The sequence below is a fragment of the Nyctereutes procyonoides genome, unplaced genomic scaffold, assembly GCF_905146905.1.
Source record: "Nyctereutes procyonoides isolate TBG_1078 unplaced genomic scaffold, NYPRO_anot_genome, whole genome shotgun sequence".
In the NCBI taxonomy this organism is placed as follows: Eukaryota; Metazoa; Chordata; class Mammalia; order Carnivora; family Canidae; genus Nyctereutes; species Nyctereutes procyonoides.
The window spans coordinates 21,512,650-21,573,597 of record NW_026575122.1 but is presented as its reverse complement, the minus strand read 5'-3'; the positions used below and the strand labels follow the sequence as shown (position 1 = coordinate 21,573,597).

Genomic DNA, 60,948 nt, shown 5'->3' with positions numbered 1-60,948 from the left:
AACAGCTTAACACATCATCATACCCAAATGTATGACACTGGGAAGGTAGCATTAAAAAATAATAATTCTCTCTAGACTAAAGCATCTGTTACAAGGTAGTGAGGGGAGACAGGAGCTATTCAAGTCCTGTTACGACTTAGTCACTGAAGCCCATTTCTCAGATACTCAGAAAAGCAGTATCTACAAAGTTATAAAGAAAACACTTTTAGGTTATTGTAGGAGTTTATCTACTTAGGAAGTTCTAGAGGAAGAAAACATGACATTTAATGAAATGTAACACAGGCCACGTAAAAAGGTGACAGTACCTCCCAGATGCATAAAAGGAGAGCATGTGTGTGACATGCAGAATGTCAGTGTTCTTTCCTAGGACAAAGGCCATATAACCCAAAGTTGACCTGATTTCACCTAAGGTTTTATTACTACCATCAAATTATTAAATTTAGAAATTTGTTTCGGTTTATATTGATAATTAAACATAGTGCAATCTTTAATTTTAGAGAAAGAATCTGATAACCAAACACCAAATGCTTTTATCAGTTATGTACTGGATCAAATGGAAACTATTTCAGAAATACACTACTATGGAAGTATCAAAAGCATTAAAATGTTGTGTATCTGTTAACCTTAGCAATTCTATTTCTAAGAATTTAAGAAAATAGTCATGGATGTACACATGATTCAGTGAAGTGTTTTTAACTGTGAAAAGATGCATATAGTCAAAATGTCCAATAGAGGATTAAATATAGTTCAGCCATACTAACAGAATAATAAATGAAGAAAAATAAAAGACTATGTAATGACCTGAAAAAGATGTTTACAATATATTGTTAAGTGAAAAAAAGCAGGTTACAAAACAGTAAGCAAGTATGAGCCCATTTTTATAAAAATATACATATTTAGCAAAGTAAAAGGACAAGTGATATTTACCAAAATATTAACATTGATTATTTCAGCATAGTAGGATGATATTTGATTTTGCTTAATGCCCCCTCCCCCTTTTTTGCCTATTTGAATTTTCTATACTGAAATTAAATGGGAGGGTATTGAGGAAGTTATTAACCTCAGATTAGCCCAAATATGTGCCCCAAAGTCTCCCTCTGACAAGGTAAATATTTCTGTTCAGCCTATATCTGTGAAATTGCTTCTATCTTATAAATTTGAGTGTCCTTCCAGGATGACATTTAAATCGTCTTTTAGGCAAACTATTATACAATAGCAATTGTTGATATTAAAAAAAAAAAACAAAAACAAACCCAAAACAGGTTAATCATCACCAAAAAAACCAGATGAGAATATACAAATCCTCATTTTAAAAAAGGAACAACCCAAGTACATACTACTAAATTATACAAAGTTACATTATCTAAGTTTAGTTTATTGCAAAGATCAAGACAGCACTAGAAGTTGGGGCTTCTGTTTCACACCATCTGTAGCACACACTCTGTTCTCCACTGCATTCACTCACCCATGTAGAGAAAGGTCTGTACACACACAATGATGTCTGACGTTTCTTGGTTCCCATAGTATAATTATGAAACTTGACATATCAATTAAAAAGGTAAAACGAGGACATTTACCATCAGACTATAAAATTCCTCTTCTGGAAGAGGATACTTTAGTATTTGAAGATATGCTTTGGAAAAATCATATAAAAATGAAAAGGGCACCATTTCAAGAGCACTAGGACTACATTAAGCTTAAATGAATTCCAACACTCATAATAACATAACTCAAAAACAAATCTGGTCTTAACAAAAGCTCCAATAAACTAAAACTATCTTAACAGGCACAATGAACAGTGTAAACACTGTTAATGGGGACCAAGTTTAATAGGGCAGACAATGTTTGCTTCTGCATTCACACTTGATTTTTCAATTACATTTTTAAAAAATGGTGCTGCTTAAGCTATGAATGTTTTACAAAAAATTAATTTTAATAAATATGGCAAATGCTAAAAATCTAGCTAGGTTACCATGCAAGATATTATATAACCAAGACAAACTCAAATTTATAATAAAGGCAACTTGCATTCAAAATGAACTCTACCCTTATATTTTATTAAAAGGGCAAACATCATGAATTAACCCAGCTGCTTACTTGAATTACAAAAGTAACATGATTCAATATGAAAATAAGAAACTGTCTACAAATCTCTGACAGTAATAAATTGCAATATACAATGCATACAGGAGTCATACAGAGCAACAAACTCTCGTACAAAACAAAAATATTTTAATACCTTTAAAATCCAAATTTTTCTTTAAAATCATTCATGAAAAAAGATTCTCAAGTCAGAATTAACACCTCAATTAGTCAAGCATCAGGAAGCTACATTACAGCTATTTAATATACAAAGAGACATCTTTTCCCCAATCACTTCCTTATAAGGTCTCTGTTTCCAGAATCATACAGACTCTTTTGCTTCTCTCCACTCTCCATGCCACCATTTCTTCAGATCATGAAAACTGAATTTGTTGAACACCAGAAATCTAAGAGCAGAAAATTTAAATTGAGCAGAATTAAAGAAAAAATATTTTAAAAATAACATATATATTTTAAAAATAACATATATTGTAGATATTCAAATAAAAGCAATAGACAATGGAAAATAAATCCACTTCTCACCCCCAAATCTCCATTCTGTCTACCCAAGGGAGCTACTTTAATAATTTATGTATCTTTCTAGAAATCTATGCAAATATGAGTATATGTGTACATATTTTTAATCAATAGAATAGATAATTATGTTTTGAGAAAGCAATTTTCAATAACGTTCTTTATTAGGTCCTTTTTTTTTTTTTTTTAAAGATTTTATCTATTCATGACAGACACAGAGAGAGGCAGAGGGAGAAGCAGGCTCCATGCAGGGAGCCTGATGTGGGACTCGATCCTGGGACTCCAGCATCATGCCCTGGGCTGAAGGCAGGTGCTAAACCACCGAGCCACCCAGGGATCCCCTATCAGGTCCTTAATACAGATGATCCTTGAACGACACCAGGGTTCAGGGCACCAACCTCTGCAGCTGAAAATCCTCACACAACTTTTGCCTCTCCAAAATCTTAATAGCCTCCTATTGACCAAAAGCCTTACCAATAACATAGTCAATTGACACGTTTTGTATGCTTTATGTATTATGTACTGTATTCTTCCAACAAAACTAGCTAGAAAAAGTAAATGTTATTAAGAAAATCATAAGAGAAAAACACATCTAGAATACTATTAAAAAATCCACATATAAGTGGACCTGTGCAATTCAAACCCATGTTGTTCATGGGTCCACCGTAATGTGCTGCAATTAACTACCTGTAATAAAAATCAATGACTACAATCAATTTTTTAGATAACTTAAAATACAAAGAAGGTTGTATTTACCTGTTGATATGACGTTGTATAAACCATAACATTTTGCTGTTGACCATCTGCAGTTATTAACCCAGCTGGTAACTGGTTAGCTAGAAGACAAAAGTTAAAGCAGGAAGATATTGCATTGACTTTGGGTCTGAACCCTAAGGTTGTGCCATTAGTCTCATTACAATTCTGCCACTAATCAATGTAATCTTGGACAAAAATCATAAACCCCCAAATTTAGCATTTTAAAAAAAGTTCCCTAAAAAAACATTTTTCCTCGTACAGTTTTCAGTTTTCTGAATCTTCGTTTCTCTAAAATGTAGCTGAGCTAACTGCCTGTGTGTACAAATCTGCAGAGAGACTAGATGGGGTTTCTAATTCATAGGCAGACCTATATCACGAGGCTTACTTAGCTGGGAGCAACACTTACATTAACTAAGCAGCATGTATTTTTACATATGAGAAATACAAAATATATACCTATAAATTTTATATGAGAAGTAGAATCACCATAGACCTTTTATTTCACCAATGACAATATTGCGGGTTTTTTTTAAGATTTTTTATTTTTAAATAATCTCTACACCCAATGGGTGGGGGTCAAACTCAAATCCCAAGATCAAGAGTTACATACTCCTCCAACCAGCCAGGCACCCCATTCAGTTTTTTTATTTTTAAATCCTTCAGTTCAAATTTATTTAAATCACAAGATTTTTTATTACAAGCTACAATTCTCAATATTCCTATCTCATGTGAATCTTTTATTATTAAAAGATTTTATTTATTTATTCATGAGAGACACAGAGAGAGAGGGAGAGAGGCAGAGACACAGGCAGAGGGAGAAGCAGGCTCCATGCAGGGAGCCTGATGTGGGACTTGATCCCGTGACTCCAGGATCAGGCCCTGGGCTGAAGGCAGTGCTAAACCGCTGAGCCACCCGGGCTGCCTTCATGTGAATCTTAAACCAAAAACTAGAAGCTATGGAAATCAGAACTATGGGTAAAAGATTATAATGTCTGCAGAATTTAAATTTCTATACTTATCCCTCACTGACTTCAACTAGAAGATCATGAACTAGTAAGAACTACTCAAAATAGTATTATGTCAAAATAGTCGGGGCTGATATTCCAAAAGTACCATTACATTTAGTATTAATAACTGCTAACAAACTACAGGACTTATAAGAACAAATTTAGTTGCATAAATGTATCGTAACACTGCTTACTAAATGCCTCCTCTGTAAGTTCTTCACTTAGCCCATCTGTAGCTGTGACTGTTCCACCAATTCCTTTCTCTCCTTTCATAGCCTGGGGAAGGAAAAATTTAAAAAGTAATCACTGGTATTCAAAAGAAACTGTTTTCTAGATGAAAATGCTGGTTTCCTAAAATTAGGAGCTTCTATTATTACAAACACTGCATGGAATATTTATTTACACTTCTGGTTAATTATATATGAAGAGGTCCTTCAAAATGCTAACTTTTTATATAAGCAGTATTCATCACAAGACAGTGTTAGTAATGGCCTAGAAAATCTAAAATATTTATGGATAAAAATAAAATTATTCTAATTCCACACTACATCAAAAGGAAAATAGAAATCTACTTACAGATGAAGTAGTCTGCAAAATACTATAAATGTTCAGCTCATAAATCTACTATAAATGATCCAAATTACCATTTAACTATATATATAGAGAGAGATAGCTCTCAGCCAAGTGGGCAGTACTATAACAGCAAGTTTAAAAGTCTTAATTCCTAAATCAAAAATATAGTTTGGACCAAAAAGCTCTAAGTTTCCATTCATTCACTCTAAGATTCTATGATGAAAAAATTTGGAAAAGTACTGTGAAGAATTTTTACATTCTCTTCATGCTTTAATCATTTGATGCATAGATCACTAATTTAATGGGATTCTAACATTAAAGCTAATAAAGTATTTTGAAAGCAATATAAATCTGACACCCAAGTTGGAGTGCAGAAATAAATATGCTGATCTCAATTTATCTCCATAAAATTCATACCATGGGCAAAGATAAATCCAAAAGGAAACGCAAAAGAATTTAACTAAAAAAAAAAAAAAAAAGAGAGATAGTTATAATTCCTTTTTTCTTATCTAGAAGGCCGCAAGCTTTAAGATGCTACCTCTTTTAAATTAATAATAACCATAGCATGTTTTACCATTACTGAGTGCTCACTATATGCCAAGCTAAGGGCTGTACATAGATTATTTTACTTAGTTCACTCATTAACCCTGGGAGGTAGGTACTATTAGTAACCTCACTTTACAGACCAGGAAACTACAGCCTAATGTATTAAATAATCTGCCTGATGTCACATGTGGAGCTGGGACTCAGCCTCAGGTGGTTGTAATCCAGAGTCCAATGCTCTCAATCATTACCCAACTATGATGTCATTAGTAACAAAGGGAAAAAGAAAGGACATACTATTTACTTTTTTGACATACTATTTAAATGATTAAATGATTACATGCTTCTTCTGATGGATGATACATTTAAAAAATTAAATAGTATGTCTTAGTTTCTTAAAAGCATAATGGAAATCATCTTACTTACCTCTCTGAATTTCTGAAGGTATAATTTTAGAGGTTCTACATAACTGTCAAAGCCTAAGGTTGACATGGCAAAGAGAATATCTTCTCCATTGATTGTCTTCCGTTTCTCTTGATGACATCTTTCACTTGCTTCAGATGTTATAAAGCTGATGAACTCACTCACACATTCCTGAACACATTCTTTGGCATCTTTTGCAATCTGAAGAGAAAAATCACAGGTAAATTTGAAGGGAATATAACCATCCCATTCATAACAACCTACAAAAATAAAAAGCTATTTAGAAGAATACAGATCTTAGTTCATGGCTGTTGACATTTCATCTTTGAAATAACATGCTAATTACATTGACAAAATGTGTACTATCAAAATCCCAACCCTCGGAGTGAGAATAAAAACTCAAATACCAGTGAAAGAAGCCACTGTGACAACTATTCACAGAAAACAGGTAAGTTTAGGTTATAAAAGCAACCACTGGGGATTGCCTGGGTGGCTCAGTGGTTGAGCGTCTGCCTTTGGCTCAGTGTGTGATCCCAAGATCCGGAATCTAGTCCCACATTGGGCTCTCCACAGGGAGCCTGCTTCTCCCTCTGCCTATGTCTCTGCCTCTCTGTGACTCTCATGAATAAATAAAGAAATCTTAAAAAAAAAAAAAAAAAGCAACCACTGGATGTCCCTACCATCCCATAAAGATGAAATCTTACTAACCAAGTACCCCAAGAAAATCAATCCCATAGTGTATATAGTATAGTGTGGGCTAGATGCAGGTATCACCTCTTTGCCCTAGCACTTCCACAAATAAGGACAAGAGAAAATTTTTAAAAGACAAAACAATGAATTCATGTAAGGCTTACAGGGAGTGAAATAATGACATCTTGTGACATTTTTATTACTGAAGATATTAAGTGTCAGGTACAGATTTTGAGTTTATTAAAAAGCAGCATACACCTGCCACTTTACTATAAAAGCAATTCTTCTCTTAAAGGTGTGGGGTTTCAAAGTTAAACTAATGAATTAAATCATGCAATTCCAAAGCCATTTCTATTTCTTTCTTTCTTTCTTTCTTTCTTTCTTTCTTTCTTTCTTTCTTTCTTTCTTTCTTTCTTTCTTTCTTCTTTCCTTTCTTTCCTCCCTCCCTCCTTCCTTTTCTTTCTTTCTCCTTTTCTTTCTTTCTCCTTTTCTTTCTTTTTCTTTTTTTTCTTTTTTCTTTTCTTTATATTGGAGTTCAATTTGCCAACATACAGCATAACACCCAGTGCTCATCCCATCAAGTGCCCCCCCTTAGTGCCTGTCACCCAGTCACCCCCACCCCCACCCACCTCCCTTTCTACCACCCCTGTTCGTTTCCCAGAGTTAGGAGTCTCTCATGTTCTGTCTCCCTTTCTGATATTTCCCACTCATTTTTTCTCCTTTCCCCTTTATTCCCTTTCACTATTTTTTATATTCCCCAAATGAATGAGACCATATAATGTTTGTCCTTCTCCAACTGACTTATTTCACTCAGCATAATACCCTCCAGTTCCATCCACATCGAAGCAAATGGTGGGTATTTGTCGTTTCTAATGGCTAATATTCCATTGCATACATATACCACATCTTCTTTATCCATTCGTCTTCCAAAGCCACTTCTAACAGGAACAATAAAAGCCTTGCTGAAACGTACTGTCTTCTACCTCCTTGCCCGTTTTACATCCCGAGAAAAGTAAAGAAGAGCTGCATAAATGCAGGTGGACAAGATAATATGCTAGCTGTACACATAACTTTAGATTTTCTAGTAGCTATGTTTTAAAAAAAGGTGAAATTAATTTTAATAATTATTTTAACCCAATAAATCAAAATATTTAAACACAGAATCTATTTTAAAATTATTTTCCTTCTTTTTTTCATACTAAGCCTCTACAATCTGAAGTATGTTTTACATTTACAGCACATCTTAATTCAGACTTGCCACATTTCAAGTGCTCAATAACTGCATCTGGCTGGTGGCCTGAGGTACTAGACAACACAGGCCTAGCCACAGAAACAGTAATCAGCAGTTGTGCTTTATTTCCCTTTAGAACATAAGGAGAACCTCTCATACTGGAATTTCTAGGCTTAGCTATGTGTTTTAATAATATATTTCTTTGTGAGCTTTATTACTTTTGTAAGTACTTTATAAGCTACAATGAGAAAAAGTTTATTGTGCAATATAAAATATTAAAAATGTGGATTGTAATTCAGAACAAGTGATGAGTAGAGTGACGAGTTTTTGTAAGTTGGTATAAATGTCTATATGGTTGTCTCAAGACAGAACTACTTTTTAAAATCATGCCAGTTAAATTTAAATGTATGTTAATATTTATGATTATATAAAAATAGCTGATTCCAAATCTCAGGATTTTTTCATTAGACCAAAATGACCCAATTTTGCTGCAACATTATAGAAGCTACAACTCCATATACCCAAACCTGATAGTTCTCATAATGCACCTATTTTAAAGGAGATTCTTAATTTTGTTTTATCAGCTTCAAGTCGGGAAGGGGACGCAGTGTTGTTTGGGTTGGGGGGGGGGGGGGGCGCGGGTGTGAGAACTGCAAACAGAACTGCTCAGTAATTAAGTGTGTAGAACTGGGGCAGCCCAGGTGGCTCAGTGGTTTAGCACCGCCTTCAGCCCAGGGCCTGATCCTGGAGACCCGGGATCAAGTCCCACGTCAAGCTCCTGCATGGAACCTGCTTTCCCCTCTGCCTGTGTCTCTGCCTCTCTCTCTCGTTTTGTGTGTCTCTCATGAAGAAAAATAAAATCTTTAAAAAAGAAAAAAAGTGTGCAGAACTGTAGGAGCTACTGGACTTGCTGGAGGGCTGAATGGCTGAAATCTACAACTGACCATATTCAGGAACTACACACCCATGTAGGTCTATGTTCCCCTCTTCCCTGGAAAAGGAAACTGGGTAAAATGTGTCCTCTGCATTACCTTTCCCGTTTGAGGTATGGCATTTTTCATTATCCTTGCTACATTTGCAATTGGAAGATAGATATCTTGTTCTCTGAAACTTTCTTTTGAACCATTTGTGTCTTCATGATCATTCATGCTGTCCTCAGTATCTAAAGAAACAAAAAGGACTTGGTTTAAAGTTTCTCATCATCTTTACTTCAAGATAGAGAAGACTACCTGAAACTAAGAACCATTCTGGCTCATTTCCTAATCACTTTTGGGGAGGAGAATAGTAGTTCTTTTCACATTCTCACAGCCATAACCGAACCTAGTTATTAGTTTCAAACCCATGGCCTCAAGTCCTTTTATCCTTAATTCGGCCTGCTAAAACCGTACGTATCTGTTCTCCAGAAAGCTCAAAAACATCTCCACAGCACCTTCAGAAGTGATCTCTCCTTTCAAAGAATATCACAAAGTGCTTCTCTGAGCCTTTTCTGACATATTTTATAATTCCTTTTATTTCTCATCCTCCCTATTAGATGTTTACTATCTGAGGCCAGGGACCAGCTCTATATACTTCCCAGAACTTGGTAGATTATCTTCCACAGAAGAGGTACTCATAAATATTTGTTACATAGCTTAACTAGAAAACTTACAGACTATGACCTATGGTTCCTTGCAAATTGCCAGATTATGAGGTTATATGTTTATGCAAAACCAAGTTTATATAGAATGGAAAAAGTGGACTTGAATATTACTGACCCAATTGGATAAAACTAATGTAAGTTTCTGAACAAAGCTATAGTCTGATCCAATATTTATATAAAAAGTGAATCCTCAAATTATACAGACTTAGATATAACTGCAGCTTTCACAGTACCACTAATATCCTCTTATAATGAAATATAGTATCCTGTAAGTAAATTTCCCACTCTTTGTATGTATTAAAAAAAGAAAGGCACTTATGCTGATTCGAGCTACTTTTTTTTTTTTTTTTGAGTTACATTTTTATGTGTATCTCTGTTTCAGGATGAAGTAACTAATTACCCACTTCCAACTGCCTCCTAAAAAATATATCTTCGGGGTGGCTGGCTAAGTGGCTCAGTTCAGTTAAGCATCAAACTCTTGATATCAGCTCAGGTCTTGATCTCATCATGAGATCTGATCCCAAGTTGAGCTCCACTGTGAGGATGGAGCCTGCTTAGTATTCTCTCTCCCTTTGCCCCTCTCCCAACTCACACACAAGCTCTCGTTAAAAAAAAAATAAAAATAAAAATAAAAAAAAATATGTATATATCTTCCTCTCAAAAACAAACATCTCTCTCACATTTTTTTAATATTACACATCAGAATGACACTGAAGTACATTATTTCTCATAGGCCAACATGATACTGCCATTCTAATACCTAACATAGTTCAAACTTAATATTGAATAAAACCCAAAAATAGTCTGTTCATAAGTACTAGAAATACAATAGCTAGGAACTCACCCTCTAAAGAACTACTTAATTTACTCTACCAATTAAGTAAGAATTTGTCATACTTAATACTTAAACAGGACATCAGTAACAAATCTTTAAAGAAACTGTGCCAATTTTAAAAAGCATATATATATTTTTTTCTTTTTTTAAGTATGCCCAGCATGGAGCCCAATGAGGGGCTTGAACTCAAACCGTGAGATCAAGATCTGAGCTGATATCAAGATTGGATGCTTAACTGACTGAGCCACCCAGGTGCCCCAAAAACATACTTTAATAGAATTCTTTTCTAGACTTCATCTCTCTTTTGATGACTATTTCTAGTAAAAACAGTATGGTACATCTTTTTAGACTATCACTGAACTTTGACACAAGACTGCTAATTTTCCTGTAAAGATACAAGTAACCTGGAGCATCAAATTAATATAATTCCCACTAAGTTGTTTCTGCTACTGAATGTCTTTAACTGTGGCTTTCTTACCATCATGAGGCTGTATAACATAGTGGCTTCCTCCGATGTAGTCTGCAGAGATGCCTAGTTGAGAAGCATCTGTGGTAGCACTGTCGCCATCCATCTACGAGGAAAGAAATTTTATAATACTCTACAATAAAACGTCTAAAAAGCGTAATAGATTCAATGCTCATAACTGTCATAGGATGGGTCAATTAGTTTTCAAGACATTAAGCTTACTGAAAGAAAACATATCTCTTGATTTGGAAACCTTTTGATAATTTTCCAGTGATTCAAGATTCCCCTATCTACACTCTATAAGTGATAGGCATAAGACCAACAAGGAAACAAAATGAATCTAAACACACCTCTTTCTTTTCAACTGCATACTCATCATAAGTGCAGACAACCCTGACTTACAACCTAGCTTGTCCCTGGAGTGACAAGCAAAGCCAAAGTCAGCTTAGCAGTCACCTAAAAGTCACCGATTTCCAACACTTTCTGCTGTCTTGCTAAAGCATGATAGTCCTATGCAAATACTTTGCTCCTGCTGCAAACTTTCTCTGATGTCTCACAAAAGCTCCACGAGAGGCAATGCCTTGGTTCAAACTGTTGTTTGGTATGGGATGCATATGGATTCTTTGGACAAATCTGTGCCCATGCAACCCAAAAGCACACTAATCCTTTAAATGAGCCTATCACCTCTAATTCTACTCAACAGTCCTACCCCTGTCCTCAAACTTCAGATTCTTTAAAGAAAACAGAAAAGGGGCAGCCTGAGTGGCTCAGCGATTTAGCGCCTGCCTTCAGCCCAGGGCATGATTCTGGAGACCCAGGATCAAGTCCCACATTGGGCTCCCTGCATGGAGCTTGCTTCTCCCTCTGCCTGTGTCTCTGCCTCTCTCAATGTGTCTCTCATGAATAAATAATTAAAATTAGGAAAAAAAAAAAAAAGCAGGGTCAGGGAGACTGAAGATCTACATATGAAAACAATAAAATTATAACCACAGACAAGAATGGGAATTAAAATGACTATTTTAAAAGAAGTCTGCTAGGGATGCCTGAGTGCCTCAGTCAGTTGGGCATCTGCCTTTGGTTCAGGTCATGATCTGGGGAATCCTGGGATAGAGACCCACATCGGGCTGCTGGCTCAGCAGAGAGTCTGCTTCTTCCTCTCTCTCTGCTGTTCCTCTTTGTGTGCTCTCTCTGTTAAATAAATAAAATCTTTAACAACAAAAAGAAAGAAACCTGATTAAGTTTGCTTAGAGCTAAAAGAATTCTAAGAGGGAAAATCTAGAGAAAACAACCATAAGCCCTGAACTATCTCCATTCCATTTCACCAACATGGCAAATCCTGGAAGTCTTTCTGCTTTGCAAATACTACTATACAAAACAATAAGGGACTAGCTATTTGTAGGTGGAAAAATTGTAAATGCATTACCTGAATAAAAAGAGTAGTAAAATTAAGTACAATCTATACATGTTTTCAGGCCAAATCAAAAAAACACTTGACCCTAAATGTTTATCCAGGCCTAGGACCTTGATAACAAGTTTAATGTTATTAACTGCACTATTTAAGTCCTTGTGTACCATGTCCTTCTCTGGCTGTTGGATTTTCATCTACTAGGAAAACAGCAGGCTAGTTTCCAAGTCTTCAATAACATGGCATTTCTTTGATACATCTGTTGACTGCAGTATCTAATTTAATTGTTGATAAAGATACATTTCCATAATCTACATAGTTTTCTAAGGGGCTAGAGAATAGAATTTACCTACCTTTAATAATTTGCACAAGTAGAGGGTATCTATTTATTGATACTTCTTAGTGGCTTCTAAAAGGTAATAAACAACAGTTAGTGAGCTCTGATACTGACTCTCCTGCTGATCCCTGAAAACAGCATCCCTACCTGTTAAATGTATTTCTTTTTTTTTTTTTTTTAATTATTTATTTATTTATTTATGATAGTCACACAGAGAGAGAGAGGCAGAGACACAGGCAGAGGGAGAAGCAGGCTCCATGCACCGGGAGCCCGATGTGGGATTCGATCCCGGGTCTCCAGGATCGCGCCCTGGGCCAAAGGCAGGCGCTAAACCTCTGCGCCACCCAGGGATCCCCCCTGTATTTCTATATAAAATGGAAATAGTATCACCTTCCCCATATTAAACAGCTAATGTGAAACATTACCCAAAAATAAAATGCCATTTTAATCCTAAAATATCAACAAGATACTAGAAGAGTGCTCTTTGATTTGATGATGGATTTATTAACCATAAAAGCTCAATTAGGATAGCTGTGAACTGACTAGTTTTTACAATGCCCTAAGGGAGATTAGAGAGATCAAGGTTCAAGAGAAAAGACCAAAGCGGCTGTTTCAGAACCTACAACTGGAAACAAATCTTTGTTGGGGTGGGGTGGGTGGGTATCTGGGAGATTTTTTCTTTTAAGATTTTATTCATGAGAGAGAGAGAGAGAGAGAGAGAGAGAGAGAGAGGCAGAGACACAGGCAGAGCAGGCTCCATGCCGGGAGCCCAACATGGGACTCGATCCTAGGACTCCGGGATCAGGCCCTGGGCTGAAGGTGGCGCTAAACCGCTGAGCCACCCGGGCTGCCCCTGGGAGATTTATTAATTTATAAATAGAACATTAAAAAAGTATTAAAGGTAAAAAGTTCAAATCACATTACCTTTGTCATACACTGGAATTAGTAGCAAGATTATCATTTGGATTCACAGCATTAGCCTTGAAACCTCAGTCTTCTAAAACATACTCTGCAAGTATTTGTTGTCAGAATGAAAGAAAGGGAATCTGCTCAAGAGCTGTTTGGTGCGTGGTGTACCCAGGAGACAGCAATCCCATCCTCCCTCCCTGAGGATAAGCTGCACATAGCAGGCTTAGCTGTGTGTGTCTTTAGGTCTACAAGTCGTAGCTCCTCTTGTCGTTTCACCCCATCTCTGTCTTCCTCTCCTCTATCTTTCTACCATTAAAATCCTGTCATTAATCCCAGTGTTCTCCCACCCTCCTGAAATCTTTGATTTACTCCATCCTGCAAGTCCAAAATTAGTGTTCCCTTCTTTGAATCCCCAAAGATTAGTACCTTCCATTCAACAAATTGGCCTCAACTTTTATGTTTACAATAGCTAGCCCATTCAAACATCTGAGGGGGGAAATGAGGCAGGGAAACTTGCTAGATACATCCCGAAGGCTTTTACAAGGTATAAACTTCCTATTAAAATATTCAAAATAGGGACGCCTGGGTGGCTCAGCGGTTGAACATCTGACTTTGGCTCAGAGGTGATCCTGGGTCTGGGGATTGAGTCCCACATCAGGCTCTCTGCAAGAAGCCTGCTTCTCTCTCTCTGCGTATGTCTCTGCCTCTCTCTCATGAATAAATAAATAAATATTTAAAAAATTTTAAAAATATTCAAAATAAACTGGAGATTGTAAGCCAGATTGTAAGTAAGCCAGTTAACAAATATTTACCAAGTAAGCACCTGGTATTTATCAGGTCCGTGCTATGTGCTGGGGATGTAGCAGTCAACAGCATAGACAAGATCTCTGTCCTCATCTTGCAGGGAAGACAGGTATTATGCAAACTAGTGGCAGGGGAAAGGAGTGGGGAGTGTAGTCTATTAATATTTCCACAGCACAGGCTCTGGAATCCTATCACCTGGTTTGAATTCCTTCCTACTTACTTGGCATGAGACCTTGAGCGAGACGGGACTCCCCATGGAAAGACAGCACAGTATTAACAGGAATACCCAGTAAATGTTATGTATATAGCTATTAAATAATTACAACTGACTAATTGCTAGTGCCAAGTGCTAAGGGAAACAAGTCTTTTGTTGTATGCTTTGAGAGCTTATTGCAAAAGGGGCCACATTTTTCTGGGGAGTCAAGGAAGTGGTCACGGGAAATGACATTTAAACTGAGATTCAGGGGATCCCTGGGTGGTGCAGCGGTTTGGCACCTGCCTTTGGCCCAGGGCTCGATCCTGGAGACCCGGGATCGAGTCCCACGTCAGGCTCCCGGTGCATGGAGCCTGTTTGTCCCTCTGCCTGTGTCTCTGCCTCTCTCTCTCTCTCTCTCTCTCTCTCTCTCTCTGTATGACTATCGTAAATAAATAAATAAATAAATAAATAATTTAAGCTGAGATTCAAAGACAGAAATTGGTCAGGCAAGGAAAAAATGGGAAAACAATGTTCCAGGCCAAGGAAACAGAAATCTACTACTGTTGGACCGGAATGGACAAAGTAGAGGCTAGATCAAGCAGTGCCTTGTGCATAAGAACAAATCAAAGGGAGGTTTTTGCAGAACTGTGCAAAAAAGATTTTTTGAAAAGATCACTCTGGCTACAGTCCAGTGTCTAAATAGGCAGAACAGGGCAAGAATGGGGGCAGAAGACCACAAAGGCCCATGAGGCCATAGTCAGAGCATGAATTCTGGTGAGATGATAACACTCCCCAGATGCTGTCCAGCAAAACGGCAGTAGGGATCAAGGGGACTGATGAAAGAGCCTTTCAGGAGCTCAGATGAGCAGGCCTGGGCACTGAGTAAAAACAAAGCAGACAAGGATGGAGGGGACGCTGCTGGGGTTCCTGCAGCTGGAGACAGAATGGGAGCACTGGGCAGTGCGAAGAGCCAAGCAGGAGCTGACGACCACAAATGCACAATGGCACCAGCATGGCCAGGTGTCACACATGTACCCGGTGTGAGAGTAGAGAAGCTAACAGTGTCAGGTTTTATCCAGACAATGAAGAGGAAGGGCATGTAGGAGAATGACAAGACAGTAGGTGAACTAATGAATCATTAGATGCAATCCCTATCAAAATACCATGGACTTTGTTCAGAGAGTTAGAACAAATTATTTTAAGATTTGTGTGGAATCAGAAAAGACCCCGAATAGCCAGGGGAATTTTAAAAAAAGAAAACCATATCTGGGGGCATCACAATGCCAGATTTCAAGTTGTACTACAAAGCTGTGGTCATCAAAACAGTGTGGTACTGGCACAAAAACAGACACATAGATCAATGGAACAGAATAGAGAACCCAGAAGTGGACCCTGAACTTTATGGTCAACTAATATTCGATAAAGGAGGAAAGATTATCCACTGGAAGAAAGACAGTCTCTTCAATAAATGGTGCTGGGAAAATTGGACATCCACATGCGGAAGAATGAAACTAGACCACTCTCTTTCACCATACACAAAGATAAACTCAAAATGGATGAAAGATCTAAATGTGAGACAAGATTCCATCAAAATCCTAGAGGAGAACACAGGCAACACCCTTTCTGAACTCAGCCACAGTAACTTCTTGCAAGATACATCCACGAAGGCAAAAGAAACAAAAGCAAAAATGAACTATTGGGACTTCATCAAAATAAGAAGCTTTTGCACAGCAAAAGATACAGTCAACAAAACTAAAAGACAACCTACAGAATGGGAGAAGATATTTGCAAATGACGTATCAGATAAAGGGCTAGTTTCCAAGATCTATAAAGAACTTTATTAAACTCAACAGCAAAGAAACAAACAATCCAGTCGTGAAATGGGCAAAAGACATGAAGAGAAATCTCACAGAGGAAGACATAGACATGGCCAACAAGCACATGAGAAAATGCTCTGCATCACTTGCCATCAGGGAAATACAAATCAAAACCACAATGAGATACCACCTCACACCAGTGAGAATGGGGAAAATTAACAAGGCAGGAAACAACAAATGTTGGAGAGGATGCGGAGAAAAGGGAACCCTCCTGCACTGTGGGTGGGAATGTGAACTGGTGCAGCCACTCTGGAAAACTGTGTGGAGGCTCCTCAAAGAGTTAAAAATAGATCTGCCCTACGACCCAGCAATTGCACTGCTGGTGATTTACCCCAAAGATTCAGATGCAATGAAACGCCAGGACACCTGCACCCCAATGTTTCTAGCAGCAATGTCCACAATAGCCAAACTGTGGAAGGAGCCTCGGTGTCCATCGAAAGATGAATGGATAAAGAAGATGTGGTTTATGTATACAATGGAATATTACTCAGCCATTAGAAACGACAAATACCCACCATTTGCTTCAACGTGGATGGAACTGGAGGGTATTATGCTGAGTGAAATAAGTCAATTGGAGAAGGACAAACATATGGTCTCATTCATTTGGGGAATATAAATAATAGTGAAAGGGAATAGAAGGGAAGGGAGAAGAAATGGGTAGGAAATTTCAGAAAGGGAGACAGAACATGAAGACTCTTAACTCTGGGAAAGGAACTAGGGGTGGTAGAAGGGGAGGAGGGCGGGGGGTGGGGGGAATGGGTGACGGGCACTGAGGGGGGTACTTGATGGGATCAGTACTAGGTGTTATTCTGTATGTTGGCAAATTGAACACCAATAAAAAAATAAATTATTAAAAAAAAGATCCAAGAGAACTGGTAAGAATGGACAAAGAGTAGTTCAATCGCATTTAATTAATGTTTAATGACTATTCTGATTACTTAGGTTGAACTGATACTGTTCTCTAAAATATTATGTGAAAGGAATGGTCAGCTGGCTAATATATTTTTATTCTACAATTCTGTGATGTAGCAGTTTTTAAATTATGTTAATAATTTGTTGCCCAAATGGAGGAAACAGTTCCCTCTTTAACATGTTTAACATTTATTGAACACTTTATAAATATCTCATGCAATGTTCATGACCCCATGAAGCAATGAAAGAACTGAGGTTACATAAGGCTAATGACTTGCCCAAGGTGGCAGAGTAAATGGGATTTAAATCCAAGGTGTCAGTGCCAAGTACTTTACAGCATTTCTTCCTAATAATTTTTCCTATAGTCCATCAGCCTAAATGTTTACTTTGCCCTCTCTAAGTTCTGGGTCTACTGGTTGTATATTAAAAACATGTAAAGTTGCTTCTCAAGTAAGGACACTATGTGTGAGATATAAGCAAGGCACCTGGTTTCGGGTTCAGGATCAGGAACACTGGCCCTTAGGACGGACTACCCAGGTTGGTCTTGACTTACTCTTCTCTTGGTGCCTCGGCTTCCCCATTTTTAAAATGGAGTTGCAATGAGAAGTGAAGCTATTCTATAAAAAGTACTTAGCAAAGTGCACGATACATAATAAGAACTCAACAAATGTAACCTAATATTATTTTTGTCCCTTCAAATGCAGTTCTCACCTTTATTTTCAGGCATAGTTTTCTCTCTCACATAACCCCTTCACCTGTTGTCTGGACCAATTCTTTTTTATCTCTTTGAGGATAAGAACACAAAGGTCCCTCACCTCTACTGGATCTTCCGTGCCCCCCCGCCCCCGACCAGCTGCTTCACTCTTTTTTCAACATGTTTAGGCTCCCTCACTGAACACACACAAGTACACACAGACCTGTAAAACCACAATTCTGCTCCACACCCTTGTCTAGCTATCACTGTCACCCCAACAGTCCTCATACACCTCTTCATCCCCATTCAACTCCTGGCATGCGCTTCTCTACCCCATCAGGTACTGAAACTGTTCTTAGAAGTTGCCGGTAATCTTGCCTTCATCCTACCTGACTGCTCTTGGTAATCAGACCCCACACTTACACATGGAATTCCCTTATCCCTTGATTTCAAAAGCTACATCATTCCCTGGTTTATTTTTTCCTCCAAGGTTATCCTTCCCTCTTTCTTCCCTCACTCTCTTAATGGATTCGTTAAATACCACTTCTATGCTTAGAAGTCCTAAACCTACAACCATATCCTGCCTGTACAACATGTCTGATATCCCATCACTGCCAACTTAGGATTCTGGATAATGAAACTCCCCATTCTTGCAAGGAGGCGAAAGATGAGAGCTCCTGATCTCCTTTTCAAATACTGCAATCCCACCCTCCCAGGCTAATTATACCAGTATCAGTATTATACCAGATACTTAGAATCTTCTATCTCCTATAAGTTCTACCTAAGCTGTTACCTCTTTTAGTAAGTTTCCTGGATATGCCCTTCCTTTTTTTACTGCCACTGCATTACTACCCAACCTACCAGGGTGCACACTGTTTTAAGACAGGGCTCACTAAAACACCATTTCTATGGCTCCTGAACCTAGAATGGTTCTCAAAGTCTTTAGCAACAAATCAAAACCTAGTTTTTCACAGCTTTTCATCAGTGTATCCCCCACTTAACCTAACTGAACTTGTTTCCAACTCTGTTTTCAGGGCTGATAAAAATCTTAGTGCTAGCATGTACCTGTTTAAGGATCACCAGGTACAGCTCTTTTATTTTAGGAGTGAGGCATGATTCCTGGCTCAATGAAGCTGTAACATGCCTGACATCACAAATATAGTAGCAGATCCAGAACTAAGTATCCGGACAGGGCAAGCGGTATCTCTCACTAAATTACCCTATGAAATCTCCACTTGAACGATGTAGATCTACTTCTCATCCCTTAAACAAATCAGTTACTCATCCCTCCCTCCAGGCTTTTGTTTCGGCAATACCTTCCACCTATCCACATCCCACTCATCCTTCAAGGCTAAATCCACAACATTCCCAACTACCCAGGCCTACCACACCACTGGTCTCTTCACCTCTGCTACCCTTAGAACCAGCATTTCCCATTTGGTGCTCGACTAAAGTCCTAGCAAAAGAGACAAACTCTTAAGAGCTGGGACAAGCTTTTTATCTTGTAGTTTCCACAGCTCTTAGGAGCCCACAACAATACGTGCAAGTCACTAAAAAGAAAGAAGCAACAAGAATGAGTAGAGATACTGTCTGTCTAGACTTGAAGAGCATTCATCCTACTTGGGATCTCCAATATACATTACTTATAATTTTGTTTCCAGCTAATTACTGTTTGACAACCAAAATGGTAAGCATACTTACTGTCATGAAATACTGTCAGAACTGTGTTGTCAGTGGTGTTCAGGAACACCTTTTTAAAAAGGGGTCCAATCTTCACCCAATTTCAACCTAGAAGATAAACAACTATTAGTAGTAACAACGTATAGCCTACAGGCTTTCTTCCTAGTAAAAATTTAAAAGGCATCTATTCTGATTCAACAGAGTGCAAAAAAGCAGGCACCCAAAGTTTCTTAAATTGGTAGATATATTTTGGAGACCTTGCAAAACAAGTTAATTCTATGGCAGGAAGGAACTGCTTTTCCAACATAACCCTGAATTTAGTCATGTTCATCATAAATATTCATCACAACATCCCAAATTATATGCACGAGACCAAAATTTACACATCTAAATTATTCAATTAAGACACAAACACCCCAATTTAATTTTTCGGTGATGATTTTCTTAATGTTTTAGAGTGAGATTTAGGAGTTCAAAAGCTCAAAAGGGGAGAAGAGTATCTCAGAATACAATGTTTTAAATAAGCACCTCAGATTATACTGAAAAGAAGATAGATGCTGCCAAGAGAACATACATGGAACATTATCAATTAGGACCTTTATTTATCATTTTAAAGCACCACCATTTTGGACTAAAATTGCATCTGAATAGCACTTCATTTTCGCTGTAAGGCATAAATAGCTGAATAAATTGGTATCAATTACAATGTTACAATCTCCATTTTTCATTTGCTCCTTTCCCTTTTTTCAAGTGAGGCAATTAAATTGGGGGGAGGGGCAAAACGAAAACATATCCTTTCAGTGTTAATTTTAAAGGAAGAGAAAATGATATGCATTCAAGCATGAAATCTAGTAAACAGAAAAAAAAAATTATAGCCACGAACTGAATTTTTTAAATGTCAGTCGGGGCAGCATAGACTGGCTGACGTTGTCTACTCTGCTGTAATCTTAAAAGCAACGTCTAATTTCTTTTTAAATATTCTCATCTAACCCCAAAACTGCCCAGAAGATTCCTTCCTTGTTTTTTAAAGTGTGTCTTTGAAAATGGAAATCCTCAGTACACTTAAATAATGGAGCTATATATATTGATGTATTTTGTTTTTTTTTGGGGGGGGGGTCGGGGTGGGCACACCTCACCACACACTCTCGCCCAAATAGTTGACTCAGTATATATTCAAATTCAATATATTAAGGATAAACACTGTCACCTCATATGGTATACATTTTCCTAACGGCAGGTTATGATATATGTGAAGGCTCAAGGGAATGCATACATCTGTTTAATGTTTGAAGAAATGCAAATTTGTATCCAAGAAAAGCAGCAGACCCTTCCTCCACCCTCCATTCTCTGGCATCAACAACCAGAGTTTTGCATCAATAGAATCCTTAAATTAAGCTACAGGAGCAGTGCGGGGAAGGAATAATTGCCTTTTAAGGAATTCTGGTTAAACTTTCAATACTTCACAAATAAAACCCTTATTTACTAATGCCACTAATACCGATCAGTTTATCTTACCACTTTATTTTGCCGAGGAGTTTCCATACTAAGAACGCCCAAACCACCCCAGTGATTCGTGGCACGAACCAGGGCACCGCGGAGGGCGTGCGGGTTGGTGGGACGCTATTTCTTTTTAAGGTCGTAAGCTACCTGACCTTGTTTGAATCATCCTGTTACAGTACTTTGGGCGAGCTCACGACTTGTGGGTGCTCTGTAATTCTTTGTTCTCGAAGACTACCGCTCCTCAGGGCTGGCAGATCCTCCCCGCCTCCCACCGAAGATCAAAACCTCAGTCCCCGAAGGCTTCCCACCTTCGGGGCACGTCCAGGGACCGCAAGCCGCCAGACGGCTGCATTCTCTACGTGTAAGCCAGACTGCGGGGAGACCGAGTCCACTCCTTCCTCCCGGGGACCTCGCCTCCTCCCCACGGAGGTGCGCGGGCTCGTCCCGGCCCCACCGCCCGGCCCGGCCCGGCCCGGCCCGGCCCGGCCCGGCCGAGCGTCAGTCCCGCGGGTGTGGGGCGGCCGCCCCCGGCGCGCGTCCCTCGACTCGCCCGCCCAGGCCCCGGGCCCGCGCCCAACGCCCGCCCGAGGCGCCGGGGCAGACAAAGCGGCCCGGCCCCGCCATGCCCCCGCGGGCCGCCCGGTCAAGGGCGCAGGGTCGGGGCCGGTGCCCCCCGCCCGGCTCCCCGCACAAAATGGAGCCGGCCGGGCCGCCGCCGGGACGGGCCTGACGGTGCCCCGGCGCCCCCTCCTCGGCCTCGGGCCGGAGCTCGGCGGCGGCGAGCAGGAGGCGGCCTGGCCCGCGTCCCGCCGCTCCTCGGCCCGGCGCACAAAGAGCCGCTCCCCGGCCGGGCCCGCAGCGGGAGCGGCCTCGCAGGCGCCGGCCCCGGCCCGGCCCCGGCCCCGGCCCCGGCCCCGGGCGGGAGGGCGCGCGGGAGGGAGGCGAGTTGCCCCGGCCGCGGCGGCGTTGGCGGCGGGGACGGCGCCGGGAGGAGACGGACATTTCATTCGAGCTAAAGTGGAGTCGGTTTAGGAGCGATCATTGGCCGAAGCGAGACACAAACCTCCAATGCAGCCCTGGTTGGCTCCCGTCTCCAATCGGCTGTTTGGTTGGACAGAAAATGGCTGCGAAGGAACCAGTCCCAGCGCGGAGCTCCGCTTCCAGGACTCGGCCTCCCCTCCCTCCGCCGCGGGCCGCTTCCCTCGGCGCGACACCCTCCCTCCGCGCCTCCCGCGAGCCCGCGGGCCCGCCGCGGCCCCGCCCCCGGCTCCGGCCCCGCCCCCGCCCGCCCCGCCCCCGCCGGGTGTGCTGAGCTACTGCAGTGGCTGGAGCCTGCGGAGTGGGGAGCGGGCTGCGGGGAGCGGGGAGCGGGGAGCGGGGAGCGGCGGGCGGGTCCTGCAGGGGCTGCTCGGCGGGGGCTTCTCGGGGCCGGGACCCCGGCACGCTCGTGAGGCCTGTGCGGGCTTTCAACCCCCGGTGTTTGCCCGGGCCCGGGCGAAGCGTGATTTCTCAAGCTTCCCTCCCTCTTCAGCCCCCTCCCTCCCCCACGGGAGAGCGTCTGGCCACCGCAGCGCAGCCGGCCTGCGCCTCGGTTCTTTAGAGAGGACCTCAAGGGCGGAGACCGCCCGCCGGGGCGGCACCCGAGCCGCCGGGCGGGTTTGAACCACGGCTCTCCCGGAGCGTCTCCAGCACCGCGTGTGCGCCGCGTGTGCCTGAAAACGTTGCCAAATGCACAAGCGGCTCCGCCTCGGTCACTGAGCTCCGATGCTCGTTGTTGAGATTTCATCTAAAGATACAATCCTCTCCTTCAGGTTTAACAGGTTGGTCAGTCGGGCCAGCCTTCACCCTGAGTTTAAAATGCTGCATGTCCTGTCTTCTCCCCCCCCGCCCCACCCGCCCAAGCCACCCCCTGCCCCGCACTCCCCGTAGTTGCTCCCTGACTTGTGGCTTTTCCCAACCCGATGATCACTTGGGCCGCAAGAATCCACGGCCGGTTCTCGCCTCTGCAGCCAGGCTCCCCCGCCGTCCTTCCCTGGCTGCAGTGTGGGTCGGACTTCCCTGGGCTGCGACCATCGCAGATGGGCGGGGAGCCAGGCACCGCTTGCTGCAAAGGGCGGCAGGATTTCTGCCATGGGAGCCAGCGATCGCCCTCCCTTTACTTCCACTAAACAAGTGGCCCGGTGCCACGTTAAACTTTCCAGCTTTAATCATTTAAAAATATATAGACATGTTTTATTTATAGAGCTCCTACTGTTTCTCCGCATATTTTAACATTTCAAGAGCAAACAAGGAAGCAAAGACAAGTGAGAGCCTCCAAGTTATTCCAAGAGTTAGAGTAAGTGGCAATGCCACTGTGGAATCAGACAACCTGATTTGAAGTCCAGCTCTTCCTTGTCCTGGCTTGTGACCTTAGCCAAATTTCTTTGCCCACTCCGTGATGGTTTCCACACCTCTGTAATGACAGTAATAGTAGCTTCTTAGGATTGTTTGGGATTAAAGAAAATGCACATAGAAAGCCCTAAAAAAAAAAAAAAAAAAGTTGGCCAACTATCTTAAGATCTTTATATGATATGAATTTCAACATCCATCAAACTTTTAAAAACCGTTATTCGCTAAAAAGGAGTAAAATTGGCCTGCATTGGACTTCTCCCTTTATGATTACCCATAAGAGTGGGGTTTTCAGAGTGAAATGATGTGCTCAAAAGACAGGAAATACAAAAAAGGAAGTAGTAGGATTGAGAGAAATATGACTAATCCACACACTGGATGATGAACCAAGCACTACAAGATGCCTGCTTCCCTGAGTTAATATGCTCTTACTTCAGTACTGTCCATCTAAATGACATATGCTTCATCCAGATTCAACAAAAAGGTGATTCAGCTCCCACTATTTACCTGGGGCAGTGCCAGGAGCCCCAAGGCCGCAAAGGTGGATAAGGCACTCTCCTTATCCTTGGAGCTAATGCTAGAAGATGGGAGACCTGGTCAACATGCCTCTGGTGTTGAACAACCTGTGTTCTCTGTGCCTTTTAAACCTGCATTCAGGAAGCCCCCCCAGTAAATGTTAATCCCATTTTTCATGATCACATGGTAGGAGACGTGGATCACAGTTTAGTTGTGGAAAAGACATTATCTAGACTAATCCAGACTTTCCTTTTTCCGCCTCTTGGCTGTTCAAATGTTTTATTATTTCTAGGCTAATCTGGACTTTTCAATTAGCAATGATCGTGCCTCGGATAAACCTCATTGGCTACGATACTGCCACTGTGCAAAGCTTAATCTGGACTTTTCATTAAAGGTCAAGGACAGGTGATTGTCTCTTTTACTAGTCCACACACCATAGCTGCCCCATAGCTTGTACCATTATTTATATGAGTCATAATTCAGTAGACAACAAAGCAGAATCTTTGGCACGACAAAGACTTCCCAGTTGAATTTTACTTTATTATTTTGATGAGGCCTCATAGAATTTCCATAATGACAGTGTCTAGTATAGAACAGTCTCTGTTTCCAAATTCCTGATTCTATTCTTGCCCCTCTCTTCTCAGTCCATTCTATGCACTCAAGGACTGGAAGGATCTGGCTTCTGCTTTTTTCTCCCTTGCTGACTTCTAACTCTCCCCCTACCCCCTTCCACCTTCTACTTGCACTGGTCTTGGCTCTGACACGTACTCTCTCTCTCTCTCTCTCACACACACACACACACACACACACACACACACAAGTGTGCTCCTGCGGCTCTTGCCTTAAGGTCCTAGCTGGCTTTCCCTCACCCCTCCTCAAGGAACCCCACCTGGTTGCTCTGTAATGTCTTCTACCATATCACCTCGTGTGAAGGTAAATACTATTCTCTTCACTCCAATAATATTTAGCCGAATTGGATTATCTTCTCTATTTGTCTGTAACTATATCCAAAGTGGGGGCCCTTCTCATTGCCCCCCATTACTACCCTCATGGCTGAAGCCACATCTCCTCTCACCAGGATGACTGCCGTGACCTTTTTAACTGATCCCCTGCTTCGCCTTGCCCACACAGCAGCCAGAGTGATCCTCTGAAATTATCAATTAGATCCTGTCACCCGTCTGCTCGGAAATCCTCTGGAACCTCCCCGTTTCCCTCCAAGTAGAAGACAAAGACTTTACAGTGACCTGGCAAAGCACAGAGTGACAAGTTTGTTCATTCTAAGTTGGACAAAGGAAAAGACTCATTGTTCTTTGGTCCGAGTATAAGTAACAGCCAGAATCTTTGAATCAATCAGTGACAACCTCTCACTCAGAGACAGCTCATCACTATAGAAAGTCAGCCAATCAGCCGCAGCCCCGCTTCGGTAATCCTGTTTCCTTAGCTAAAGGTCAGCTCATCCCCAAACAGTCCAGCTTCTGAAAGTGTGAATCTCTGAGCCTACACTTCCCAAAACACTATGTAAGACCACAGCTTTCTTTGTTCACAGGCTTTGCTTACAATGCAGCCATCCTTTGCTTAGCAAGAAATACATTCAGCACTTTTTATTTGTTTCTCTCAGAAATGAATGGTGGCCTTTTCACCGGGCCAGGCCCTTAGGGATCTATGATCTATCCCCTCTCTGCTTTCCCATTATAACTTGGACTTTTTCCTTTGCTCACTCCACTTCTTGTTCTTATTGCTATCAGGAATGCTCCTGCCTCAGGGCCTTTGCATTTGCTGTTCCATCTGCCTTGTACATTCTTCCCTCAGAAATCCACATAGCTCACTCTCTCAATTCCTTCCATTTCTCAATGAGACTGACCCTGATCACTTATCTAGAAGTTGCAGTTCTAGCTCCCTCTCCCCACTCTCCCTTAACTGCTTTGCTTTATTTTTCAATGACACTCATCACCTTTAATAAACTGTAGAGTTGCCTCATTTATTTTGTTCATGATTTGTCTGTCTTCCCACTAGAACGTAAGCTCTATGAGGACAAGGATGTTTGTTTTGTTTATGCATCCCGAGCACCTAGTAGGTACTCAATAAATATTTTTTATATGAACAGATTTTTAATATTTCACGTTATTAGGATATAAACTCTCTGAGTGCAAAGACCTTGTGTTTGCCACTATATACTTGGTGCCTGGAACAGTGCCTGGCACATAATGGGAGCTTTATAGATATGTATGGAATTGAATGCATAAGCAGGCATTGGATAAAACTGTATTTTAATTGATAATATAAATGACCCTGAAATTACTAAAGCTTGATATGTCATCTCTCTCTGGAGAAACAGTTAATAAACATATTTAAAATTCTTCAAGTTATTATGAAGTGTTAATCACAATATTCAAAACATATTCATCACTATTTCCTCATGGATTAGTGAGTTAATTAAATATCTTTGAAAATATCTTTGATCAACCTGAAAAATCAACAAGATCACTCCTTTCTGGGGCTGCTCAGGCCATGAACTAGAGGAAAACTTGTCTTGAATAGGAAAGAAGGCCGGAAAACTTCCTTTTGGCTTCAACTGTTGGGGATCCTCTGAACTGGTGGCCTTGTCTGCAATCTCTCCTTAATCTACTTCATATAATAACATGGCCAGATTTATCTTCCTGAAACACAGTTCTTATCATGTTGTTACCTTTACAGATCATGAAAAGAGCTCCAATTTATTGCATGTTTACTGTGTATCAGGTGCTTTGCTAAATCCTACATGTCTGTTTTCTCATTTCAGCCATGCAGTGACCTCATGAAATAGGTATTATTATTATCCCCATCTAATACAGACTTGCAAACAGGCTAAGGTCTTCAGAAACCCAGAAATCACACAGCTAGAAGTTGGGGGAACCAAGTCTTAAACCTACGACTCTGTCTTGATCTCACCCCACCGCAGGTTCATTCTGGTCCCAATCCCTCCCATAAAATCCATCCCATTCCTAGGATCTGAACAGACATTTTTCTGAGAAGATATACAGATAGCCCATAAGCACGTGAAAAGAGGCTCAACGTCATTAACCATAAGGGAAACCCACATGAAAACCACAATAAGATTCTACTTCATACTCATTAGTTTAGCTATAATAGAAAAGATAAACAGTCGCTGAGGATGTGGAGAAATCAGAACCCTCATATGCCACTGGCGGGAACACGGTATGGTGCAGCCATTGTAGGAAAGGGTCTGGCAGTTCCTCAAACAGTGCAACATAGAGTCACCAATTGACCCAACAATTCCAACTCCTAGGTATACCCTGGAGGAAAATGAAAAAAAAATAATACACACACACACACACACACACACACACACACACAATATAAATAAATAAATATATATATATATATATATATATATATCCACACAAAACTTACTTGTGAAGGTTCATAGTAGTATTATTCTTATAGCCAAAAAGTGAAAAATCACTCAAATGTCCCTCAACTAATGAATGGATAAACAAGCAACGTCTATCTGTACAATGAAATATTATTCAGTCATAAAAAGGAGTGAAGTTCTTTTTTTTTTAATTTTATTTATTTATTTATGATAGTCACAGAGAGAGAGGCAGAGACACAGGCAGAGGGAGAAGCAGGCTCCATGCACCGGGAGCCCGATGTGGGATTCGATCCCGGGTCTCCAGGATCGCGCCCTGGGCCAAAGGCAGGCGCCAAACCGCTGCGCCACCCAGGGATCCCAAAAAGGAGTGAAGTTCTGATATATGCTCTACATGGATGAACCTTGAAAACATGATGCAAGTTCTTTCGAAGCTGGACACAAGATCACAGAGCATGTGATTTCATTTATATTAAATGCCTAGAAAAGGGGCTTCTGGGCAGCTCAGTCAGTTGAGTGTTCTGCTCTGGTCATGATCTCAGGATCCTGGGATTGAGCCCTGTTTGGGGCTCCACACTCAGTGGGGAGTCGGCTTCGTTCCCTTTCTCTCTCCCTCTCCCTCCACCTCCCCCACTGCTCACACTTTCTCTCTCTCTCTCTCTCTCTCTCAAATAAATAAATAAATCTTTTTAAAAAGGTGTTCTTACCTTTCTAGTCAATAAATGTATCATAAGGATATGTAATGCAGGTAATAAGGTATTCAGAAGAGCATGTTAGCAGTAGAAAAATTGGGGGGAAACCTATGTGGTAGGCAGACTCCAGTATGGCCCCCATGATCCCCACCTCCTGTAGTCACAGTTTTGTGCAATCCCCTCCCCTAGAGTGCGGGCTGGACTTACTGACTCACCTCTAATGAATAGAGTACAGCATGCACAATTAGGTTATAAGAAGACCCTGAATTCTTGAGTAGCCTTCCTCACTTTCTCTTTATAGATAGGCAGATGTCTCCTGATACCAAGATACCTACTGACATCTACCTATTGAGAGTGGGAGAAAGGAACTGATGTCTCCAACCAGCAGCCAGCAGGGAACTGAATTCTACCAATAGCCGAGTAAGCTTGGAAATGGGTCTTCCCCAGTTTGAACCTCAAGATGACCACAGCCCACCCAGCATCTTGGTTGTGTCTTTGAGAAGCCCTGAGCCAAAGCCACTAGCAGATTTTCACCCTACAGAAACTTAAAACTTGTTTCGAACTGTCTTGTTTAGGGGGGAATCTGTCACACAGAAATAGATAACTGATACAAACTAACTGTCTTAACAACTTGAAAATGGTTAAAATATGTCATGAGCTAGAATAGTATACTACTATTTCAAATACTTTTTTTAAATACTACTTTTTATACTACTTAAAAAAAAGACTCTGGTTTGGTGTAGCTTATTTCTTGATGATATCGTCTTGTGGTTTCTTCTGTGGTGGCAGCACTAGAGACAGAGAGGTGGAGAGTAGGAATGCCTGGGTGGCTCAGTGGTTGAACATCTGCTTTCTGCTCAGGGTGTGACCCAGGGTCCTGGGATTGAGTCCTGCATTGGGCTCCCCTCAGGGAGCCTGCTTCTCCCTCTGCCTGTGCCTCTGCCTCTCTCTGTATGTCTCTCATGAATAAATAAGTAAAATCTTGAGAGAGAGAGAGAGAGAGAGAGAGAGAGAGAGAGAGATGAAGAGTAGTACATAGACCAGCAATACATTTTAGAGGTAGAACATTTTTGTTCCAAAAATGGAATAGTTGAAGAAATGGGGTTTCCTCTCAAGGAATTAGCTTGGCTAACCTGAATGGAGGACTCCAGAACTAGACTTCTTTGTATGACATCCTGGTGTGGTCAACTGCCAGTGGGGGACCTTGTGTCCCTGGACCACACAGTCTCTGCTGCCTCAGTCTCCGTACCTGCAAATCAATGCTTTTCCTCAACCGTTTTGGAGATAACACTGTCATGCAAGGTTGTGGGGAGACATGCATTAGTATAAAGTGCTTAGAAGAGTGTCTGAAAATTGAAAATGGAAACATCAAAAAAGGGCCCAGATTGTTAGCCATTGTTACTATGGTTATAATTATTGAGATGAGGACAACTGAAAAAAAAATCAAAACCAAGAATGACATGATAGCCATCAATACTTCTTTATTATAGTCGAATCTTGCCATTTTTTTTAAGATTTTATTCATTCTTGAGACACACAGAGAGAGAGAAGAAAGAGAGACCGAGACAGAGACACAGGCAGAGGGAGAAGCAGGCTCCATGCCGGGAGCCCGACGTAGGACTCGATTCCAGGATCCGATCGCCCTGGGCTGAAAGCAAGTGCTAAACCACTGAGCCCCCCAGGGATCCCCAATCTTGCCATCTTTAAAGGTTATCTAGTTTACCTAGTTATAGTCATTTATATGCTATGTCATCATTAACACCATCATCCCTGTAGATTAGAGGTGTCTGGGGGAGGAATAAAAGGGCAATAAATTTTAATAGGGACTCTAGGGAATGGTCCTACCAGGGAGGGGTGATGAGGCAGGTTGAGCAGCAGGAAGGAACTGCTGTCAGAGGTACCTGAAGGGGAGGAAACTGGAGGCCACATATCTCCCTACCACTTCTGGGTCCAGGATGCTCCTAATGAGCTCCATTAGTGGCTCTAAGCACTGAAAGGATTATGATGGTGCCATATCTCCCATATATGATTTAAAACAAAAAGGATGCTTCATTGTAAAATACATGGAGAAAGTGCCCAAAAGTTTTGGCTTTCTCCAAAAAATGGACACCTTGATACCTTGATATGTTTTTCAATATCAGATTCTTCCTCCCAAATATTTTCCCATTTTGTGTATATATATATATATATATATATATATATATTCCTGCTTTATTGCTATCTAAGCTCATTCTTGGTTTGCATAATAGGTAATTCCACCTGGAAGGTTCTGGCCACTGACAAGGACCTGAGCAAAGTTATCTGGCAGGTTCTGTGGAGGTTATGATCACCTGCCTCAGGACTCTTACACTTCCCCTTGTCTCGGAGTCAGAGACCATGCCACCACCCTACCTTTGTCTTGACACAGATTGAGTCCAATGAGAGCCCTAACCAATCAAAGGATACAAATTATAAGCACAGATTGAATTTACATGACTGAATTTTCCGAGCCTAGAGTGATAGTCTTTTTAAAAGGCATTTATGACCTTGCTTCGAGAAGTTGCTGAGTTTTACAAAACACAAAGGATGTTCCTCCCAACTTGGCATCCCCTGCCTTAATTATCTTTCTTAATTAGCATTGTCCTACCTGGAAAGGCCTCTCCCACCTTGGTTTGCTTACTGAAAATGTCACAGATTCATTTGCCGAATTGCGAAGAAAGGCCTGAAATCTTCTAGCTCAAAGGTTGTGAACTCCTACCCAGCCAGTGCGGTCTTTGGAGGCAGCACACATATTTTTATTTGACCTCTAGAAGGGTTGGAGTGGAGAGTGAAGAATTTAAGTCATTTGGGAGTGACAGTTTCCTTCATTTGCCCCAGACCCCAACCCCTGGCTTCCAGCAGGCTATTCCTCGCATTTCTGTGAACTGACTGCCCCCCTGATGACAGAGCTGAGTTTTGTCCACTGTTGCTGGTTATACCTCCAACTACCCCAAGTAAAAACCCGTCCTTACCCAGGACTGTAAACTTGACACCAAGGAGAGCGGGGTGGGTGTCAGTCCATCTCTGGTCCAAGGGGGAGGAGCCTTCTCTGGCCTGGCCACCAGCCCTAGGGAGAGAGCCAACACACACACACAGAGAAGCAGAGAGGAGAAACAGAAGAGAGTCTGGTCTCTCTGGTTCTTCGTCTAAGCCAATCCAAGTTGAGTTTCCCTCTCTTGAAAAGAAGTGCTGAGTAACATCACGTGTCTAGTCCCTCCCAGGAATAATAACCACAAAGGGGAAGTTAATTTTGTCCATTGTGATGCTGCTTGCCATCTCCTTTTGTCTGCATGAATACACATACCCACCTCTCCACCAGCATTGTGGGTGATACACAATGCAAAAGAAGTCATTACAGAGCTTAGAATGAGGGAGATGAGGGAGACACACTGGCTTGCATCTGAGAGAGCCAAGGAAGGTGGCACGCAGACAGTGGGAGATGCCCTGGAAGGAATCAAGAAGGGGAGAACTGTGAATTGGACTCTCATTTCAGACATTTAATAATAACAGCTCTGGTTACCCATGAGGCAAGCATCCTCTCCATCAGAGAGCTGGCTCCCGGAGGCACTCAGAGACAAAGTGACAGGGTTTGACTCCAGTCTGGGTGACTTCAAAGTTTCATCTTCATTTCACCAACTAGGGTATGTTCCTGGCAAGAAAGGGAAAGCTTCCTATAACATAACATTTTCTCAGGGAAATGGAAATCCAGATGTTGGAGCTGGCAATCCTGCCTGCTCCCTTCTCAGAGTGGCTGGTCAGCTTCATACACCCTCTTTCTTGACATCAATAGGAATTTGAGCTGAATCTACTGGCTCATTTCATTCCTGGTTCTCTGAAAGAGGTCCAGCTGCTTATCAGTCAGAAGGCAGACCTGGGCAAAGGCCCATTCAAATAGATACATCAAACCTATCTGAAAGCAAAATGATGAAAACATTCTTAAATGTCTAGGGCAGGGGTTGGCAAACTATGGCCTGAAGGCCCGTCGCCTATTTTTATAAAGAAAGTTGTGTTGGAACACAGCCACACCATTCGTTCAAGTATTATCTGCGGCTGCTTCCCCATGACCGGGGCAATGAGGAGTTGTGTTGCAGACCTCTAAACTACCTACCACCTGTCCCTTTAAGAAAATGTTTGTTGGTCTAGGGCAATGCTTGAAACCTACAGAAGTACAGAAGTCCGGGGCCTATACAGGAGTTTTTAAGCCACTTCTCCCCAAGCTGAACTGCCCCTTGGATCTGCCCCTCAGACAATATCCTGGTGCTCAGAGAGCAAATGTTATCACATCTAAATCAGCCTTATGTTTTGTTCCCACTCCCACCTTCTCTGCCACTCACTTTAATATTTCCTTCATTTGAATTTTCCACATCCACAGCCTACACAATAAATCTTACCTCTGCCTCCTACTCCTTAAATCACATACTCTCCTTTGCCCAGGCCTGTTTCCACCACCTTCTTCCAACTGTGAAACTCAAGCTCAGAGTTTGGTCAACAAGGGAGGTATCAGCAGAGAAGAGTGGGCTGGTGTATTTATTTCCTCTGTTATTTCCTGGTGGAAGCTGTGGGTTTGCGGCTTCCTCCTATCAAAGTACAGTCCTGTCTGGGCAGCCCCTTCCATTCAGCTACTCTCCATAGATTCTGGAACTATTCAGTCTCCTGGCTCCTTGAGACCTCTGGGTACTAATGGTTTCCTGATGTTGTAAATGTAGGGGAAATACAGTCTCCTATGGGTTTTCCTAAACCCTGCTCACATCTTTGGCCCTCTGTATATCTTTGGATAAATGTCTCTTTGGATCCTTTGCACATTTTTTAAATTGGGTTATTTATCCTTTTTATTGAGTGGTAAGAATTCTTTATATATTCTGGGTATAAATCTGCCATCAGATACAGGATTTGCAAATACCTTTTTTCATTCTATGGGTTGTTGTTTTTTTGTTCCTGTTTTTTTTTTTTTAAGATTTTATTTATTTATTTATTAGAGAGAGAGAGAGAGAGAGAGAGAGAGAGAGGCAGAGAGACAGGCAGGGGAGAAGCAGGCTCCACACAGGGAGCCCAACATGGGACTCGATCCCGGGTCTCCAGGATCAGGCCCTGGGCTGAAGGCCAGGCTAAACTGCTGAGCCACCCGGGCTGCCCACCCAGGCTGTCCTCTTCTGTGCTTTTGAAGGACATCATCAAGAAAGTAAAAAAACAAATATAGGCCTGGGCACCCGGGTGGCTCAGTGGTTTAGCCTGGCCTTCAGCTCAGGGCCTGATCCTAGAGACCCGGGATCGAGTCCCACGTTGGGCTCCCTGTGTGGAGCCTGCTTCTCCCCTGCCTGTGTCTCTGCCGCCCTCTCTCTCTCTCTCTCTCTGTGTGTGTGTGTGTCTTGAATGAATGAATAAATAAATAAAATCTTCAAAAAAAAAAGCATAGATTTTCATTTTCATGAAATACAGTTAAATCTATTTTTTTCTCTAATGCTTTTGGTGCTGTATCTAAGAAGACCTTGCCTAACCTAATGTTTCAAAATTTGCTCCTGTGTTTTCTTCTAAGAATAACTTTTACATTTAGGTCAGTTTGGAGTTGATTTTTGGGAATGGTGTAAGGAGGGATCTAGCTTCATTCTTTTACATGTGAATATCCAGTTGTTACAGCACTGTTTGTTGAAAAGAGTAGTATTTCGTCATTGAACTGTCTTGGCACAGAAACAACAAACAGAAAATCAATTAGCCATAAACATGAGGGTTTATTCCTGGACTTTCAATTCTGTTCCATTCATCTATATGTCTTTCTTTATGGCAGTATCACACTGACTTAGTAATCCATTTTTTTTAAAGATTTTATTTATTTATTCATGAGAGACACAGAGAGAGAGAGAGAAAGGCAGAGACAAAGGCAAAGGGAGAAGCAGACTCCATGCAGGGAGCCTGACGTGGGATTTGATCCCAGGTCTCCAGGATCACGCCCTGGCCCACAGGCAGCGCTAAACTGCTGCACCACCAGGGCTGCCCTAATAATCCATTTTTAATGTATTTTGCAATGGTATCAATTCACAATGGATTGAAAAAGAGAAACCCCACTGTGTGTGTGTGTTTTTTCCTGCAACACCAACAAGCAATTCTCCAACAACAGCTGAATGTCACAACTCAACTGAATTCTAAACCTATCTCCCTGAAGATAGTGTCAGAGGCCACAGGTCAAGGGTTCAATCCCACAAGACTGTCTGTACTCCCTTCAAGTTGCCAGTCAGAAGTCCATGTTGTCACTTGCACTTCTGACCATGGACTATAGATTGGAGATTTCCACGACCACCTCCTTGGGTTCAATTAATTTGCTAGAACAGCTCACAGAACTCAGAGAAACATTTACTTACATTGACCAGTTTATTATAAAGGATATTATAAAGGAAACAGATGAATAGAGCGAGGAGAAGCCTAGGGCAAGCTGTGTCCGATGGGGCACAGAGCTTCTGTGGCCTCTCTAGAGGCGCCACTCCCAGCACTTCCCCATATTTGCCAACCTGGAAGCTCTCTACACCCAGACCTACTGGGGTTTTATGAGGCTTCATTACATAGGCATGGTTGATTAAATTTTGGCCACTGGTGATTGAACTCAATCTCTAGCTCCTCTCTCCTCTCTGAAGGTGGGGGAGAGTCCAATTCTCTAATTACCTGGTTGGTTCTCCAGGCAATCAGCTCCCATCCTTTGTGGCTTTCCAAAGTCACTCAATGACATAAACTTGGATGTGTTTGAAAGGGATTTGTTAAAAACATCAAGACACTTTTATCCTCTTCTTACTTAAAAAATTCTAAGGGTTTTAGGAAGACCAAATACCTATTTCTTATACTAAACCTGGGACACCTGGGTGCTTCAGTGGTTGAGTGTCTGCCTTTGGCTCAGGTCATGATCCCCAGGTCCCAGGATTGAGTCCCACATCGGGCTCCCCACAGGGAGCCTGCTTTTTCCCCTCTGCCTCTGTCTCTGCCTCTCTCTGTGTCTCTCATGAATAAATAAATAAAATCTTAAAAAAAAATCATGAAACCTAACTGGATCCTCACCACAAATAGCTTGAGACACCTGTCAGGTGAATTCTCCCTGCCTCCTCCCAACTGATCTAGATGCGACTGTGAGTGATGCAGCATGAGGCAGCACATGCTCGTTCCCTCATACAGCCTTCCCAGTAGCATTGTAATTGTGTAGCATTCTGTCTTCTTATCTTCACCATGAATTCTTGGAAGGCTAGGGCATCTTTTGTTATTCCTAGCATAGGAACAAATATAGACACTCCATAAGTGTTAGTTAAATGAATATATAAATGAATAAAATGATTTTTTTCCCCATGGGCAAACTAAGAAAACAGCCTTCACATTTGGATTTGAGGATTGTGAACAGAGCTTGGTTTACACACATTGAGATGCCCTGATAGAGTGTTTCTTAAGCATCTGTAGAAATGCTATGTTAGCCAAAACAGGGAGAGAAGGGAGAATCCTATGCTCCAATGAGATTGAAAATTCTGAGTTCAAAAGTAAGTGGGGAAAAAATTATTTTAATTGCAGGGCTTTTTAGAGCTTGTATTATATAATGTGCATCATGACTCTCTAATTTGCTTGCAGCATTTCCCTTTTCTGGAAAAATATTCCTCTGGGACTACTGTTCTGTGGGCCACATTTTAGGAAATGCTTATCTTATCTCCATATTTGAATTTAAAAGAAGATGAAACCATCCTTTGCATTAGGTGAAGTTCAACAAACATTTACTGAGTGCCTACCCTGTGTCCTAGGACCCAGATGGTGCACTGCACAATGCCAAGGAGCACCACTCACTTAGACTCTAACGAATGGGATCCTCTGGAGTTGTGCAACATGTTGGCTCACCCCACTTCCTACACCTGTCATATCTCATTTTCCATTTTAACTCATTCCCCACCACACCATACTACCACCACGCTCACAGTGTGCCTAGCACACTTGACTATTTCACATCATAAGAACTGTAGAAAACTTAATTTTTGCACCAGCCCTCTCTCACTTGGAATGAACGAATCACACCATAAATATTTACAAGATAAAATGCAGTCTGGCTTTGTCCTTTTCTTGTTTTTCTTCTTGGTGATATCAGGCTGTGTTTCTAGTGCTGAGTCCTATTTGCCTTGGGCCATTTTAAAATTGCCTAAGCTAGATAGGATTGAGCAGTCCAACTGTTGAATTCCAGAGACCTCTTAAGGTTCTAAGGGCAGTGCAGCGACCATAGAGGCAATTCAGCCAGGAGCCACTTACTTACTCACTAACGAAGGAAAGAACCGATGCTGGAAGGCCTGAGCCTTTGGAGTTGTCAATACACTTGCATATGAGATCACAAAACCAAAGTCCTTCAGGCTTGCTATCAATACAGATTTTTAAATACATATTTTGTAGGAAAAACTGATCTGTGGGGATGCTTGGGTGGCTCAGCGGTTTAGCCCCTCCCTTTGGCCCAGGGCCTGATCCTAGAGTCCCTGGATGGAGTCCCACATTAGGCTCCCTGTGTGGAGCCTGCTTCTCCCTCTGCCTATGTCTCTGGCTCTCTCTGGCGCTCTCTCTCTCTCTCTCTGTCTCTCATGAGTAAATAAATAAAATCTTTTTTAAAAAACCTGATCATGGGGATCCCTGGGTGGCGCAGCGGTTTGGCGCCTGCCTTTGGCCCAGGGCGTGATCCTGGAGACCCGGGATCAAATCCCACTTCGGGCTCCCGGTGCATGGAGCCTGCTTCTCCCTCTGCCTGTGTCTCTGCCTCTCTCTCTCTCTCTCTCTGTATGACTATCGTAAATAAAAAAAATTAAAAAAAATTAAAAAAAAATTAAAAAACCTGATCTGCAAATTCAAAGTTTCCCTGTTCTTTTGATCTTTAAGTCGGTCTATGTTTATCTTTTTTATTTGTTGGTTCATTACAGAATTCTCATTAAATCCTGCTTAGAATGCACTCTTATCCCATTTTCAGAGTTACCTTTCAGGAGGGTTCACAGCTAGTAGCTCTCCCTGGCCAGTGAGGGCCCAGGGAAGATTATACCCTGTCCCTTCCTCCTAGCTCAAAACACTGTAGATTAGCTGATAATAAAACCAATGCACAGGATGGCCCCAAGTGGAAGATAAGACACCACAAGATGATGGAGGGGCATGAGGGAGTCCGGGGGCCCCTGGCCTGACTGCCTGCCTGCAGTGTTGGAAGAATCCATGGGCAGACCTTGGGCAGGCCTTTCAGTTTTTCTATTGCCCACTGGTTGAACTATTGCCATACCCAGGTGGTCACGACACAGAAGCTAGATCTAGGAATCCCACTGAATAGAATCTTTCAAAGTCCTCAGGCACAGACTGAACTTTATCAGTGAGGACTGGGAAGAAGGTTTGAAGTGAGATGTGTTCGGACCTTCTTGTGGCCTTTCTCTGGGCCACATGCTATATGAATTCTGACCAAAGGGTGGCCAGGCAGCCTGTGAGCCATGGTGGTGGGGGTGGGGGGTGTGGAGGAGGGAGAACGGGAAAGCCAAAACGCATTCTCTAAATGCAAACCAATAGTAGCTGTTCAAAACAGAATCCACGATCAGAACAGACTGGAGTCCACTTAAGAAGGTGAGTTGTGGATATACTAAAGGAGGCTGATGGAAGCAATCCAGGATGTTGAAAGTTGACAAAACCTAGAGATCTGCAGGACGAGGATTAGGCTTAAGTACACCAGATAATTCATCAATTTCTGCCCTAGGTTTTGGGCTGCGTTGTATACTGGGCAGAAGAGGCTCTGGGCATAGAGCTTGTGACATACTTGGGCCTATGAAAATATTTGGGACCTTGCAAAAAAATATTGCTCTAAAATGCAAAGAAAAAAGCTCGAAAAGTTAATAAATGTTAAATAAATGTGTGCGAAGTATCACATTTGTCAACTTTGTAAGTTGTTCAATCTAGTGTTCATAAATCTGTTCTTCTACAGGAAAATAATTCACAGGTTAACATAATAGTTAAGAGCATAGGCTGTAGAACCAAATTGCCTGTATTCAAATCCTGACTCCTCCATTTACTGTGTGACTTTCATCGAGTTACTCAATCTCTCTGAGCTTCAAGTTTTCTCCTTCTTTGTAATCCTATGTAAAAAATGGGAAAATTATGCCACCAACCTCAAAGACTGTCGACAAGATTTAAAAGAGCAAGGCACTCAGTTTGGTACATTCTAAATACTGGATATGTACTAATTGCTGTTATTACCATTATTTTCCCACTTGGAAAGCATTCCAAAATATGAATGGATTTCTAACAAATCATAGCTAAATTAAATGAGCTACTCAAGTAATTTCAAAACAAAATTCTAAAAACCCTTTCCAAAGGATTTCTTAAAACATTTTAGCAATGAAATTTCCAAGCAAATACAAATGTAAAGGAAATAGTATATAATGAACCTCTGGACCTTTCACTCAGCTTCAACAGTTATCAACTCATAGATACTCTTGTTTCACCTATACCTTTACCCCTTCCCCTGCCCCTCAACCCAGGATCATTTTGAAAAAAAAAAAAAAAAGTCAGACACCCTATCATTTCATTTGTAAATATTTCAACTAAAACGTAAAACCCAAAACCCAAAACCCAAAAATAACATAAAAAAGTAATGCCATCAAATATCTAGCCAGTGTTAAAACTTTTGTGCTTATTTATAGAATTGATTTTTTAATAGTGTCTGAATCAGGATCCAAATAAAGTCAATTCATTGCAAATGACTATCTCAAGTACTCTTAATCTATAAGTTTTTGCCTTCATCTCCCTTTTACTTACAGTTTTTCTTGTTGAATAAACCAGGTTGATTGTCTTCTGGAATTTACTATAGTCTGGATTTTGCTATTTGGCACCTCATGGCATCATTTAACATGTCCTTCTAAGACTGTACCTACTTGTAACTAATAACAGTCTAGTTACTTGATTGGATTTAGATGCAAGTATTTTGAAACCTCCTTCAGAGGTGCATCCATTAGGGCCACACCACATCTGGTTGTCATTCTTTTTGAGATATTTGCGACAATTGGTGATCTTTGCTTAGATCCATTAATTCATTAAAAGTTGTAAAATGGTGATATTTTATCATTCCTTTAATAGTTGGGATACTATAAAAAGAAATACCCCGTCATCAATTATTTGGTTATCCTGAAGTGGAGTTTGTGTAGAAAAGGCAAGAGAAATGTTTGATTCTTTCCTTTTACTTACTAGTTTTCAAAATCATGACTTGGTGCTCTAGTACCTTTTGATGGTGCCCCAAGAGTGTCGGTGGTTATCTTGGTCTTAGTTCTTCACAGTGTGGTTATGCTGGCAATGAAAAAGTTCACATGCAGTATTAGATATTGCTTTTTTATCATTTAGTTCTTTTTATAATTACATAAAGTATTACATGCTTCCTTGAATCTACAAAACAAAGTATATTGAAAGAAGTGTAGCTTTTATTTCTGTTCTATTTTGTTTCTTCCCTTTTTCGATAGAAAATTGCTTGTTGGGGAGCCTGGGTGGCTCATTCGGTTAAGCATCTCAGGTCATGATCCCAGGGTCCTGGGATGGAACCCCGGTTCAGGCTCCCTGCTCAGTGGGAAGCCTGCTTCTCCCTCTGCCTCTCCATCTGCTTGTGCTATCTCTGTCAAATAAAGAAATAAAATCTTAAAAAAAAAAAACAAAAACAAAACAAAACAAAACACAACACAACTGTTCCTTTTGATGATGGTATGTAGTTCCAGTGCCCTTTCCTGTTCCAAATTAGTAAATATACACATTTATCGTTGTATCCCCCTCTTTTTATAGAACCATTGGTATAATCTACTCACTTGTCTCCATTTTGATCAAATAACAGTTACAGCAAAACCCAAAAAGTATATTTAATGTGTGATGTGGTTGGGTGCTATTCTAATTTTGCCATAACAGGTAGGCAGGCCTACAACAGTTCAGAAAAAGTCAAGCCAGCTGCTTTTATCTTCCCACCCAGACAAAATCTACCTCAAAGTCAGGCCAGTTTGAGGTCAATAGAGAGACTGCAATCAGCTGGCTGAACGTGGGAAGCATCCTGGAAGGGCAAGGAAATGCAGCTCTTCCCAGAAGCAGTTCTTGTGAGGGTCAGGGTGCAGAGTTGAGTCTTCAACAACAGACCTTTGTGATGGGTTAGGAATTGAGGACCCTCCCAACTCTCAGAAGGCAAGGTGGAGGCTCCCCTTAGGGGAACCACACTGGCTATTTGTATCTGATAATAACAGCACGTTAGAATGAATACTCCCGGGTAATCTTGTTTTGTTTTTTTGTTTGTTTACAGACTCAAAACAATCCCATCTAAAGCTATTAGGGATAAGCACTGAGTGTTATACTATATGTTGGCAAATTGAATTTGAATTAAAAAAATGTAAAAAACAAAAGCGATTAGGGATGTGGATTATCAGAGCTGGAGATGGTCGTTCCACGTAGTGAACAGGAGGCGGGTGGGGGCAGGCGGGGGCGGGGCCCGGACGCAGGCGCCCGAGGCCCGCGGGGCTGGGGTCAGGTGGCCCATCTCGCAGGTCAGGTCGGACCTTTACCTTACCGGGTCCCAGCCAGCTCATCTCAGCCTCTTCCAGCCAGACGTTTTGTCGGGCTAAGCCAGCTCTCCCCACCTCCCTCTGGGCCCTCAGAAAGCTGAGAAGGAGGCCAGGTCAACGGAGCAGAGCCAAGGAAGGGAAGGGGAAAGGGCAGGGTTAGGTTTTTTAGTAACTAAATGGAAATGAGACCGCCAAGGCAAGCGAGGGTCCAAGAACAGATTTTATTGCAGGCACCCTCGGGCGAGGTTCCACACTCATGGGGGAAAGAGTGAGTCGGGGAAGTCGCGCCAAGACAAGGTGCTAGGGGGTTTACATAACGTTGTAAGGCAGACCGGTTGGCTCTGTTGGTTGGCTCATATGCAAAGGAAGGATTGCAATCCAACCAGTCAGAGTGACCCTCACTATGCAAAGGAAGGATTGCAGTTTGGCCAGTCAAAGGTGACTTCCTCCTCTGGGGTTTGAAGGGCATTGGGTTCGGTTGGGGAAGTCCAAAGGAGAGGTCTAAGGGTCTGCATCAAGCTGTCAGCAGGTCATTGGTCCATTGGCGTCCCAGGTGGAGGTGGTGACAGGAACCTCAGCCATTTTGGGGTATCCGCCATCTTGAGGAGTTTCCCTTCCCGCCTGGCCCCAACAGGCAGGAGGCAAGCTAGAGTAGTCTGGAGAATAGCCCTCTTCTGCAGTTTCAGGCTGCATCTTTGTGACCAGGCCTTGCTGGGAGATCTTGTCTTCTACAAAACATCTGCCCTCTCTTGTTCTAAAATCTGATTTATTTGCTCAGACTACCTTTGGTCTTCACTTAAAAGTGTATTTCCCCTGCTTTAAATATGACCCCATTTCTAATGAGAAGAGAAGAACATGGTAATTTGACTGTAGATAAGGCTCTGCCAGTGGGAAGAGCCTTTTGCTGTGTCTTTTGCTGAAGAAAAAGGGTACAAGATAAATGATTATGGACAAAAGCACATGGATTAGGGCATATCCTATGTGGAATTCTATGTGGCCTGAAAAAGACGAAGGAAGACCTACATGTAATGATGTGGAAGGATATACATGGTATATTAATGGTTACAAAATAAATCAAGTTGCAAAATGGTATGTATGTTGGTAAATGTACTAGTAAGGCTCATAGTGAACTGTTATCAAAAGTTCTTTCTGGGAAGTGGGATTGGAGGGTAACTGTATCAGTGGCAATGCTTTCTGCTGCAAGTAAAGAAAACCCCAACTCTGTGGCTCATGCGATAAGGGAATTTATTATCTTGTAAAACAAGAAGTCCATGGGGAGAAGGATTCTGGGGTTTACTAACTCAGCTGCTCAGGAGATCACTGGGGACCCCGGTTCTTTCCATCTTTTGGCATTGCCATTGTCAGCAATTAGGCTTTGTTCTCAGGCAGCTCCCCTCTTGGGGGAGAGGTACAGTAGTTTCAGGAGAAACACTCAAACTCTACGTCCCTGACAGAGAAGGTCAAAGTCATCTGCAGAGGAGCCCCAGGTCTCCCAGAAACAAGCTTGTCTCAGTATCCCTGTCACACTCCCTCATGTCTGGAAGCAGCCCCTGGGAAGCAGTGGCTCAGAGGCTCAGACACTGCAGCAACCTTCTTTCACTCATGCTCCCTGTAGCTGCAGATCTGAGAGGACATTCTCATGACATCCACAAGCACTCTCTTTTAAGAACACATGCTGCAGCTGATGTCTCCTATATGTCACATACGTCACATGTCCCTGTCTCAGCCAACAAGACCACTATGATTGATTTAAAAATAAATCAATCAGAACCACACCTTAGACTCAGCTAGTGCCCAGCTCCCTGGAATCATTTGGCTATCATTCTTTTTTTTTTTTAAAGCAGCTCAGTTTTTATTTTTTTTTATTTATTTATGATAGTCACACACACACACACACACACACACACAGAGAGAGAGAGGCAGAGATATAGGCAGAGGGAGAAGCAGGCCCCATGCAGGGAGCACGACGTGGGATTCGATCCCAGGTCTCCAGGATCACGCCCTGGGCAAAAGGCAGGCCCTAAACCGCTGCGCCACCCAGGGATCCCTTGGCTATCATTCTTATCGGAGGATAAGAAACTGAAAAAATTTGTTCTTATTGGAGGATAAGAAACTGAAGAAAAATTGTTCTTATCGGAGGATAAGAAACTGAAAAAAAAAAAAAATCCAGGCTCTGTTAGGAAGAAGGAAATGGGGAATGAATATTAGGTAAATAAACTGTAGTGCCTGCTAAAATGAGGGGGAACTTTTAAATCTGTATATTTCTGTGTAGTTTGGATTTCTATGAGTTTATCTTACTTATATAATAGTTATTTTGGTTGGGTGAGTTGAGACTGAGACTTGGCACCAGAAAGAAAAATATTTGATTACATGTCTATGATTTATACTCTGTAATCTTGGGCAAGTAATTTAACATCTTCAAATCTTTATTATTAAGAAAGTTTAAAGTAATTCTCAAGTTGCAAAAAAAGGACAGAAAACATTAAAGAGATATGGGTTTCTCTTCTGTCTTGGGAAGCAAATTATTTCCTATCTGTAAAGACTTAGAAATATATGTGTTAGATTAAGCTACTTGAGGTTTGTTATTGTTTTAATATTTCAGAGAACTGGAAAAATGCAGTCCTTCTCTAAGCATGTTAAAGAAAGTCAAAATGACTTCTTTTTAACAAGTTGAGTAAAATGTCCTTCTGTTTCCTCTCAACTAGTTTGTTGTTTGGAATGATAAAATAATATTTTTCCCAAAAAGTTAGGAGATTTGGGTATGACGTTGCACAGCGATGTTTTTAGGTTTGTTTATTTATACATGTATTTATTTATTTAAATTCAATTTAATTAGCATACAGTGTGTTAGGGATGCTTGGGTGGCTCAGAGGTTGAGTGTCTGCCTTGGCTCAGGGCATGATCCGGGAATCCTGGGATTGAGTCCCACATCAGGCCTGTGGGGAGCCTGCTCCTCCCTCTGCCTGTGTCTCTGCCTCTCTCTCTCTCTGTGTGTGTGTCTCTCATGAGTAAATAAATAAAATATTTTTTAAAAAAACCATAAAGTGTATTATTAGTTTCAGAAGTAGAATTTGGTGATTCATCAGTTGCACATAACACCTAGTCTTCATTTCATCTTGTACCCCCCTAAACTCTATCCCCCAGTTACCTCGTCCTCCCACTCCCCTCCCCTCCAGCAACCCTCAATTTGTTTCCTAGAATTAAGAGTCTCTTATGGTTTGTCTCCTTCTCTGTTTTCATCTTATCTTTCCTTCCCTTCCCATATGTTCATCTGGTTTGTTTCTTAAATTTCACATATGAGTGAAATCATATATTTATCTTTCTCTGACTGACTTACTTCACTTAGTATAATATGCTCTAGTTTCATCCACATCATTGCAAATGACAAGATTTTGGTGTTTTTTGATGGCTGAGTAATATCCCATAGTGTGTGTGTGTATATATATATATATATATACCATCTCTTCTTTATCCATTTATCTCTTGATGGACATCTGGTTCTTTCCATATTTTGGCTATTCTTGATAATGCTGCTAGAAATATTGGGGGTGGCTGCATGGCTATTTTGAAAATGATCAGTTTAATTTATTCATATACTTATATCTAATCTTGGTTCTTAATCATTTAAGATTGAATGGAAGCCCATTCTTTTAATATCACTTTGAGTTACCTTCTAAGAAAACTGGAAAATTAGAGATCCATCATTAAATAGTAGATTAAGGTTTGGATATCTTCTGAGAGATGTGGAAGTTGCAGAGATGAAGTGGTCTTTAGTCTAGGAAGTGATGTAAGAATTCAGATCTACCCCCAAATTGTGGTGAGATCTTCAGAGTAATTTACCTTTCCTGCTTTTAAGTTTCCTCATTTGCAAAACAAAAATAGTTAAACTGTTTGAGGATTACACCCTATCAGTTATCTATTGATGCATAAAAAACTACCCTAAAATGTAGTGGCTCAAAACAGCAATCCTTTAATTTGCTCAGAGATTCTTTGTGCTAGTAATTTGGACTGAGTTCAGCTAGACAGATTTTCTGAACTAGGTAGTCTTTCTGCTGGGTTCATCTGAAGTCACTCTTGTCGGTTGGCTGGGAGATGATTGACCTAGGAGACCATGCTGGGATGCTCATCTCTGCTCCTTAATTTCCAGTAAACTAGTTTAGGCTGGGATCCCTGGGTGGCGCAGCGGTTTAGTGCCTGCCTTTGGCCCAGGGCACGATCCTGGAGACCCAGGATTGAATCCCACGTCGGGCTCCCTGCATGGAGCCTGCTTCTCCCTCTGCCTGTGTCTCTGCCTCTCTCTCTCTCTGTGACTATCATGAATAAATAAATAAAATCTTTAAAAAAAAAAAAACTAGTTTAGGCTTCCTCACATGCCTTGCTCTGACAGCAAGAGAAGAGACAGCAAGCCCAGTGGTCAAGGGCTGCATCATGTCTCCTAATGTCCCATTGCTCAAAGCAAGTCACGGGGCTACACGAAAGATCAGTGTGGGAGGGGTCTACCCACAAGGTTGGCTACAGGGAAATCTCCCTGAGTGAGAACCACTGTTGTAGCAATCTACCACTGGGATATCACATAAGTCAATCAGCAGGTATGAAGATACATATTGTAAACTTTAAAATACCAAGTGAATTATAGTCATAACCCCTTGATGCCAACACAAGTGTTGTTACTCAGGGTGCAAAAACTTGGGGAAAAGAGTGATTTGTGAACTCAAAATGAAGCTTATCAATATATCAAAATTTTTGTTACTTTGAAAATGCTCTCCCCAGAGGAAGGAGCTGTGAACAGTCCCACTTATTTTTTTAAAAAAGATTTTATTTATTTATTCATGACAGAGAGACAGAGGCAGAGACACAGGCAGAGAGAGAAGAAGCCTCCATGCAAGGAGCCAGATGTGGAACTCCATCCAGGGACTCCAGGGTCACGCCCTGGGCCAAAGGCAGGTGCGAGACCACTGAGCCACCCAGAGATTCCCCGAACAGTCCCACTTAGAATCCAACTTCAGTTTGACCCCTCTTCCTAGGAAGTTCTCTGCTCCCTATCTCTTCATTTCTTCTCATTGCGCCCGAATCAATTGCCTTCATACACTTAACACCGTTTATAAAGTTTAACGATACACATGTTTGTCATCCTTCTGCCCCAGGACGGTATATGGAAAGCTGCTTGATGACAGGACCGATGCTGGTTCCATCCCCCCCTTATGCCCGGCATCCAGCACAGGATCTGGCACACAATAGGAGCCTAATAAATATTTGTGGAGAAGTGAATGAAATGAAAAGCTACACTTACACAACAAGTATCTTCTGATGTTGTTTCCCGGGGTCAGGCTTCTTCTGTTCTGAGAACACAATGAACTTTGTCTCTTATGGATGATTCATTCTATCAATAATTTGCCAGGGGTTGCAACTCATGTCTCTACCTCCCTCTTCTGTAAATCAGTTCTTCCCTCAGCTGTGGCAGAACCAGATCCCGTGGATTTTACCTGAGCTCGCCTCTGGAATCCCACCCTTACTCCCCGCTGTCTTAGGGGTCTCTGTCACTCCTTACTGGGATTCCCACCCTGGATTGCTAACTGGGCTCCTTGCCAACAGTCTTTCCCAATCCTGCCTCACCTCCCCCTTAGCTGTTCCAGAGATCATGGTGAAAATATTTGAAAAACTAATTCAGGGGTTAAAGACCTCCCCTGCTCTCCTGAACCTAGAGATAAGGTCAAGTTCAAATAATTTGGCATGAGGTTCAAGGAGTCTCCCCTGGGGCCCCTCCTCAGGCTCCTCTCCTGCGACCTCTCTTCCCCCCATGCAGCCTCTGCCCGGAAGGTTCCAGTACTGAATGAACATGCCTCCCCTGCTGCAACACCATAATTTGATGCCAGGCATCTCCTTAACAGGGCCTGTCTTCACTGCGCCCCCTGCAGCCAGCAGTCTCCCTCCTGACTCAAGATCTCATTCTCCGGAAGCCTGTTCAGTCTCCATAGTTCCTATCGCTATGAAAATCTTCATCTTAACGTGTCCAAAGTCCACAGTCACAGCCTCTGATGCTGCTGTTTCCAGCAAGGGAGGAGTGTTGTTGGGAGAGATGAGGGAAGGAAGGAGGAAAGGAAAAAATTGGAAGAAAAAAAAAATTGTGTCCCACCGTTGGCACCCCATCCCTGACTTCCTTCCTTCTGCCCCCCTGTTCCACTAAGTTCCTCTGAAAGGCCTTTGGTGGGAATTATCTGTTGTGTTTTTCTGCCTGACATTCCTTCTGTCTCTGGAAATGGCATTCTTCTTCCTTTCTTTTTCCATTGGAAATCTGCCCTGTATAGTTTGAGCAGCTTTGGTTATAGCCACTTCCCAAGGAACTCCATGCCCTTGGACATGATGAATGGAAAAATTGGACACATGACCCAAGCCATACCATTCACATCCCTCCGTGAGACATTTTTTGCCAAAGAAATTTGAGGAGATGCTCTCCATCCTTGGAGAATGCTAAGCTGGTAGGATGTAAATCTAGGTTTCCAGTAATCATTGTGATCTCCAGTAGCCAAGCCTTGTAGAGGGAGTCCTGATGACATCATTTGAGCTCCTGGATCAAGTTGTGCCTGAAGCCAACTAATTTTCTTTCCCATAAGCCAAGAATTGTCTTTTCCTTTAATCTAGTTAGTTTGGAGTTTCTCCCAGTTGCACCTGAAGGAGTCCCCAATGTCTAGACCTTTAAAACAAAAAATGCTTCATTATTATCTCAGGTTTACTCAGAGTAGGTGTGGATTAGACATGAAAAGTAAGGCCCTGGCCCCACAGCATGGTGAAGGAAATGTGCCTGAGGCAGAACCTTTGGATGAGGAAACTGTGTATCTCTTCAACCTTTCTTGAGCCAGTCTCTCACAGAGCAGCTTCATTCTTGTCTGGATATGTGGCAAGGAAGTAACCAGAAATCAGGCAAACCCATTTCCAAATATAAGTAACAAATGCAGGATGCCTGGGTGGCTCAGTTGATTAAGGATCTGCCTTCAGCTCAGGTAGTAATCCCAGGGTGCTGGGATCGAGCCCTGTGTCGGGCTCCCTGCTCAGCCAGAAGCCTGCTTCTCCCTCTGCCTCTGCCTACTGCTCCCCTTGCTTGTGCTCTCTCTGTCAAATAGATAAAATAAAATCTTATTTTAAAAAAATGCATTCCTTTGCCCAAGATAAACTCTTTAGTTTAGTTCTCTTTTGCATTACTAACACCTTAATTATTATTATTATTGTTACAAATGCTATCTGTGCAGCTGTTTTAAAAGGGCTGGGTTAAGAAACCTGGCGCTTGTTTTCCAAGCACTAAATCTAGGGGCATTTCCACTCCTTACCCTCAGTAATTTCAGGGAAACATTGAGTTCATTCTTATGTATGCTCAGAAAAAATACAAAATGAACACTTAGTTTCCAGGTCTTTCTGTCAAAGCCCGTCTCAAGCACAAAAGGTGTTCCGTGGCTACCGAATAGAAATAAAAAGAATCTTGAGAACCACCTCACAGATTGGAGTCATTGGCATTTAAGGAAGATAAAAGGAGAGAAGCCCAAGAAATGGAGGCACTTTAAAATCTCTTTATGTATAGGACCTCAAAAGACATTCTTTTAAGTGGAGAATTTCTCTGTTTAGAGGTTTTTAGGGCAAAGCAAAATTATGGGCCATTTTGGGAAAAGGGAAATTGTTAAAAAGGCAGGACTGACAAGAATACACTAGTAGGGGAAAAAAATCTGCTTTTAAACCATTATTGGCAGTTCAAAAAAGGTCAGTGACCCCATACAGTGATGTTGAGAAAGGAGCATGGGTGAGATATCTGTGAGAATAAAATCAGTTGGGCTCTCTCACCAAGAGTCAGCCTCAGGACAACTTAATAAGTTCAGGACAACTTGTCTAAAAGGATCCATGAGAAGCTCTCCTTAGAAAGGTGTGTCCAGGGGATCCCTGGGTGGCGCAGCGGTTTAGCGCCTGCCTTTGGCCCAGGGCGCGATCCTGGAGACCCCGGGATCGAATCCCACATCGGGCTCCCGGTGCATGGAGCCTGCTTCTCCCTCAGCCTGTGTCTCTGCCTCTCTCTCTCTCTCTCTGTGTGACTATCATAAATAAATAAAAATTAAAAAAAAAAAAGAAAGGTGTGTCCAGGGGGCATCAGGGTGGCTCAGGTGGTTAGGCATCAGACTCTTGATTTTGACTGTGGTTATGATCTCGGAGTCATGAGCCTGCTTAAGATTCTCTCTCTGCCTCTCCCTCTGCCCCTCTCACCCCCAGCCCTCTATCTCTCAACAAGAAAGGTATGTCCAGGAGGCCTGGGAAAAGATAACCTTTATACAGTTTACTTGTTGACCTTGCTTTCTTTTGTTCTGTAGCACCTTGAGATCATTGCGGAGTCCAAGTAAATAGAACATTTTATTTCTTCTTACATTTACTTGCTCATGTACTCATTTGACAAAGATAATTTCTATTATGGACTAAGCCCCGATGAGCAGACTTGTGTGACTCAGTGGGGAGCAGAAGGAGCTGGCTGGTAGAACTCCTGTCCCCACTCTCCCTCCTCACCACCTCTAACCTGTGCTGTTCAACAAATATTTATGATACAAGCATATTTTGCGCTGGGCACCAGGAAACCATAGAACCAGTCATTCCCCTTTGCCATCATGGTGGCAGTTAGGGGTTGATCCCTAAAGAAGCTTAATAGGACACCCAATGACAACATTGCAGGAAAAGGCTAAAATGTAGCAATAGCATTAAAGTCAGGTCATGCATAGGGAGTAGCCAGTCTGCATCACAACAAAGGGTCTGGAGATGCCGGATGTGGGCGCCATTGTCCTTTCTTTGCAAGGCTGAACAGATGTACTTTCTCTTTTGGATCAAGAACCACCAACATGTACACTCGACATCTTAGAATCAGTGTCCAAACTGCATGTGCAGGCTGGGCTTTTTAAACCCTGCTGGTCGCACAGGAGATTCTTGCTCTGGAACCATCCCAAAGGCAGAGCCCAAAGTGGGGGGTTCATTGAGAGCAGGTGTATATCACCAGTCTCACCAGTATCAATCAGCAATGCTGACAAGCTGGTACAAAGTGCCCTGAAACTTGCTTTGGATCATGGTACATTTTTTTGTCTTGGCCAGAGGCCAGTGCTATGCACATCCATTTCTTACTTTAGCAACTCATCCAGGCCCACAGGAGTTAACTCTGGAATCCCTCCTTTGTTCATGCTGCATCTGGTGAGTTTTAAGAAAATAAAATAAAACCTAGTCTGAAAAAAAAAAAACCAACAGCAGAAAATAATAAGCGTTAGCAAGGATGTGGAGAAATTGCACCCTTGTACACTGTCGGTGGGAATGCAAAATGGTGCGGCCACTTTGAGAAACAGTGTGGAGATTTCTGTTTCTGCTGTTACCAAAGGGACGCCCGGATGTTGCAGTAGCCTCTGCAAGGACAGTGGCTGGTCCTAACTAGGTTTTCTATAATTTTAATTTTTGTTCTTTCCCTGACCTGTTTTCCGTCCCTACTCCTGACCGCAACCTTTCATACACATCCTTTGAGAAGTAAACCTTCGTCCACCTGGTCCACAGAGACTAGTTACCACAATCTCTCCCATAACCTAAAGCCCTATAGGAGAATTCTTTTTTTTTTTTTTTTTTTAAATTTTTTTTTTTTTTTTTTTATTTATGATAGGCACACAGTGAGAGAGAGAGAGGCAGAGACACAGGCAGAGGGAGAAGCAGGCTCCATGCACCGGGAGCCCAACGTGGGATTCGATCCCGGGTCTCCAGGATCGCGCCCTGGGCCAAAGGCAGGCGCTAAACCACTGCGCCACCCAGGGATCCCTCTATAGGAGAATTCTATATCACGCATGATACCTTAAATACCGAAGGGTGGCTATTTCTCCCTGACTCTAGGCCATACCCACCTGCCATTCTAAGCACACCACTAATAGGAGAAGGCCGAGCTGGTAACGGATGGCGTGCCTGTGTTGCCACCTCTCCAGCCACACACACCTAGATGATCATATATACATTCTTTGTAGTCCCAACATTTCCCCCTAGATATCAACAATAAGACCAAATTTCATGCAACAGCTGCCTTTCTGTCTTCTTTTTCTCCTTGCTCTGTCCCCACTCACCGTGACCTTCCTTGGGCTATAACTTTTTTTTAAGTTTCTTCCTCTTTATTAATATGCTTTGCATCCATATGGTTCAAAAGTCAAAAGGTACCAAAAGGTGCATGCAGCAAAAGTCACTCTCATCTGTCTCCAGTTACCTAATCTCTTACCAGAAGTGAGAGATTACTTTTACTAGTTTATTAATGCTTTCAGAGATACTATCTATATTTATAAGTAAGTATATAGGGCAGCCCTGGTGGTGCAGCAGTTTGGCGCCACCTGCAGCCTTGGGTGTGATCCTGGAGACTCAGGATCAAGTCCCACATCGGGGTCCCTGCATGGAGCCTGCTTCCCCCTCTCCCTGTGTCTCTGCCTCTCTCTCTCTGTGTGTCTATGAATAAATAAAAAAAATCTTAAAAAAATAAGTAAGTATATATGTAGATTCTTCTTCTCTTTTAAAACTTTCTTTTTATTTTTAAAATATTTTATTTATTTGAGAGGGAGAGAGCACAAGCCAGGCTTGGAGAGGCAAAGGAGGGGGAGAAGCAGACTCCTCGTTGATCAGAGAGCCTGATATCAGGACCCCGGGATCATGACCTGAGCTGAAGGCCGATGCTTAACTGACTGAGACAGCCAGGCAATCCCCTTCCCTTTTTAAAAAATGATAATATGTTTTGCATATGGCTACATGCTGTGCTCTGGCTCTATTGTATTTAAGGACTATTTTAGAGAATGTGCACATCAGTACATAAGAGCTTGCTCATTCTCATTATGGGGTCCTAGCCTTCCATTTTATGGATATGCCATAATTTATTTAACCAGTCCCCTCTTGCTGGGTGCTATTCACTGAATGTTTGTGTATCCCTCCTTTGCCCCAAATTCACATGCTAAATCTTAATGCCCAAAGTGATGATATTAGGAGGTTGGCCTTTGGGAGGTGATTAGGCTGTGAGGGTGGAACCCGCAGGAATGGAATTAATGCCCTTATAAAGGAGATCCCCCCAGAGCATCCCAGAGCATCACCAGTGAGGGTACAGCAAGAAGATGGCTCTCTATGAACCAGAAAGCTGATGTATACCAGACACCAAATTTGCTGGCACCTTGATCTGGAACTTCCAGCTCCCAGAAACGTGAAAATAAATTTACATTGTTTATAAACTGCCCAGTTTATGGTATTTTGTCATAGGAGCCCCAACGGGATGAAAACATTGGACATTTAGATTGTTTTTAATCTTTTGTTGCAAAAAACCTCATTATTACAAAGAACTCATTATCACTTTGTACCTATGGGATTACATCTACAGGATATGATGTGTTTAGAAGCAGAATTGAAGAGTTAGAGATTAAGGACATTTGTTGTTTTGAGGACAATTTCTATGTTGCATTCGTTTACTCCCCTCGGCAGCCACTCCCCCTCCCCCACCATGGTGTACCCCTGCTGTCACACTCCTAAGGGCCTGTTGCAGTGAGCAGAGCTGGCCAGGCTTCTTTTGCACAGAAATAGAAAAAAGTGTTAGGGACACACTGGGCAAAAAGCAGTGAAACTCCTGCTCAGGTGGAGCTGATTTCTAAGCTGCAGAGCTCATGGCTGATGGTGATGGCTAATTCCACTGGGAGCAGGTCAAACAACTGACCTTGCTGGGGAAGGGATGGCATCTCAATGTATAGAGACGCCTGGAAACAGGGTAGCCTCAGGGACTCTGTCCTAAGGTGGTAATTTACATATTGATAAAGCTTTAAAAGCACTGTCTTGGTCTCCTTGGGCTGCCACGCCAAACAAAATACCGTAGACTGGACAGCTTAAACAGAAACTAATTTTCTTATCATTCTGGAGGCTGGAGTTCTGAGATCAGGGTCAATTTCCGGTGAGGACCCCCTTCCTGGCTTGCAGAAAGGCTGCCCTCTCACTATGGGCTCACCTGGCAGAGAAGGAGAGACAGAGACTGCGAGAGAGGTTGGTCCTGTGCTCTTTGGTGTCTCTTTTTAGACAGGAACTAATCCCATGAGAGCCCCACCCTCATGATCTCATCTAACTCTAATTGCCTCCCTAGAGCCCCATTTCTAGGTACCATCACATTGGGGTTTAGGCTACAACATGTGGATTTGGGGGGCCATAGTCATTCAGCCCAAACCACCCAAAGTTGTTTATCTAACCTAAGCATCTAGCAAAATTAATCTAAGTGCACTGAGGTACAGACCTGAGACGGAAGCTCATGTAGCCATCAAAAACTCAGTTAAAAAAAAAAAAATTGACAGCTTAGGTTTATCAGCTAAGGTCTGTTGATTGTCTTTGGCCCACTTGAGCAAGAGAGGACTTGTGGAAAGATGTTAGAGGCTGAGGCCACCCAAAAGCAAAGTGAAGCTGGAGACCCAGTGGAAATTGGGCCGGAATAAAGATGGTTCCAGAGTTGTGGGCAACAGGGATCTCCCTGCCCAGTGGTCTCTCATGAGAACCCTGAAGCGGCAGTGAGCAACCTGGGAATAACCCTTCCCTCTTTGCCTCATGCACCTGGGGGATGCTGCCAGCCTGCACTGAAAGACACCAAATTGCTCTGAGTACTTGTCTTTGGGAGGTGCAGTGTCGGTGTTTTATCCTCTAGTTTTCTGTATTTTCCCCATTTTTTTCTAATACACCAAATCTGTACTTCTTATTTTAAAATATCTGTGTGAGGGGATCCCTGGGTAGCCTAGCGGTTTGGCACCTGCCTTTGGCCCAGGGCGCGATCCTGGAGTCCTGGGATCGAGTCCCACGTCAGGCTCCTAGCATGGAGCCTGCTTCTCCCTCCTCCTGTGTCTTTGCCTCTCTCTCTGTCTCTCTGTCTATGATAAATAAATAAATAAATCTTTAAAAATAAATAAAATAAAATAAAATATCTGTGTGAACAGTTTGAATGCACTGCTTCCAGGGAAAAATTTAGGACTGGCACCAGGTAACACTGCAAGGGGGCTTTCTGGAAAGCTAACTGGGTTTCTGTTTCTTCTTCTTCATGCTCCTCACCCTCAGGCAACCAAGAACTTCACCTTTCCCTTTGTTGACCTGCCACTTTCTCTCTATCAAAACCTCCTCTCAAAAGATGGTATGATAGGGGGATCCCTGGGTGGCTCAGCGGTTTGGCGCCTGTCTTTGGCCCAGGGCTCAATCCTGGAGTCCTGGGATGGGTCCCGCATCAGGCTCCCAGCGTGGAGCCTGCTTCTCCCTCCTCCTGTGTCTCTGCCTCTCTCTTTCTCTCTCTACATCTATCATGAATAAATAAATAAATAAATCTTAAAAAAAAAGGTGATATGATGTCAGTTACCTTCAGGAAATTCAACAGGAATAACACAATAACAATAAATCCAGCTAAGAGTTGTTGCCCAGGACTAAATTGTGTGCCCTCCCTAAACCCCCCTCCCGGAATTCAAACATTGAAGCCCAACTGCCAGTCTGTGAGACTGGGTGGGGGCCTAATCCCACAGGATTGGTGGCTTTCTAAGAAAAGGAACTGAGATCTCTCTCTCTCCTTCTCCTCCTCCTCCTCCTCCTCTCTGTCTCTCTGTCTCTGTCTCTCTCTCTCCCTCCCTTCCCCTCTCTCCTCTTTCCCTCCCTCTCTCTCCCTCCCTCTACCTCTCCACCCACCTCCCCGTGTCTCTCTCCTCTACCTCTGTCTCTCTTTATCTCTCTCTCTCCTCACATATGTCCAGAGGAAAGGCCATATGAACAGAGGGAGAGGCGGTCCTCAGGAAGCCAGGAGGAGGGTTCTCACCAGAATCTAGCCCTGCTGGCACCCTGATCTCACACTTCCAGCCTCCAGAACTGTGAGAATGTAAATTTCTGTAGTTGAAGACACCCATTTTATGGTATTTTTTTTTACAGCAGCCCAAGCAGACTGATATACTTATTGTATTCTCAGTGTTTTACATGTATTAACTTAGTCTCATAAACACCCTAGAAAGTAAGCACTTATTATTACACCCATTCTTCAGTTGTGGAAATTTGAAGCACAGAGGTACTACAAAGCTCACCTAAAGTCAACACAACCAATCTGTGCCAGTGCAGCAATGAGGATCTGAATCAAAGCAGGCTGGCTGGTGCCAGTCCATGCCTACCATGTACTGAGCATTTACATGCATTATCTTGTTGGGTACCTAAAACTCTATGACTTGGGTATTATTCTCCTCATTTTTCAGTTAAGGAAACTGAGCCTGAGACAGGTTAAGAAATGGGCCAACTTGACACAGCTAGAAAGTTGAGGCTGGTCCCAAACAACTTCACATCAGCATCAGAGCCCTGCTCTTAAACACAAGTAAATTCCAGAGGGATTTTTTTTTTTTTTTGCATGTTGTCTTGTCTCTATGGCCCACCATACAGGAGTTGATATGATTCTAAGAAATTTTCTTGCTGCATTTAACTTCAGAACACTGCACCCAACTATTACCCATAGATTCTTTTACAACATATTTGATAGTCCTAGTATTCTACAAGTAATTTTAATCAGTAAAATAATGCAAGTTAGAATCAGATAATTTCAAATGATCCAGCAGGATGAATGAGCACCCTAGGGAAAATCATAAACTCTCAACTTTGCAGAGTCGAGTGTTTGTTTCTTGTGTTTAGGCTTGTTCTAAAAATCTATTTAAAATTGTACCCCTTTGGGACACCTGGGTGGCTCAGTGGTTAAGCATCTGCCTCCAGCTCAGGGCATGATCCCGGGGTCCTGGAATCAAGTTCCACATCAGGCTTCCTGCATGGAGCCTGTTTCTCCCTCTGCCTGTGTCTCTGCCTCTCTCTCTATGTCTCTCATGAATACATAAATAAAATTTTATTTTATTTTATTTTATTTTATTTAAAAAAAATAAAATTGTACCCCTTTCGGGCACTTGGCGGGGCTCAGTCAGTTAAGCGTCTGCCTTCAGCTCAGTCATGATCCCGGGGTCCTGGGATCAAGCCCACATCAGGCTCCCTGCTCAGCAGGATGCCTGGTTCTCTGTCTCCCACTGCCCCTGCTCATGTTCTCTCTCTTTCTGTCAAATAATTTATTTGATAAATAAAAATAAATATTTTGATAAATAAAATCTTTAAAAAATAAATAAAATTGTACCCCTTTATTGCTCCCTCATCCCCTCATTACTCAAACCTCCTTAATTCAGCTCAATTCCTTTTATTTATAGCTCTTATCACCTTCTAACTTGCTGTATGTTTTACCTGGTTATTATTTGCATGTCCCCTGCACTGTGGGTCTGGCACTGTGTGGTGCTCAGTTTTCAGTATTTTTCTCCAAGGACTTATCTGTTGTATCTTAAGTTAAAATGCCTGCCCAAAACAAACTTTGGAGGAAATAGAGGCAAAATTGTTTATTTTCCTTTGGAATTCTTTTTAATAAGTCATATATTCAAGTGGTTCAAAATGCAGAAGTTATACCAGGTTGGATAGTGAAAAGTCAAATATCCATCCTGTTTTCCTTTTTAAATTTTATTGTTTGTTTCCCTGGACACAGTGTTATCGATTTCTTTTGCAAATACATATATATATGTAGATCCTATCTTCCCTTACACAAACATTACCCCATATTTATATGTATACACTGTAGTATAGGTGGCCTTTAAAAAAAAAAACTCAACAATATAAGGTAACTAAGGAGGAATTAAATACTTTCCAAAATGTGTTCTTCACTAATCTAATTATGTGTGAGCATTCAGTATGTGCATGGGGAAAAAAATGCCAGGAATCTTGTGTATCGGTCATTTCTTCTTGCCATCTTGAGTAAATGAAGTGACATATCACACTGCTAACTAAGCTGTCCATGGTGATGTGCCCCAAAGGGGCTAGGGTGAATTTGCTCACAGGAGTCATAGGTGGGTACGGCACCTAAAGGGTGCATACTGAGCATTTCTAAGATTATAGACACTTCCAGATTGGTTTTTAATGCATGTTCATATATGTTGTGTTAGTGTTCTCCAGAGAAATGGAACCAAATAGGTAGGATGTGTATATGTATATGAGTGTGTGTGTGTGTGTGTGAATATATATATATATATATATATATATATATATATATATATATGTATATATGTACAGGGAGAGAGAGAGAGAGATTTAAGGAATTTATAAAGACTTGGCTCATGCAATTATGAAGGCTGGCAAGGCAGGCTCAAGACCCAGGAGAGCTGATAATGCAGATGAAATTCAAAGATTTTGCAAAATGAAGAAAAGTTCTGGAGATGGATGATGGTGATAGTTGCACAGCAATGTGAATGTACTTAATGCCACTGAATTGTACACCTAAAAAGGATTAGGGAGGTAAATTTTATGTGTATTTTACCATGGTTAAAAATAAGTTAAAAAATTTAACAACAAATTAAAAAAAATTTTTTTTAATCAACTCGCTATTTGTGTGGGTCAGAAATTGAGGAGCAGCTTAGCTAGGTGGTTCTGGCTCAGGCCTCATAAAGTCGTAGTTGGATGTTGGCTGGGGCCATAGTCACCTGACTATCCAGAGGCTTAACTGGGGCGGGAGTGTCTGTTTCCAAGATGGCCATTACGTGGCTGCTGGCTGGAGATCTTCATCTCAATTTCCCACACATTGACAGGGAGCCTCACAGGGAGCCTCAATTTCCCACACATTGACCTTTCCTCAGGGCTGCTTGAGTGTTCTCATAACATGGCAGCTGGCATCCCCCAGAGCAAGCCATGTCATGGGAGAGAGAGAAAGAGGAGCCACGTGTTGTTTATGATCTAGCCACACATTCATCATCATGACACACTCTCATCATTTATGCAACGTCTTCTTTGATAGTAGTGAGTCACTGAGTCCAGCTCATACTCAGGAGAGGGATATTAATCTGTACCTTTTGAAGGGACTAGTGTTCAAGTCTTTGTAGACTTTTTTTTTTTTTTAGATTTTCTTTATTTATTTGAGAGTGAGTGAGTGAGTGAGTGAGCGAGAGAGCACAAACAAGGAGGAGGGGCAAGGGCAGAGGGAGAAGCAGACTCCTTGCTGAGTAGGGAGCCCGACACGGGGCTCGACCCCAGGACCCTGGGATCATGACCTGAGTTGAAGGCAGATGCTTAACTGACTGAAGCACCCAGGCCCCCTGTAAACATATTTTAAAAACACTCTACCATTTGAACTTACATTGGAACAAATTCTAATGAAAACTACTTAATTTTTCCAAGCTTCTGTTTGCTCAAATGACCCTGACGAGAGTGGTGGCATATGTGGCCTGGTCTGGGTTGCCCTGAACTGCATGGTATAGACGGCTCCACCAAAAGAAAAGGATTCTGTTTTCAGAAGGATGGGGAAGGGGTGCAGGGCAGTCAGATGTGTCCAGATGGCTGCTGCACAATCACTTTGGTTTCAGCACGTGGCAACGTGAACAGACTCCAGCAGGGGCATTGCTCGTTACTTGTCTCAGTATTATAGGAGTCTCAGCATGTTTTGTTTTCATTTTCAGTTTTTAAAACCTGTGGTAAAATACACATAACAAACTTCGCTACTTTCACCATTTTTAAGTGTACGTTTCAGCGGCACGAAGCATATTCCCATTGTTGTGCAGCCATCACAGCCTCCATCTAGACCCTGTCTCCACTGGGCAATACCTTGCTACCTCCCCCTCCCTGCAGCGCCTCCAAAACCACCACTCTACTCGGTATCTCTGTGAATCTGTCTGCTTTGGTTACATCCCACGGATGGACTCATACTGTGTTTGTCCTTCCATAACTGGCTTATTTCACTTGTCATGATGTCCTCAGTGTTCAGCCATGTTGTGCCACATGTCAGATTTTCCTTCCCTTTTAAGGCTGAATAATATTGCACTGTACGTGTGCATCACATCATGTTATGCAGCCGTCTAGGCATGGACGGGGGTGGCCTCCACCTTCTGCCTCTTGTGAATCATACTGCTGTGAACGTGGATGTGGAGTCTCAGCATCATATCAGCAATTCACCTGGAGTAATTGAAGAGTTTGTTCTGGGATTTAGATCCTGGACTCTGAGAGCTTCAGGCACGTCGAGAAAAGAGCACACTGTGCTGGCGGAAGAGGTGGGTTGAGGTCGCTGCTCCGCTACGTGTCAGCTACATGCTCTCTGACCCCAGGGCTTCTGGGAAGCTCAGATGAAATGACACAAATGAAGTGGCTGGAACAACAGTTAAAGAAGGCAGCAGAAATGACAAATGTGTGGTTGCCTAACTCCTTTTCCCAGCTCCTGGCTTACCCTGCACCTGAAGATTCCTCAGGGCAATGTTTCCGGAGGGCACACGATATTGGTTCTAAATGGAAGCTAGTCACTGGAGCGTTTGTCCATGGGACACCTAGGTCCAGAAGCTCAGAGCTGAAAGGCCACTTTAATGAAATAAAAATCCATTCTCTTCCCAAAATGGTTGGCCGCTGGGTAGCCTTTATCCTCAGTATTCTTTCGGGCTAATCTGATTCTTCCCCCCAGAGGTTGACTGACTTGCAGTATCATTGACACTAATCCCTCATTTTCCTAATATACAAAAACTCCTCAATTCCCACCTTACAGCTGTGCCCTGGTTATAAATGCAAAGATTCCTTCTGGAAGGATCCACAAGAAACTAACAGTAGTTGCCTTTAGGCAGGGAGATTTGGGGCTTGGGCTAGTGTGACCGAGAACCTATCTTTTAGTGTAAACTTTTCCGTATTTTTTTCAGGGGACGATTTTATATTGTGTTTCACTTTATTTTTTTTTAATTTTTATTTATTTATGATAGTCACAGAGAGAGAGAGAGAGAGAGAGAGAGAGAGGCAGAGACACAGGCAGAGGGAGAAGCAGGCTCCATGCACCGGGAGCCCGACATGGGATTCGATCCCGGGTCTCCAGGATCGCGCCCTGGGCCAAAGGCAGGCGCCAAACTGCTGCGCCACGCAGGGATCCCTTGTGTTTCACTTTAAAAAATAAAAACATTATTCTTGAAGCAAGAACACATGCTGTGTGTTCATTCAACTGAGTCATTGCGGGTGGCGGGGAGGAAGACTAAAATGGAAAAGGAAACAGTTCCTGAATCAGAAACTGAAGCCAGCCCAAAGAAAATTATAAATCAGAGGAAGGTGCCTTAGAGGCAACAGTGTGTAAGATCTGTCAACAAACAGGATGGGAATCAGATAGAATTGGGAGCAAATTCTAGTTTTGCCACTTCGTAGCAGAGTGACCTGTCTGACCCTTTCAAGTTTCTGTTGCTCTGTGCACAGAATGGGCATTGTAATGTCCGTCCCTTATTACTAACTTTGTAAGGGTGTTTGGTATTTTTCTGAGGGGAATTTTGAAAACCACAGGTCCCCAAGGAGGACAGGAAATTTCACTTGTCCGCTGTGTGCTGATGATCACGCTGAGTGTTTACTTGTCTTTTATTTAATCTTCACAACTATCGTGCCATGTGGGTACTGTAATCATCCTTGTTTACAGAGAGGGGGACGCTTGGAGAAGTTCAGTAACGTGTTCAGAACCCCCCAGCTAAGCGTGACAGAGCGGGATTTGAATGCAGGCCTGTCTGGTAACAAAGCCCAGTTCTCCACTCTCCTCACTTGGACTTCAGTCCCCAGGACAGACATATGGAGACTTTTAAGGCAAGTAGCACTCCGACTGCATGCCCCGGGAGGAGTATGAGCTATGTCTCCTGATGACCTGGCCCGGGTAGGTTTCCGTCCAGAGCACAACCAGGACTCACTTGATCTCCCCTGGCGTTTGCCTGGCCTGGTGTAGTTCACTGTCAGGTGGACAGATGGTCCTACAATGGGGACGGCTTGGTGCTCAGGGTGACATGTGGCACATTTCATGGAGCCGCCCAGCTACTGTTGGGTACACCCTACCTCCCCACTTGAGGCGGTAGGCGAGAGCTGCATTCAAGGAACCCTTGTCGTAGGAGGTACCCCTCACGCTGCTCCCACCTCTCCCCTCCGCTACCCCCAACCCAACATGTAATCCTGCCCTACTCCAACACCTACACTTAACCTAGGCTGGGCCCTACCCCTCCCTACACCTAACTCCACCCCTTCCACCCCCAATGCTACTCCTTACCTACCCTTACCCCTACCCTTAACCAGATCCCTACCCCAACCTCACTCCTACCCCTATTCCTACCCCTAACCCTACACCTCCCCTGACCCTATCCCTACTCCTAAACTTACACTTACTCCACACACACCTACCCCTACTCCTACACCTATCCTGAACACTACCACTAACCCTACCCCTGCACATACCCCTAACACTCACCCCTACCCCTACTCCTATTCCTACCCCTACCAC

General features: G+C 42.4%; 2 protein-coding genes, 1 long non-coding RNA gene and 1 pseudogene across 10 annotated transcripts; 1 reads left to right on the top strand and 3 right to left on the bottom strand.

Moving 5' to 3' along the window:
- Window positions 1-1,344: 1,344 nt before the first annotated feature.
- NFYB (nuclear transcription factor Y subunit beta) lies at window positions 1,345-22,274 on the bottom strand. Of its 6 annotated transcripts, none has more exons than XM_055336578.1 (9): window positions 22,157-22,274; window positions 19,615-19,701; window positions 12,538-12,593; window positions 10,792-10,885; window positions 8,871-9,001; window positions 5,922-6,119; window positions 4,574-4,655; window positions 3,373-3,452; window positions 1,345-2,489 (listed from the first exon to the last, which is right to left on the bottom strand). In XM_055336578.1, the coding sequence occupies exons 4-9, from the start codon at window positions 10,883-10,885 to the stop codon at window positions 2,457-2,459; spliced, it is 618 nt and encodes a 205-aa protein (XP_055192553.1). In that variant the 5' UTR covers window positions 12,538-12,593; window positions 19,615-19,701; window positions 22,157-22,274; the 3' UTR covers window positions 1,345-2,456. The 6 variants fall into 6 exon arrangements, with proteins under 6 accessions (XP_055192553.1, XP_055192554.1, XP_055192555.1 ...); XM_055336579.1 differs by lacking the exon at window positions 22,157-22,274 and adding an exon at window positions 21,402-21,529; XM_055336580.1 differs by lacking the exon at window positions 22,157-22,274 and adding an exon at window positions 21,109-21,379.
- On the top strand, window positions 21,079-22,059 carry LOC129516895 (proline-rich proteoglycan 2-like). Its single transcript, XM_055336449.1, has 2 exons — window positions 21,079-21,205; window positions 21,324-22,059. The coding sequence occupies exons 1-2, from the start codon at window positions 21,079-21,081 to the stop codon at window positions 21,821-21,823; spliced, it is 627 nt and encodes a 208-aa protein (XP_055192424.1). The 3' UTR covers window positions 21,824-22,059.
- Window positions 22,275-23,348: 1,074 nt separating the features above from the next.
- On the bottom strand, window positions 23,349-45,987 carry LOC129516953 (uncharacterized). 3 transcript variants are annotated; one of them, XR_008665903.1, is made up of 7 exons: window positions 45,910-45,987; window positions 39,311-39,375; window positions 31,386-31,726; window positions 31,050-31,144; window positions 30,719-30,844; window positions 29,193-29,308; window positions 23,349-23,545 (listed from the first exon to the last, which is right to left on the bottom strand). It is a non-coding gene; the product is annotated as an uncharacterized LOC129516953 (long non-coding RNA). The 3 variants fall into 3 exon arrangements; XR_008665902.1 differs by having other exon boundaries at window positions 31,050-31,726; window positions 39,277-39,375; XR_008665901.1 differs by having other exon boundaries at window positions 31,050-31,726.
- Window positions 24,255-24,369, bottom strand: LOC129517040 (U4 spliceosomal RNA; annotated as a pseudogene).
- Window positions 45,988-60,948: the final 14,961 nt, after the last annotated feature.

Excerpts from the sequence above, each read along its gene's own strand:
- NFYB (XM_055336575.1), bottom strand. Across the intron at positions 4,656-5,921 it reads ACCTTCAGAAATTCAGAGAG|GCTATGAAAGGAGAGAAAGG; the intron begins GTAAGTAAGATG and ends TTCCTTCCCCAG. Across the intron at positions 3,453-4,573 it reads ACTTACAGAGGAGGCATTTA|CTAACCAGTTACCAGCTGGG; the intron begins GTAAGCAGTGTT and ends TTTGTCTTCTAG.
- LOC129516895 (XM_055336449.1), top strand. The coding sequence starts at position 21,079 with ATGCCACTAATACCGATCAGTTTATCTTACCACTTTATTTTGCCGAGG. Across the intron at positions 21,206-21,323 it reads CGCGGAGGGCGTGCGGGTTG|ACTACCGCTCCTCAGGGCTG; the intron begins GTGGGACGCTAT and ends TTGTTCTCGAAG.